Source organism: Scatophagus argus, chromosome 3 (assembly GCF_020382885.2).
Source record: "Scatophagus argus isolate fScaArg1 chromosome 3, fScaArg1.pri, whole genome shotgun sequence".
In the NCBI taxonomy this organism is placed as follows: domain Eukaryota; kingdom Metazoa; phylum Chordata; class Actinopteri; family Scatophagidae; genus Scatophagus; species Scatophagus argus.
This window is the reverse complement of record NC_058495.1, coordinates 8,130,214-8,191,161: the sequence shown is the minus strand read 5'-3', so window position 1 is coordinate 8,191,161 and position 60,948 is coordinate 8,130,214. Positions and strand designations below refer to the sequence as shown.

General features: G+C 39.6%; 3 protein-coding genes across 5 annotated transcripts; 2 read left to right on the top strand and 1 right to left on the bottom strand.

Moving 5' to 3' along the window:
* Positions 1 to 990: 990 nt before the first annotated feature.
* On the top strand, positions 991 to 14,297 carry LOC124056092 (CTTNBP2 N-terminal-like protein). Its single transcript, XM_046383194.1, has 7 exons — positions 991 to 1,139; positions 3,961 to 4,065; positions 10,328 to 10,561; positions 11,576 to 11,683; positions 11,861 to 12,049; positions 12,153 to 12,323; positions 12,498 to 14,297. The coding sequence occupies exons 1-7, from the start codon at positions 1,101 to 1,103 to the stop codon at positions 13,464 to 13,466; spliced, it is 1,815 nt and encodes a 604-aa protein (XP_046239150.1). The 5' UTR covers positions 991 to 1,100; the 3' UTR covers positions 13,467 to 14,297.
* Positions 14,298 to 18,811: 4,514 nt separating this feature from the next.
* Positions 18,812 to 29,066, top strand: wnt2ba (wingless-type MMTV integration site family, member 2Ba). Of its 3 annotated transcripts, none has more exons than XM_046383193.1 (6): positions 18,812 to 18,975; positions 19,798 to 20,030; positions 23,636 to 23,856; positions 24,685 to 24,962; positions 25,604 to 25,868; positions 28,177 to 29,066. In XM_046383193.1, the coding sequence occupies exons 2-6, from the start codon at positions 19,867 to 19,869 to the stop codon at positions 28,437 to 28,439; spliced, it is 1,191 nt and encodes a 396-aa protein (XP_046239149.1). In that variant the 5' UTR covers positions 18,812 to 18,975; positions 19,798 to 19,866; the 3' UTR covers positions 28,440 to 29,066. The 3 variants fall into 3 exon arrangements, with proteins under 3 accessions (XP_046239149.1, XP_046239148.1, XP_046239147.1); XM_046383192.1 differs by lacking the exon at positions 18,812 to 18,975 and adding an exon at positions 19,340 to 19,606 and having other exon boundaries at positions 28,177 to 29,065; XM_046383191.1 differs by lacking the exon at positions 18,812 to 18,975 and having other exon boundaries at positions 19,340 to 20,030; positions 28,177 to 29,065.
* A 6,547-nt stretch (positions 29,067 to 35,613) lies between these two features.
* Positions 35,614 to 51,963, bottom strand: st7l (suppression of tumorigenicity 7 like). The gene is made up of 15 exons (XM_046383190.1): positions 51,758 to 51,963; positions 51,213 to 51,295; positions 50,350 to 50,509; positions 50,197 to 50,251; positions 49,866 to 49,981; positions 49,522 to 49,600; positions 49,139 to 49,227; positions 48,623 to 48,723; positions 48,393 to 48,507; positions 48,209 to 48,281; positions 47,977 to 48,079; positions 41,533 to 41,683; positions 40,866 to 40,958; positions 40,602 to 40,741; positions 35,614 to 37,797 (listed from the first exon to the last, which is right to left on the bottom strand). Exons 1-15 carry the CDS (start codon positions 51,924 to 51,926, stop codon positions 37,702 to 37,704), a joined length of 1,623 nt encoding a protein of 540 aa, XP_046239146.1. The 5' UTR covers positions 51,927 to 51,963; the 3' UTR covers positions 35,614 to 37,701.
* Positions 51,964 to 60,948: the final 8,985 nt, after the last annotated feature.

The following is a 60,948-nucleotide window of genomic DNA, read 5'->3' as shown; positions in this document are numbered from 1 at the left end:
ATTTCTCTTGCCTCCACCAACAAACACACAGACGTCTGACAGTGACTGTGCCACCAGATGGCAGTCAATAATACTGTAATCCCACAAATCCAGAAATCAATGCACGGCATGGTTTTGCGGGAATCATTAATATTGCTCAGATAATTCAAATAGATGGTCAACAAATATATATATTGACATTGATAACATTTAATACAACTTTCATTGTGTCTATGAGACAATATGACACATGGACGTTTGGAGTTTGGCTTTTTATGCTATTCAAGCCCCACTTTTTGCATGACATTGTCATGTTCAGCCTTATACTGGTGGAAAGAAACCATCTTCACTCAAGCGTTATAGCCTACTGAAGTAAAGTACCTCAAAATTGTACTCGAGGACTTTCAGATACTCAGATGTAGTGTTCTCAGATACACAGATCTTGACCACTAAACAGCATTTATATGGATCTATATTAAAAATGCTATTAAATATTCTTATTATCAAAGTTCTAATATGTTAAATAAGACTACATTTACCACACATACCTCACCTTGCCTTACTTCTTACACCACCCTTCATTTTTGAGCATTACTCAACAAATATGAAAGTATAACCCTAAACCCTTGATATGTATCATATAAATCATACCAATTTTAAAGGATTATTATCTTAATTTTATAGAGGAATATTGTCATAATAGATGACAAGACCAGAACGATGTACAAAAGTGTAGTAATGTCGCTATAAAGTCATTATGTCGGACCACAAACAAACTGTGCGTGACATATTTTAATATTTCTCCGAGTGAAATACAAGTAAAGACTGAAAGAGCTTGCTGAAAGTCTTGACGTGCCCATGAGAAATTCTTTAAGAAGAGGCAGGCATTCAAGAAATACGAAACAAAGAAATCCAACCAAAATCCAAGAGGTGGGGCGTCACTGTTCTTACCCACTTTTTCCCGAAGCTCGTTTCTCATTGGTTAGCGTCAAGAGCCCAGCCTCATCTATTGGCTGGCTCTGCTGTCAGTCAGAACAGTGCTTGGCCGTTCAGTGTTCCGCTGTCTCGGGATCAGAGGACGCAAATCAAGTGAAACAAATCTCCTGACAGGAGAAAAGTTCATGCTGGAGTTTTCAAAGATCGTAGAGGGACATATGAAGGTAAGGAGACACACGGAAATGTGTTAGGTTGGCGATGTGAAGCTGTAGTTGATCATTTTACCGTGCTTTCCCCCCCGTGTTTACAGTTTTGGTCCATAAGAAAAGAAAAAAATGTAGCAAAAGTAGTGAAGTCTGCAGGCCGAACCGTTTGGATTTGATCCTCCAAAGATAAAGTGGCAAGAAGATCTGTTTTGTTCGTGCCTAAATGTCAGCTATCCTTATCAATCATCTGTCATTTTTATCGAAGAGGGAAAGGCACGGTGGCATCTTCTTCACTCAGACGCTGATAACTATTTGGTTTTCATGATAGTGCTGATTGGATTCAGTTACATCGGCTCCACTTGCTAAACAATGCGTCAACACTCCAGTTTATTTGTTTCTATAATATACATTTTAAGACGTTAAGGCGTTAGGCTGCACCAAAGCCAGTAGGCAGAAAGCTAAGTATAGTGGCCTACTCAAAAAAATAGGTTGGCTACCAAATCCAATTTAGTTTTCAGACATGCTGCATCTGGTCAAACATCCTGATTACCACAACAAGGAAACACGGCAGACCTCTGAGGCTGTACATCCCCTCAGCTGACCCCCATTTCAGGTTCAAGTTTGTGGACCAGAGAGGTTTCACTGTCCGTGACATGTACTCATGCACACATTGTAATTTCACTGAATAACTGCTGGGAGTCACTAAAATCTAAAAATAATCTTCAGTACTCTGCATATTGCTAGTAGAACTTTTGTTGTGATTCAACATGAGCTGAAACTGTCCTGGGACTAAGAAAAGTTAATATATACTGCTGTACACATAAAGAGACAAGCAGCTACTCAGGAACAAAGGCCCCTCTTGAGCAAAGAATATGTTTTTGCAGTAAAAGCTGGTGTGTGTTTTTAATAAGTTTACAGTGTTGCAGACGAGGCACATGGCTGACCAGGCTTAAAACAAACACGGATAAAAGGATTATGGATGCAAGGCTTCTGTGATCGGAAGTGGAGCTACCGAGAACGTGTGGGAATATTTGTGTTTCCCATGCTATCGCTTAGTGCTTGTATACCCTCATGATTATCAACTCTAACCTTGTGGGGAAGGGGTGGAGGATTAGGTGAAATAATGTGAACATCTAAACAAGCGTGATGACATATGTAGGCCCCCGCTGGGCCAGATATTTCTCATAATACTACACACTCTTCTCACAGTGATTACAGTGGCCTGTGAAATTAGCAAGCAAGCCTGTAAAACCAAAACCAAGGGAGGTGTGTAGGCTGTAGTTTAATTCACATTTTACCCCTGTGGTTAAGCCACAGACCATGAGTGCTGGTGCAGGCAGAGCTGTGTGCCTTCTTTGTGAGAGGATGCTGCTGCTGCTGTAGGGATTAGGCGGTAGGTGCAGTTCATCGGGTTTATTCCTCCTCTCATGTCTGCACATTTCTCTGCAAGTGTCACAGTATGTTTAAATGCTGTACATATGCTCAGGTTTTCACAGCTGCCCTCTCTATCACAGCACTGTCATATTCAGTTTTCCCTGTTGCTGATGTTAATGGAGATGTCTGGGAAATACTGTAGCTACGAGCTGAGATATGAAAGGCCGAAGACTCCAGTGTCTCATTATGCAACAGGGCTTCAAGAGATCAGCCCGCCTCCTCTGAATGACTTCATGATGTGGAAAGTTGCGGTGGCCGCAGAGCGCTCAGAGCGCGGGCCTATTCAGTTAATGCTTGTTCAGGTGTGCATAGCAGTCTAGTAAACAGCAGTAAGTGAGATTTTTCAGATGCTTCAGCCATATTTCAGAAAGAATATTTTGGTGATTTAGATGAGAGGTACACTTATGTTAATAAGTAGTCAGCCACTGTACTGTGTACTGTGTCCCTACATGTCCCACATGATGATTCTCATCTGACAAATGATGCCTGCTCGTGTAAGAAGAACACCAACAGCTTTGATCTTATTTCAGTGGAGAAGCCCACGTACGTTCACGTGGTCAGAGTGCGGTTGAATGTTTGAGGTGTGGATGCCGCAGCCCTTGTGAACAGAACCAACACAGCTGTGAGATTAGAGTGCAGAGACACTACAAAGAGACCACATCAACCCTCACTGTACCCATTATGAATGGGACATTGGGAAAACAAGTGATTATTACTTTCAACATAGAACTTGAAAAGCTATGTTTCATGCACATTATGAGTTCCTCAGCTTTACGTGTTTAAGATGATTTAACGGCTCGGATGCTGGTAGCTGACTGTCCGTTGTTATGTGATCAGTCGGTGTCTAATTAATACATTGGTTTGTGGTGCAGCCACATTTGTGTCACCTCACTGAGCTGAAATATTTAAAGGTTGGAAATTTAAAGGAGCAGCTTTTATGGAAGATGTAGCCCTCAGATCTTAGTTGTACTGTTACAGTTGTGAATTATGCTGTTTGAGGGGCCTTTATCAGAAGGTGCATTTTATAATGCGATATCTTCACATTTTACTTGAGCTATACCACATACCGTCGACTGAGCAACAGCTAAAATTATCTGGTTTCTTTTCATACAGGAGGAAAAATGTTACTAGATATTTTGTACATTGGCTTGGTGCTGCAAAATTACTCCCTCCTCCAAGATAATAACCACATAGCCACATAAAGCTCTTAAATCAGTGGGGTGGATCAGATAGATCAGATGTCTATCTGGGGCAATTGAGAATAGATGTTTTGAAAATGAAATTAAATAATTGAGAAATTATTGTGGGAAAGCATTTTTCAAGGTTTAGTATAGAGTTGCTCAATTTCAAGAAATAAAATCTAGATTCAATAGTCTAAGTTCTCTTTTCTCTTTTGTCCTCACAGTCCAAGCTCAATATGGAGAGTTTGACCAAGCCAGAGTTGCTGATGCTTTTCAGTATCCTGGAGGGCGAGCTGGAGGCCCGGGACCTGGTCATTGATGCCCTAAAGGTACCCATCAGTAGAGCTGTTAACATAATTTATAATGCTGAAGTGATTCTCTAAGCTTAAAAGTGGCAGTTTTTAGATAGAGAAGATATAATGGTGACAAGTTCACTGCAGAGAAAAATTTTCAGCATAAGCCTCTCATACCACTGCAGTAGCCTATTGGCCCAACACTGCATGTTTCTTTTTTTGTAGTTTGCATGGAGAGTTTCTTGCGTCTTGCGTCACTCATGTCAAACATATTACTGTAGTGACAAACAAAAACGGTGGACAGCAGAGAAACATTATCCCAGCAGTGGCTTTGTTTTTGGTTTTTGTGAACATTTTAATAGTTGTTTTTTTGATAGTTGCACAGTTGCAACTGTCATAAATTCAAATTAACCATGGCCACAATTCTCAATGAAGGAACCAACTACCAATTTTTATGGCTAGCAAGAGGTGGGAATGCACAGATCTACATGGGGTTGGTTGTGAATGCCTGTCAAGATAAACTGAAGCAAAGCCACATAAGGATAATACATTTAAGATTAAATCTTAGTAACACTGCTGATGACAGTCATTTCCTGTCAAAAATGTATTTGTGTGGAAACAACAAAAGTCATTTGTCTGTGAAGCTAATATCCCTCTTTATCTATTCTGTTTGCCCCCAGCAAAGTAGTGTCTGTGCTTCTGGAGATTGGAGTGAATCTCTTGGGGAATTCTCTCATAAGTCACCCTTTTCTTAGGTTTAAATGAGTAGACTGAATTTGAACATGAACTCAATTAGAATTAGCCAGGGTCACAGTCCCTAGTCCCTTACTGTGGCCTCAACCACTACAATTAAATGCCTAACCTAAAACCATGCAACTACAACCCTTAAAATCAAGTCTCAGCCTTCAAACAGCTTTGAACACCCTTCAAAGTTGTGAGCAGGACCGGACGGATGCACACAGAGCAGCTAGTTCCAACCTTAGTATGTCTTTCTTTGGCAGGGTTAATGCTGCATTTCAATTAAAGGATTGTCAGGTTATTTTCCCACACTGTCCTTTGCTCTAATGTGTCCTGCTGGACAACATACTCAAGCTTCCAGTAAATTTTTTCGATCACCTTAAGGATGACTTGTCATTTATTAAAAGCGCTGTAAATTTACTTCAGTAACGCTGTCCTCCTGATGCTGTTAATAAACCGCAAACTCAGGATAAGCAGTGAATAAGCAAATTATTGATCGAGCCTTTCTGCAAAGGATGCTCTTCCCTTTCTGAAACATTTATACAACACTGCAGACCTTATTTTCTCTATTAGTATTTCAGCTTTACAGCCGTTATGCTTGCAATGCAGTCCACTTTCCTGGTGTAAAATGCGCCATTGAAAGAACAAACTGGAGAGGCATCCAGTGAACTAGAGAGCAGCCGTTGAAGAGATTTTGCTGCTGAATGTTCGAGTGTTGTGTCTAGACCACATTCCTCCATCTCCCCTGGGATCTGGCCATCTAAGGCAAGAAGACTTACAGCACGCTGGGTACCCGATGACTCAATGTGAGCGAGAGTAGGAGTGAACAAATAAACATTGGCCTTAACTGGAGCTTGAGGGGGAATATGGCTGTGCTGCTTTCATGGCTCTGTCGGCACAAACTGTTAACCCATTCATGTTTGGGATTGGATCAATGCTGCAGTGTTAACTCTTACAGAGCTTTTAATTAAGGGTATAATCACCGACCTGCAGGAAATTAAATGAAGGGAGTAAGTGAAAACTGATCTCTTGAGGTAAACAGTTTTTTTTCTGCATGATGCATGCTTTTCCAAAGGTGAAACACAAATCCATACCTCTCTTCTGTTGTACCGAATCCTGGGTCTCGTCCTCACACAGAAAGAGATTGTTATCAATACAGCATCTCCTCTAATTTTTGTTCCCACCAGTACTTTTGAAGTAAAAATGGAAAGCTTAGTGTCGAAAATTTGAATAATGAGCAAAGTAATGTAGCATTTGCTCAAGTACTGTACTTAAACACGTATACTTTACTTCAGTATTTCCAGTTCCTCTACTTTATATTTTTACTCTGCAACATTCCCAGGGAAAACTTCTCATTCTACAATATTTATTTGACTACTTTATGTATTAGCTACTTTGCAGATATTATAAGATATTAACATTATCCGGTGTTGATAAGCTACTCGTGACTATATCTTGCCCTCCACACCAATTAGATAGTGTTAAGAGTATTGTCATAAAATTTGATTCCATCATTCATGTTCGCCTGAAAATGAATTGTAGTTATTTTGGTGATCCCTTCAGTTTTCATATATCATCATCACTGGCTAAAAATTCCAACTTATTCTTGGGTTTATGACAACGTACGTCCAAAACTAACTCCTATCACCCAAAGTTGTACTTTGGGTTTAGTGCTAATTAGCAAATGCTTGCATACAAGCACTCTAAACTAAGATGAAGAACACCTTGAATGTTAAACCAGCTAAACATGAGCATGTTAGTATTGTCATTGTGAGCAAGTTAGCATGCTGACGTTTGCATTTTGCTAAAAGCACTGCCGTGTCTAAGTACAGGTTCACTGAGCTGCTAGCGTGGCTGCAGACTCTGAGTCTTGTTCCAACAATAAGACGTGGCCCACAGTAATTAGAGAAGTAGGTCCAGTCATGTTGCTCATATGTGTCTCAACTGACGTGTCACAGCTACACTGTCAAATGGGAAATATTTAGCTCAACTACAAATCACCATGGTAATAACACCACTGTTTACCTATTTGTCTTTCATGCAAGTGTGGGAACTAGGAAGTTTTCATATGTAGTCTTCATTGTCAGTGTTTTAAAAACAAAACATTCTTATGAGTGATTTTCTGCAGGATATGGTGTAAGTACAGGATGTGAGGTTAATGATGTGGTTTTTCTGTGGTGCTCTATATTTAATTATGCAGAACTATCACTGGCATTCTAACTATCCGCTGCATTTTTCCCCTTGTGACTCACTTCTACAGCTGCTCACGCTGTGGCTTTCAAAAGGAAGTTAGTCTCTGGCAATGCTTGTATTTTCAGTAGTCCATTTGCTTTGGAAAGACATTTGAGTCTCTACTTTAAGATAAAGGAGGGCCCAGATATGGAAATGAGCCTTTAATTAAATGTTGTGGTTGACTAGAGCTTCCACATGGACATACTTCAAACAGGTTTACCTTGCGTGTTCTTTGGTAATGGGGAAAGCATAAAAATAGGAAAAAAAAGGTCTTTCTAGCTTTGAGGTGCATGAACCGATCATAGTTGGTGTGAGTTGCTGTAGCATTCATTGCATTTCATCCAAAATCATGTGGTTATGATGGATAGAAACTTACGTGCACGCATGGGCACTTTGAGGTATTTAGTAATGTCCCAAATCAGGTCTGAAATATACAGGACTCCAGGGTAAAAAGTTCACATACTTCCTTCGTTATTGTACAGATCTTGTCGGACAACTGAAAGAGTCCAGGCATGCGTCAGCAAAAAAAATGAGCTGGATTGGAAGCAGTGTAGCCCTGGCACAAAGATAGCTTCCCAAGCAAACGCACACAGGTTGCCAGGAACTGCAGCCAAAAGACAAAGGCATGTATAATGGAGGTAGACTGTGATGCATAGCACACATACACATGCTCTGAATGTTTATGGGTATTGTACACGTACCCTATGATATAATGAATAAGCTGTGGTAGATTTTTATGCCAAGTATTAAGCAATGTTGGAAATCCTTTTCCTGTAATCCTTCTTTTCTCTTCCTCCACCCTCTCTGCAGCAGTGGAGGGTTGTTGGAGAGGAAAACAGCCTTCCTTTGTGTTGTGGAAGTGCACGTTTGTATGTACATTGAAAAGCTGGACAGGGAGCTGAGAAAGAGTTGGTCTGTGTTTAATCGGGGTCTTGTGATTTAACCAAAAATAAATAAATAAATAAAAGGGAAGATTTAAAGACCAATCATTCAGTAAGGGAAATGTGTATAGACTATAGACTGAATAAAAACAAGAGAAGAAGAAGAAGAGGAAAAACAAAACAAAACCAAAAAACTCTGTTATGCATGCGTTTTCTTCTTGCATATCAAAATGTTTTCCTTCAGTATGAGCAATGGCTTACAACAGAAGTGTTTTTGTTCTGTCGGTATTGCATGTAGCTGCAGTGATGAAAGTCAGACTGAGTGTACATCCTTGAGCAAAGTGCTGTAGGTGTCAAGACTGGAAAACCTGATTCAAGCTTATTTAATCTTAGACTGTAAAAGTGACACATCAGAGCAGACAGTCATTGACTGGAACAAGGACGGGCTGTGGGCCAAGTCTGTAAACAGATTTCTCTTTGCAGATTTTCTCTTCAGAGCTAGATCTGTATCTTTTTGAAAAAAGAGAAACCAACCCTCAAAATACTGATGTTGCTCTTTAGCAGTGGTAACTAATATGAATCACAAGTATGCATTCAAAAAAGATCTTTGCCAGACAAATGTTGTGTTTTTTCAAAACCAATTAGATGTGAAATCTGTATTGTATGAACACAATGAGAACAAGGACCATATGTCACATTCATAACGTATATTGCACACAAAGCTTTTGTTGAGATGCTGTGTGGTCTTTAGGCTTTAGATATTGCCCACATTTGAGAGGCATTTTTGAATTCTCCTGGGCGTCCTGTGTTTTCCTGTTTCACCCCTCCATGCTGTTTGATCCGCCTTCACACCATCCTCAGCGGACTGGATCAAATAACAGCAGCAGCCTCACAGCCTTGCCCTCCTCTCTTTGTGCCAATACTGTTGAAGATGACGATCACAAAGCCTGTGATCTGTTGCTGAATATTGTTTGAACTTCGGTTCTGTCTGCAGCCATCCACCATGAATCTCTGTATTTTTCTAACTGGGTTTAATTAGAAAAATCACTTATTTGCTCAGATAAGGCTTAATAATGCCTTGATTACTAATGCAAATGTTGGACCTTTGAATCAGTTAAATGCAGCCCTAGGAAATTATTGGCAAATTATTTGTCTTGGCAATATTAGGGATGCATCAATCCAGCACACAGCTTATTAAGCGGACTTAGTATCAGTCTTAACTTTTTGACTGACCAACCAAGTTGACTGTTGACTGTTTGGGAGCAGTGAGGGTTCAGTATACCTGTGTATTGCTCTGCAAGCCCATCTATGCTCTTGAATACACTTTAAACCTCTTAAGTAATCTTGATATTAGTCATCAGGAGCTTTGTCCTCACCCTGCTAGAGAGGATACTGTTCTCTCTAATCTCTTGATCCTCTTTTGTTGAAACCTCTCTAAGACACACTGCCAGCTCTGCTATAGCCCTCCTTCTCACTCTGCTTCTCTCTCTCTCTCTCTCTCTCTGTCTCTCTCCCCCTCTCTCTCACACACACACACACACACACACACACACACACACACACACACACACACACACACACACACACACTTCAGCCCCTTTTCACGGCAGGCCCAAAGGCATCTGCTGAACCTGAAATGTCTTGCTGTTATTATCCCTCCTTTGTCATGAGTTAAACAGAGAACAGGTCTACCTTGGCCAAGGCCCAGTCCAGAGCAGCTGTCCTGCTAAAGATAGACAGACACACACCATCTGTTGCTCCTTCTTCCTCCTAGCACTCTTTCTCTTGTATTTTTATGCATTTCCTCTCCCTCTCTTCCCCTTCTTTTATCTACTGCTCATTTACCACTCTAGTATTAGAGATGTTGATCATGGGGTGTGGAACACAGTTTCAGTGGGAGAGAAATGAAAGAAGTATTAACTAAAATTATCAAATCGAGTTCAGTGGTGTGGATGTCAGTTTTTCGACTGGATGATGAGGTCTTTGATTAATTGCATGTACGGTTACATTTGACCATCATATACTATACAGTGCTGTCATTGCTAGTTTGCAGTTTCTAGGCAGAAGGTAGAGTAAGTGGAGAAAATCTCAATTTCTACTGCCATGTGTATACCAAATTTAATGCCAATCCACCAAATATTTGTTCAGATATTTCACTCAAAACCATAAAGTCATTAGGATGTCTGGAGAAATTATTGTTTGTACCAAATTTTATGGCATTGCATACAAAAGTTGGACCCACCAACTGACAACATCAGTATCCCTAAAGCCATGCTGCTAACATGGCTAAATTTAATTTTTAATAGTTGTTTGAACATGTATATACAAGGGTCAGCATTCCAGTCATTAAAATTTCCTAACACATAACCTTCGCACCACACACATAACTAATTCGGTCACTTCTCGTCTCAGTGCTCCCTCTTCCTCTTCTCTTCTTGTCTCTTCAGGCCCAGCGTAAAGAGCTGTTTATCCAGGAGCGCTATGGCAGGTACAACCTCAGCGACCCCTTCCTTGCCTTGCAGAGAGACAGTGAGGCTGTTGGGGGCCAGAACAAGGACCTAGGTTGTTCTTCCCCCACCTCTAACCCCCTGGTGGTTCTCAAACTGGTGGTGAGCCACTGTAGGAGGATGCAGGAGAAGATGTTGGCCCAGCTGGCTGCAGCAGAGAGCAGGCATAGAAGGGTGGGTGTGGATGTGTGGTTCTTAAATAGATGGGGCAGAAATGAGCTGCTTCCTTTTTAAATTTGGCAAACATAAAATATAAAAGTTGGCCTCCAAAGAGGGGGAAAAAAATCCATTCATTAAAACCTTTTGCTTCCAATTTTTTTTAGGAACAATATAACAGCTTAAAAAGACCTTTGTTTTCAGCACGATCTATTTCCAAACACATCTAAAAGTACTTTCACAGGTGCTTTTCACACTGATGTCACATTTCCACTTTTTCCTTTGTTTCATGTGAGTTTGATGTTAGAGTGTGAGCACACTACTATTTATAGAGTGTGACAATACACAGCACGTCAGCAACATGCCTCCTGATTTCACTACGAGTTCATTATATACCCACTAACAATATGCCCAATCTGAGATAATGAAATTCTGGAATTTCATTTTAATATCACATTAGTTTTGCATCATATCAGTAACTAGAAGTTTATTTTAAAACTTTGCAATGCTTGCTGGTGCAAAAAACATAACAGATTGACCCAAGTCCCACTTCACTATCAAATTAGAATTCATAGACCACAAAACAAGATTTGTTACACAGCAAAGAATGTGAGGCAACTTGTTTTAAATGTAGTAAAAAGTCAAATATTAGAAGTAATTAAGGCCTTTCATTGTTCAGTGTTCAGGCCACTCAAATGACACTATAATGTTTAAATTGCCATCGCAAGTAATGATTCCTTTTGCATCTTTTGAAACTGAACAAACACAAAGCACTCCATTATTTCAGGCTTTTTGTAAAACCTCAAAGTGAAAACTATACTTATCTCTTCGGGCAGGGCCAAACATGACGCTCATTTAGATGATTAGTTGTTGTTGGTGTGCAGCTGCGTAGCTTCCATCAGCATTTTTGCTCAAAGTGTAGTAATCATATTGCTTCAAAATGACTTTTCTTGGCCTTAGTATCAAGCAGGGCAATTTCATTTCAGATCATTTCATTCCTGACTCTCTGTCTCCCCACTGTGCTTGCTTTAGGTCATTGCAGATCTGGAAGAGGAAAGGAGGAGGCATGCAGAGGACACAGCAGAGGGAGATGATGTCACCTACATCCTGGAGAAGGAGAGGGAGCGCTTACAACAACAGGTGCCTTCTAGATTGTACTGCAAATATTTGTCCGATACGTACTGTCTAAATCAAATATCACTCAGTGAATGATTGTCGGAGATTACAAAGAAGCAAAGCTTTGAGGTATCATCCACACTGTTTGAAGCCAAACAAACTGACAAGTTTTTTTACTGTGTGCGCCTTTTTTCTTTGTAGCTGGACTTTGAGAGGAGCCAGGTTCGACGGCTAGAAAAAGAACAGCGGCGGATCACTGAGCAGCTAGAAGAAGAACGAGCTCAGCACAAACAGCTCTCCTGCGCTTTGGCCAAAGAGTGCAAGTGGGCAAGTGCCAGAGCTCTGGAGGAGGGTCACCGGCTGACTGAGCAGGGCCGCAAGCTCGACAAGGTATGAGCATTTTGACTCCGAGTTAGGCAGTTTATTACTCTTTGCTGTTACAAGTGGTGAGGCCTGGTTATATTTTGCACTGAGCAGCGTTTTTCTCATGCAGGAGAAGGAGGCTTGTCAGGCCCTGAGAAAGGAGCTGGAGGAAGAGAGGAGGAGAACTCTGAGAATGGAGGCGAGGGTGGAGGAGCAGCTGGCTGAGTTTGACACGGAGCGAGAGCAGCTCCGCTCACGTCTGAAGAAGGAGGAAGCTCACTGCTTTCAGCTACAACAACAGGTGTGAACACTGTGAACACATTCATTACACAGGTGACAATAGATTGTACATTTTGCATACTATAACTAACACAAGTTATTTGCTCTAATCTTAGTGCAGTAGAAGGAGATTAAATTGCATTGTACAATAACATTTTTGCTTGAAATCAGTCTTTTCTCCCCATTTTGTGATCAGGTAGAAGAGCTGGAGAGGAAGTTGGAAGAGGCAAATATGATGAGAGATGTTAGGGGTGTAGTTACAGCTCCAATGGAGGCATGTGAAAAGGAGTGGGCCACGAAAGTTTCTCCAGGAAAAACAGCAGTAGACACTATTAAGGTCGAGGACATTGAAGAAGACAGAAACCAGCAACCCGTGCAGCCAAAAGTCAACGGACACCACTGTCCGATGGAGACCAATGGGCACCATGCTGCAAACAGTCCCCTCTCAGAGAAGATCTGTCTACAGAATGGGAATGAAAATTCTCCAGTTCATCAGACCCAGACACCATCCTCTTCCTGCAGTGTCCCTCCCTCCACTCTCCCTCCTTCTTCCCCCTGTGCCTCGCCTGTCCTTGCCAAACGCCCACCAGGCAGCCCGAGCCCTGGTAGCTACCACTCTCCCTACCAGGCCGGAATCAACCAGCGCTTCCACGCTGCTCGTCATAAGTTCCAGGGTACCGCTGAACCAGACCCTCAGTCACAGGCTGCACCGACTCCCCTCTCGCCCAAGGACATCTCCCCTGTGACCAGCAGCTCCTCCCTAGAAAGCAGCCCAGTCAAGCAGATAGCGCGGAGCACAGTCACTCAAGTCCTGTCTCGCTTTACCACCGTCCAGCAGAGTGCCACAGCGAAGCTCACAGCACCTAACAATTCACCATTCGGTACAGACTACCGCAACTTGGCAGCACCCTTGTCGCCGGTCATTGGAAGGGCTGCAGGAGCACTGCCACAAGGGATCAGATCACCCACCATCCCCAGGGCAGACAGGGGCAACCCTCCACCCATCCCTCCAAAAAAGCCTGGTCTGGCCCAGGCCCCTCCTTCCCCGGCCACAGTACCCAGGTCTACCAGCCATTTCTCAGACAGCCCGCTCTCAGGCAGCTGTGGCCTCACCTCGAGCCAAGATGGAGTCAAAGAACTGGACGTGGTGGTTTCTTCTAATTAACTGACCATCAAACTAGTTATAATGAGCTGCTGCTCTGCTTGTGATATAGTGGTTTAGTCCACATTTTCTAATTATAATTGGAGTTTTGTACATTGTTTTGTACGTGACAGGATTTATGTCCTTTGCTTATTTGAACAGAGGTCCCATCAAACACTGTTATTTATTAGATTTAGGAAAAAATGTGTGCTCTGTCACTATTTTTGGTAGTGTTTCAGGGGATGGTGCTAATGAACAGTTACAACTGATAGTTTTAGTTTCGAATGTGCCAACACTGTATGTTCGGCCACCATACGGTTACATAATTTTAAAATCTTTATTATTGTTTATTTCCAAAGAACACAAATCAGTTTAGTAAATAATAAAATTTGGAAAAAATGCTACGAGTAGTTCTTAGACCAGTGTATGTTAAATTGTCTCATTTCAGTGTGCACTCGATATATACGTAGCTGTCATTTTGATAAAAATGCATAGTTCATTTTATAAATGTTCCTTAGTTAATAATGTATGATAGTTTTACACAAGCCTAATCCAGTCAGTGTCATACTGAGCTTTGTTCATGTACTACTTTAATGATGCATAGTTAATCTCAGAGGCTTGGATTATATGCAGACACCATTGTAAAATAAGTTTTTTAAGATTACTGGTTCTGATGAAAGTTATGCCTTTGTTGTGTATAAGAAACATTAGTAAACATACAAGTATTTCATAATCAACCACAGCTTTGATTAATATTGTAACACAAACGCTGTGTTGTTATCTCTGTTTTTATCAGATTTTTTACAGTAATGTATAGCTGGAAAGTGACAGATTTAATAAATTAATCCCAAAGATTGTCATGTATTCATCGTTCATATGAATTCTGTGTTGCCAGTCTGCAGTGGTGTAAGCTTTAATGCCAATGACGGTACTAACCCAGTAAGGGAAAGCTGACACATTTAGTGTAGGGCTGCATTGATTATTTTCATTATCAATTAATCTGCCAACCTGAATCTCATTTGATTTCTAGTTTTAATTAAACAAATGTCCAAAATCTTTAGACATTCAGTTAACTATCATATATGACAAAATATACATACGCTTGCAAAAAACATAAAGGATTTATATCAATTGTTGCCTATTAATTTTCTATTGACATACTAATTGATTAGTATGTCAATATTGATCAGTTAAATGTTGCAATTCTAATACAATAAATAAAGTATCCAAATGTTTTTGAGTAGTATAAAATTTTGCCTTGCATAATAAAATCTCTTGTATTTTCAAGAAATAATGATAAAGTAATGCAAATGATTAAATACCCACAAATAGAAACATGTTATAAGGTAATTTTTGCTTCAACCGATCATCTCCAGATGGTTTACATATTGACACCAGTTTTCTTTTTCCCCTCATTTTCAAAATGAATGTTTTTCATCCTGCACAGCCAAAGAGTGTCCTGTAGAGGTCAGCAGTTTATAAGTAGCTTACAACAGGTTGGGAAATTTCAAGCTCCTCCGACATTTGTCATTTGCAGGTTACATGTAATATATAATACAGAGACTGCATTTATTTACACAAGCGTCTAAGATATTATCTATCAATGGCTTTATTTTACAATTCTCTGGAAGCAAAGAGTCAGTGACGGTCATATGCACTGTGTATTTTATCAATGCATGTTTCATATTTTTGTATTTGTGTGTGTGGTGTGTTTGGCTATGCTGAAAAGAAGAATCTTACCTTTTGCTCCTGCTTGGTTGCAAAGTTAGGCAATGAAATCCCTAAGTGGACAGCACTGTTTGTTATTTTGCGCCCTGTGTTTCTTCAGCTGTAAACAGTGCTCTAGTGGTATGTTGTTGTGATGCAACTTACAAGAGAAACTGGGTGGTGGTGATGAGTACATTGTTGCGAAAGTACACAGAAAACACACAAAGACTCTTGACAAAGATATTCTGTGCATGCTATAATGTCTCTCTTTCTCTATCTCTCTCTCTCACACACACACTATCAATCAGTCAATATGGCATCTTCATATACGCAGCGCACACGCTGACTGGGCTTTCCGTCACACTAAACCCTGCTCTTGGTCACTGGGGAAGGGTTGGCTGGTTCATGGGACCAGCCACCTCTTTTCTGCTCAGCTCACCTAATTAACATTCCAGTGTAGGACAGCGGGGCTGCATCCCAAATCCAGCACAGGCACGCCTGGTCTTCCAACAAAGCCCCATCGTTCTCAGGCTCCATAAACACGGGCTCAGGTTGATGAGCTGTGAGGGGCCACGTCCTCGCTGCTGTCACTGCCAGCATGGTTGCTCACTCAGCTCTACTGTACTCTACTGTGGTCTTCCACTGAGGGACAATTTACGCCACTGAGCAGAAGGCATAATAGACTAAAATAGTGTGTTAAAAATTCTACAACCATTTGTATTTAGTAAAATAAATGTCAATGATAGCTGTATCCCGGTTTCCTTTTTGGCTTTGTTTGAGTAGTTTTTTTCGAGTGCCTAAATTTCAAGACTTGGGTGTCTTACATATCTGTGTTGACCTGAAATGTCTTTTATGCATATGCTTATGCAATATTCAAACTCTGACTTCAGGCTTTGGGCTACGTAACTTGGATTACAAATATGCCATTTTAAAAACATTTATTCAAGCTATGGGTCATGATCCAAAATGGACTGTAGCTCTCCTTCTGTTAGGATTCCACATGACAAAAGGACTAATAATTACATTTTTCTGTAGATAACATTTCTTTTTAAGTGCTTTATAAGTTAGCAAATCTATTTTCCTGGCATAGAAGTGAAAATTTTATGTTGATACAATTTATGCTTGTGTAGGTTTTTGGATCTGTTCTCTGTAGGTTTGTGTGAGACATGCTTGTGATAAAACAACTATAAAGATTATTCTGACTGATATATCAGTTGGATATTGACCTCTCAAAGATATATCAGTATCGGCATATATGTTGTCTGAGGACAGATTATAGTGCAGAAAAAGATGCTTGTGGGTAACTTGGAAATAATGAACATGGGAATGTTTTTGCTGATGTTAACTTTTAAGAACATCAATGCAAAGTGAGTAATGAACTACTTAATGAACTGCTGCTAACACATAATCCGGTCAGTGCTGCAGCTGACATACAATAAGGCACATGGTCTCGTGGCTGTAGTGCCATGCTATATGAATGAGATGACAAAACTGAGGTCAAGGAGGGAGCACATGACCTGTCACGAGTTAAATCACAAATTTACAACCTTTGCACAAAAGCAAAATACAGTCTTTCTAACCATCGCTTTTGATGACTGCTGCCACTTAATTGGTCCCACAACGATGTCATAATCATCATCGTATGAGCGCTCATCTGTGCTGTGGTTTGAAGAGCTCCAATCTCTTTTTATTTCCTCCCCTTTGTCCCTTCTTCTCTGTCCAAAATTAGCCCAGACCATGACATGAGCCTAGAATAGGAGCTCAGGCCCCCAAATTGAGCCTCTTAAAGACCACAGCTGGAGCTGGCTCAAAGCAAGACAGAGGGAGAGGGAGGGCCAGATGACGAGTGTTATCGCCACCATCACCTGCTCCCTGTAAAGCAATTTGTTATAGAGTTGTCACTGTAAAATCCATAGCTTGTCCTGGGGTAAAGAAAGACAGGGTCACATGTAATGAGGATCCCGGTGATGATCCAAATCCAGATATGACATAACTGAAGGACAAACAGCTGGGCTATGTGTGTGTTTCCATCTATGTGTGTGGACAGTCTGCAAACCAATTTAAACCAATGAAAATACACAATGCTCCATGTCTTTATTTGTTGTTCTGGAAAAAAAACAACAAAAGCTGTTTCCTGATAAGATATGTCTCATTTGGAGAATCCTACTGAGCACCAAGATGACCACTTACATTTAAAAAAAACACGATTACATTTGTTGTCTGTGTTGTGGTATTTTTAGGCAGCTGCATTGTTACTGACCTTTATGTGGATCTCTAACTAACACCCCTGGATTTGCACTGATTAAAGTGACCTCACACCCTCACACACACATGCTGTATGCTTCTCGTCAGTGTCTTTCTCTACCTGCTGGACACCCACTGCACTGAATGACTCACTGAAGTCGCAAGGATACAAGCCAGAAATATCCGAGGTGGGTCATATGTTTCCACATTGGCTTGGCGAGACAAACCTGTTTCTGGATCAGGACTGTTGTTATGAGCTGAACTATGAACATGCACTCTGCTGGCATTACAAGAGAAGTTCAAGTGCCTGGAGTGGTGCAGGGGGGAGTATTTAAACTCCCACCGAGTCATATGGAATGAAAGCAATGTTTTAGAAGTTATGAATCATTTTCTAACAGAAAAGGAGACTATATTGGGCCCCATACCAAACTTGGAGAAACCAGGCTTTACAGCATGTGATAGATGTCAAAAGGTCACACGCCGTAAAAATATAAGAAGCTGCTTCTACAGTATGTGGATTTGTCCCTTTAAACCAGCAATAAGTGAACCAAAGTCTGGTTTGAGACACAAATCAATTATGAGGCCTGAGTATTTTCTCCAATGGAGATGGATCTGGACTCATCTCTTCATTCTTCTCCCTCTGTTGGATTGAGTATCCTTGAGTTCTACCTGCTTGTGTGTGTGTGTGTGTGTGTGTGTGTGTCTGTGAGTGTGAGTAGTCCTTTCTTCACGTCTTTGTGGTTGATGTCCTACCAGTTTCATGGCACACTGAAGTTGCTTGACATATTTTTCCAATGTTAGCAAGCTACTGGCCTAATACTGTCAGTTTCTTCACAGAGTAATTTTGCTTTTATTATATCCGTCTTTTATGTACATACAAAATCTACTACATGGTTGTCCATCCTGAGAGAGGAATGTCTTCTTTGTCGTTTTGTTTTTCCTGGTAGGTTTGTTTCGGTGGATTTTCTCATCCAAACAGAGGGTATAAGCAGAAGTGGTATCATATGTTGTACACACTGTCAACTGTAAAACACTTTGAGGCAAATTAGTTATTGGTCCTTTTTGGCTGTATAAATAAAATGTACTTTTCAACAAATAAGTCTAATTTTTGGACTGAAATTCGTTGTGAATCTGCCTTTGAATGGTTTCTTGATCTGGGCTCAGGTCAGTTAAAAACTAGTTAGGAGGGTTTCATGTTTATTTCTGCATGGGCATTGCCCTGAGACCAATCACACTGGACCAGCAGGCACATGAAACAATGACTAAAATGCCCCCTGGGAAGGATTACCCATCTCTAAGGAGACACCAAGTTCCTGTTTAATGATGTGTCAAAGCATGAAAGCTTGACCCCTCATAGCTGAGGTTCCCTGGCAAAACTTTCTCCCCTGCACCGACGATGACACAAGCGGACAACAGGAATGAACAGTGGATAGGAACTTTTAATTGGATAGGAGATGCCTTTGTTTGGGTTAATAAAGTTGATGAATGAAGGAAAACACCATGCGAAGTGTTTTAATGCTTATCAATGCGACTAATAACGTTCGTGAACAACCCCGGTGCCACAGGAGGCTTTTTGGCTGAGGTGCATATCTTAAAACATTAAGTGAATTTCAACTTTAACTTTACGGGCTTTGAAAATTGGCTGATGTGAAAAAGAAAGAGATTTTAGAGCAGATATTAACCCCAAATCTTTTAGGAATTCTGATGAACTACCCGCTCATGTAATAAACTGAACTCTACATAATGTCAGGGTTTAACAAGCTCTAGGGACATCCTGTATAATGCTACCAGGTGTACAACGGCATGAGCCCCCACAAGTGCCACAAGTGGAGCCATTGAATTTTTCACAGCAGACATCACAGGCAGGAAGATTACTCTCTATCAAACTAAATATACACATCTCCATTCCTGCCGTCTGTTGGCCTACATAGTAATTTAGTGACAAAGGGGTGGAGGGAGGAGGAGGGTCAAAGACAGCTGACGCACCGCAGCGGAGCGCTGAGCGTTTCGTTGCGCATCTTCACTCCCGGCTACAAGAGGAGAGGTGTGCGCAATATCTGTCCCATCCTCGGAAATAGTTCTTCCACTCGACTTCTCTCTTATTCGACTTTTACTACTTTCGCTTCTGTGTTAGAGCAATGGGTTTTGAACTTCACAACTTCCCGCAGCTTTAGTGACATTAAAGTCGGTGCGCAAACATCTGAGGAGAAAAGGTGAATTTATTGTTGGGCTGATGTAAGACACTTCAGACAGACGGCTTCCTCTCCTCACTCAGTAATCACAATGTTTAACGCCACTGAAGACTGTGGATGTACTAACAGAAAATCTGCATGGCATTAATGAACTAGCAGCAGTTCAGTGATGGGGTTTAAAGACACTTTTCTTCCTTCTGAACTTCTTTTAGCTCGCCAATGATGGACGGCAGACAATCGTCACGGACTTTCACACCTGACCGTGCAGCTTTTGCCAACACATGAAAAGAAGAAACATGTTTTCTCGGAACTTATCAGACAGCAGCAGAGCTATGGGGACCAGAAATGGGACAAAAATCCACCATCACCCCAAACCCATCTCTAAAATCTACTTTTTTATTTTGCTCCTGCTCGTTTTCACACCGAGAGTGGATTCATCGTGGTGGTAAGTGAAATTTTTGCTGATATTTGGATAAATTTTAATTGCAAACTGAGCAGATGCAAGTATAGAATGAAATTCTGATCATTTTATTTTTAGTTCTTTATTTTTTTTGGTAACAATCGACTCAATTTTATCTGTATCTATCTCTATCTATAGAGATAGATATATAGTTCATCTCCATATGTCAATTTCATTAAAAAGGTAAAACTGAGCACTTTCATCTAAGTTCACGTCTGCATGGGACGTCTGCATGGGAATGTTTTTGCTGATGTTAACTTTTAAGAACATCAATGCAAAGTGAGATGCTCAGCACAGCAGTGTGTGTGTCATGTGCTTATGAAGATTAATGGTGCTGGGAGGTATCTCCCCTGTCCATCCATCTTACCCGGAGTAAATGGCAGGTGCAGGCGCTGGTGCGTGAATAAATGCCCCCTGATAATTTCTCCTGGGGTTTACATGCATTGGGGAGAAAGAAAAACCTGCCCTCGCTTTATCCCACCCATCTGAAATACTTACTTATTCTCATGTGTCAGATCACACTTACAGAAATTGTATTTGATGTGTACTCTGATGAACCACAGTACAGCAGTTCTGACTGTATGTTTTCTTCGCCCTGCACCCAACAACAACACAACCCTGTTTTACAGATGGATTTAGAAAAAAATGCATCCTTTGTTCATAATGTTATGAACTGTAATTTCCCAAGGGAACTAAATGCATATGTGTGAACCCTTTGCTGTATTCTGCTAGTACTTTATGAAAAAGCTTTGCTTAAATCAATGAGAAATTTTAGAGAACGTGAAACAGAAGCAGAGAGCAGGAAAGGCTTGGAAGCTCTGTGTCCAGATAATTAATACTTCTTCTGGTTTGCATTGTTAGGGCCTATTTTTAACCACCGCGATAATTTAGATGAACACCATGCGTCTTGCTGTGCAGGAGCCCCTTCCCTCTTTCTATGTGTGTGTCCTCTTGGAGGCAGTCAGGTGTCTTTTAGCACAGCCAGTATGTGCAACACACAATAAACACAAGTAGTGCTTCTGCTCTGCTTTACTGCTCAGGCAGATAGTCACAGTTAGAACGGGACTGGGAGAGCCATAACAGGAGTGGAAACTGCCTGCTACCTCCGTTTCTGTCTCAGTGGCCAGGCGACACAAATGTGTCTGTGATTAGCTGTGATTAGGAACTATAATGATATCCGGATGGAGAGTGGAGCGTGCAGGCTTAGGGAAGGAGGGAGGCGCGGGGCGGCGGGGGGTTGGGGGCTGCGCCTGCATATGGTTGATCTGTGAGCTTGGGAGGGAAAGGCCTGAGCGGTCACTTGCACTGTAGATGACTGTCCTCATGTTCTGTTGATAAGAGGCCCCCCAGTGTCACAATACCACCAGCATGTGATTCGCCCTTTTAAGAGTTGCTGCAAAGTAAGGGGATTATGTCTGAATAGAGCAGGAGGCAAAGGCCTGTCACAGTGCTTTTCACTGAACGTGAGGAATTTAATAATCTCTTCTACATCCTGAATATCTGAGTCTTAGGGGTGTGGATATGAAGAAAAACAGGAACACTAGTAGAAATCCAATCAATAATCTAGTCTTCAAAGGAAAAGTTACAGAATACAGATATCATGCACTTGTCTGTGCGCAAATTATGAAGCTATAACAGCTGTTGGTTATCTAGCGTAGGACTTGTGCAAAAATCTTATCAAAATGACCAGCACCTCTTAAGTTCACTAACACTGTGTACATTATTTGTTTCACGTGTGCTAAAACCAAAGTTTAAAAATGTCATATTGCTTTTATACACGGGGTCATGTGCTGGACTACTTTGTTCGCTTATTCAGTCTGTTTTAAACATCGTATTTCTGCAGAGTTACAGATAAGGATTAGACCACACAATGTTATTACTACTATTCAAATAACATCAAATTCCATCAGCGTCTGCTTAGCATTTTTTTTCCCCACTTGTGTGATTCAAACATTTCTAGTAAATCCAATGCATTGTAAAGATAAAAAGTGAAAATTTATCGGAAAAAAAGATAAATGTAATAATTTCCGAAATTCACATCACGTTTTTATCAAAGAAAATATTCTTCATTTCATAATTGTTGATGTTTAGCCTTTTAAAAACATTTCACTGTGGTCAAAACTATTTGCTCTTCTGCACACAAAAGGAGGCCCCCACCTGTGATGTTAACAGGGTGGTGTAGCAGCAATCTAACGGCACCAGAAATCAAAATTTCATAATCAAAAAAAAAAAGCAAAAAACTATTTCAGCTGTCAGGCTTTCCTGCTCAGTTTCCAGACCATTGTCAGGGAGGGGAGATGTTTGTTTTCCTCTTGATTGAAGTCAATTCTTGCTTCAGGCCTAACCCCACTGACTTTTCCAGCAGACTGGGACTTCACTTTAGTCTGTTACCTTTATTTACTGATGAACTGTAACCTGCACTGTACATTTACTGCTAAACTGTCAACATGCTGCTGACTCTTTTACTCCTGCTCAGCTCCATTTGCCAACACTCTCCTCACTGCATGAGAAAATGGACTTTCAGCCCGTAACCACCTACAAACCTTACTAATACCCAGCAGTTAATGGGTGTTTACAGCCTGTGAAGTCTGAGTTCGTTCATGCCATAAATTGCCAGAAACCATTTGACGTTTGCTCTCTTTTGTGCAACCCCACATTGCCCAAGCACACTCATTATTACACATTTCCTCATTCTGTATGTTAGCTACCGCCAGTGGAATAGCAATCTACGTGACATTCAGGGATGCGCTGTATACCCACTTGTTCCCCACAGCCTCCATAGCTCTTTTTATTTATTGTGTGTCACTTGAATTTAATTGTCTGACCTTTAAGTCTTTCTGGTTAATCCTAAAAAGGTTCTGTAGACCAAGTCTGTACAAACAAGTTGTTTAAATACATGGCATGAGAAATATTCTAGAAATAACTTGATAACCTCTGAACCCCCTTACAATTTCCAGATACATAACATGTGTCTGATTCAACAATTTCCTGTGGGATCAATAAAGTTCTTATCTTATCTTATCTTATGTGAATATAAATTAACATTATGAACTCTTCAATCTGTGATAGTAGAGAATCAGCTCAGAGTCCAAAGTGTTTAAATCTCCTCAGCTATGCATGTCATGCTCTTGTGTTTCTTACTATGAATAGTTTCAGGAGGTTTCACACCGATGATACATATCCAGTGTTTTGGATTACCCCCAGCTATGTGTGAATCCTTACTGTAATATGTTTAAGTGAATATGGCAGTGCTTGTGGGATGTCACTCTGGACCAGTGTATTTGAGCAGGCTTGGGGGTGTCATCACACTATACCCACTTGAGTAAACTAGATTACACCACTGGCTACCACTACTCTTCCATAAAGTTATCTGCAGCAACTGCTTTGCTAAAGCAGTCAAACACACTAGACCTGCTGGTGTTACCCCATTTACACACAATCATCATCTAGGGTTATTCTATAAAGCTCCCCCAGAGAAAAAGGAGACAATATACTGTGCACCTTTAGACAGACTAAGCCTTATGTGTAAAATTAGAGAAATGCCTCTTTAACATCACATTAACAATACTGTGTTGGATATGTTCCTGCAGGTACATTGGAGCTCTGGGTGCTCGGGTGATCTGTGACAACATTCCCGGTCTGGTGAACAAGCAACGTCAGCTGTGCCAGCGGCACCCAGACCTGATGCAGTCCATCGGTGAGGGGGCTAAAGAGTGGATCAGAGAGTGTCAGCACCAGTTCAGACACCACCGCTGGAACTGCAGCACACTGGACAGGGACCACACGGTGTTTGGTCGGGTGATGCTCCGAAGTGAGTCTGCACTTGTGTGACTGGGGGTTTCTATCTGTGTGGTTCTCTGTATATGCGTGACAGTGGTTGTTTATGTCAGTGACACTTGAGTTAATCATCCTCGTAAATGTCTCTGCTGTTAGTAGATAAGCAGTGAATTAATAGATGTCTTATTAAATCAACTTTGCCTTAGAATACAAACAGAAACAGAAAGCATTTTTTTTAAACCTTCTCTTAAATGAGGGAAGATTGGGAAAGTGGATGTTCTCTGAAAACAAGTAGCAGATCACCACACTGGTGATGTATAAACAGTAATAGTAGATGTAAATATTTGGGTAGATGGTTCTGGCAGCCAGACAAAGCTTTACTCCCTGACATATCGCCTGTGTTCTGCTTCATTGCGTGAGCAGGAATGAGGACAGGAGGTGGGTGGGAAAGCTAGACCAAATAACCTCCAAAATCTCCTCTTGCCTAAAATGAAAACAAAGCCCAGTTACTAAGAAAGCTGCCATCTGTGCAAATTGAAAAAGTGAAAGGAGAGTCGGCTAGACTGTGATGTTATAGCTGACATGCTGATACCGCTGTTTGTACCATCCACCATAAATGGACTGATTTCTGTGCTCTCGCTGTCTGGAATATACTGTGGAAAGGCTGCTTTACTGAGCAGTAACCCAATGAACTCAGACATTAAAGAACGGCTTGAATCTTACCATAAATAGAAACAAAATCGATGTGGTTTACAACAGTGTCATTTATCAAATAAAAGTAGACGTAAAACAAATTCTTGATTGACAAGAAGACAATATTTTCTGAAGGATTTCATCACATCATCTCTCTTTCCTGCCCCAGGCAGCCGAGAGGCAGCTTTCGTATATGCCATTTCTTCGGCAGGAGTGGTCTACGCCATTACCAGGGCCTGCAGCCAGGGGGAGCTAAAGATCTGCAGCTGTGATAGCCACAAGCATGGGCAAGCTAGCGATGACAGGGGCAACTTCGACTGGGGTGGATGCAGCGACAACATCAACTATGGCATTAAATTTGCAAAGGCCTTCGTAGATGCTCGAGAGAGGATGGTGAAAGATATTCGTGCACTGATGAACCTGCACAACAACCGGTGCGGTCGGATGGTGAGCGCTAGTTTTAATGCTAACACTTGAGTTTTTGCATCTGTCAAAATTTCCATTGAGAGACTTATCTCTAGACAAGACATAAAAACAATGAGACGAGAACATTTTACTAAAATTTTATACGAAGAATAATGAAAAGAAATATTTTACGACATAATTATTATTATTTTTTACAATTTCTAAATAATGTATTTAAATAATAATGTTGTTTTGTACAACTAACTGTTGAAAATCAAACAGCTGAAAATTGAACTGTTGTTATTCTGTTTAGAATTTAAAAAAAGCAAAAAAAAAAAAAAAAAAAAAAAAAAAAACAAGGAACGCTTGAACCACCAAAACCACCATAATGGTTTTGGTAATGGTAAACAATTAATAATTATCAAAACAGTTGCTGATTAGACTTTAACTGATTAATCACTTAATATTTGTTGTGGTTTCAAGTTGCCAGTAATTCCACTCCTGGCAAAAAAATAGGGCTGAGTTGCTTCTGAAAGTCTCTGGTGGAAAGTAAGTTCAGTAAAGTCCAGTCAGAGTTAAGAATATTTCACTGACAACTGTGCTACCAGAGCTGATCTCATATACATCATGCCATGAGCAACTTCATAGGCTTAACATCCTGTCACCTTTGACCTCTGCTCTAGGCGGTGAAGCGCTTTATGAAGTTGGAGTGCAAGTGTCACGGGGTCAGTGGCTCCTGTTCTTTGAGAACCTGCTGGCTGGCTATGTCTGACTTCAGGCGAACTGGAGACTATCTTCGGAAGAAGTATAACACAGCCGTCGAGGTGACTATGAACCAGGATGGGCCAGGCTTTATGGTGGCTGACAAGAATTTCAAGGGAAGCACCAAGAATGAGTTAGTGTACGTCGAGGACTCCCCAGATTACTGTCTCATGGACCGCACAGCAGGTGAGTGAATGAATTTTTACTGATGACAATTTCTCTCAACGTGATGTCCTGGGTTAGATCTTTCTCTGAGTAGTTTTCATTAAAAGCTATTTGTATTGTATTTTATATGGTACTCATGTCTCAAGCAATCCCGAGGATTGTACTGGGGCCAGTGAGGGCCTATTTTAATGCACTAGCTAAAATAAACCCAATGTTTTCTTTATGTATTCTACTGTATTTTTCATTTAAAAAATCTTTTCCATGACATCCCTAATGAGTAGCTATATGTACAACGAGCAAACCATCAGTCCATATTCTGAAAGTCAGTGACACATTTCTCAGTTTGTGTTAAATAATTACATTTTTTAAATAAAATATTGCAACATCAAATTTCCAGTCTTCATTTAAAAAACAAATTAGCGTATTGTTACGAGTAAATCAAACAGACAGCTGGCCCTGTCTATATCTGTGATGAACAGAGACTCATCCAGTGAAGGCTTGCATTCCTTTACAGCTTAAAGTTCAGCAGTTTGACCCTTAACATCTCCTCTAATTCCTAGTGTTTGTTTTGCCTTGTCAAGCTCTGTCTCTGTCCTCCAATCCAGCCCCTTTAATAGAGTGTGAAGGAGTTCACTCACTCTCTGTTAATAGGTTAGGTAAGATAGCACAGTGCAGGGGACATGATGGTAACTTAGCAGATTCTCTTGGTCGCAGTTTGACAACTGCGGGATAATAAGGGTGTGTTCACTCAAAGGAAAGGCTTCTTTTCCTTGTTAAAAGGTGATCTTAAAATAAGCTTATGACCCTCCTTGCAGCTAATCTCCGTTGTATAGGAATTCACAGCCTAAGGATACTTGCAGGATTATTTTTCAAATCCTTCCTTTGGTCAGTATTAAGCTTCACTCCCTAGAGCCCAAGGGGAATATCTCCCCTTATTCTTTTCTCTTCACTTCAGGGATGCGGTTTGATTCTGACACTATTCTGTCTGGAAGCCAATACCCGGCTGAAAAGTGTGGGAAAAGTGATATTTTGAATTGGAAAAACTGTGTCAGTTGTAAGCATTAAACTATCCACATTGGCAGCTCTGGACATCAACAGTATGTCATCAATCGAGGTTTTCTCAAAATGGAATTAAGCTGAGCTGATATGTGACTGAGGCAACTGGTAAGCAACCACTGAAGAACAAAGTGACGACAGAGTTACTTTATGTGCAGTAAGAAGGTCCCTAAGGTGCTGGCTGGAATAAATAAAGATCTAAAAACAGAGTGACTCTGGCACTGACTTTTCTTGTATGAGGAAAGACAACTTAAAGTGTATGCAAATGTTGCATCAGGTGTGCTTCTGTGTAAATAAACAAATGTTTGCTACGTCAACTTCATAATGTGTCAATATTGCATTTACAGCGTGCTCTACTGCCCAAAGTTGGCCAACAAAATAATGAAACTTCAAGTACAGCGCTTGGGTAAAACTTTGAGATGACGTCAGAAACATTTTGTTTCTGTTGGATGAGAAGTCTGCAAAATGTGCCTTTGTGTAAACAGGGCTTTCAGCAATGAGTGGGTATTAAAATCCATCAAGCCCCAAATTGTATTTCTATTTGAATTTGATGGAGACGTCTATAATGTCACTCTGATCTAGCCACTATAGTATAGAGGCTATAATCTCTCGTTGGTCCTAAATTCCTGACTGTTCTGTCTTTAAAATTATGCTTCAGAATGTTCTCTTTCAGTTTGAATTTTGTCAGTAGATGATTATTCTATTCACCAAATCAAAAACGAGTAAGGCAACATGTTTTTGTGAATAATCACTGTTGTACTACTCAGTGAAAGCAATGGGTATGCTGTCTCTGAGAATTTTAAATTTTATAACATAACAATTTGTTTTATTAGTTAAAGAAAACTACTAATCACTGTCATATGCATACATATAGTGTTTCTGTGGGATTTTTTTGCCCATTCATTCATGTGGTCAGGCGTTGATGTTGGGTCTGGCTCGCAGTCTCTGTTCCAGTTCATCCCAAAGGCATTCAGTGAGGTTGAAGTCAGGGCTCTGTGTGGGTCAGTCAAGTTCTTCCACACCAAACTCATCCAATCATGTCTTTATGGACTTTGCTTTGTGCACTGGGGCACAGTCAGGCTGGAATAGAAAAGGGCCTTCATCAAACTGCTGCCACAATGTTGGAAGCATAGTATTGGCCAAAATGTCTTGGTATGCTGAAGCATTAAGATTTCCCTTCAGTAGAAGTAAGGGGCCAAGCCCAACCCCTGACAATTTATCTGGGAAAATATTGTGATTTTCTCTGAAACAAAGGTATGTACATTTCTTTCAGGTTCCTTGGGCACAGCAGGAAGAGTGTGCAACAAGTCTTCAAGAGGCACAGACAGCTGTGAGGTCATGTGCTGTGGGCGGGGCTACGACACTATGCGTGTCAAACGTGTCACCAAGTGTGAGTGCAAGTTTAAGTGGTGCTGCGCTGTGGAGTGCAGTGACTGCGAGGACATGGTGGACGTTCACACCTGCAAGCCCCACAAACGACCTGATTGGTTGGACATAACTCATCGAGGAGACCTGACCAATCACAGTCGCCACTGACTCATTAACCTGAGTGCTAATGACTGCATTTTGTTATCCAAACTATAATTGGGATCTCTTACCTGTAATACCTCTGTCTTTTGATCCATTGACTCTTACTGAAGACTTCACAGACCTTGATGATACTGGAAATTACAGCCAGTTACTGACTGTGTGCTGCTTTAATAAGAACAATTTGTTGAGTTTTTTTAAAGACAAACTTGGGATCCTTGATACAAAATGGCTGAAAATTATTATTGCTATTATTCATTTGTAAATGCACCCTTGATTGAGGTATAAGAGATATAAAGTAATGTCTGTTTATTTAACAGTATATAAAGACCATGTTAGCACATGACATAGGTCAAATTGATGATGATAATAATAGTAACATTTAACATTTAGCAACATAATAAAGAAGAAAGACTGAGAGATCTTTTGACATACTGTAAAAATACTGACATTGTATCATTTAAAATGATATCTAGTCATTATATGGTACAGCAACAAATCATATAAAACGCAAAAGACAGTTGCTGCTAATTAATGCAACTCTAACTAATAAAAAGTCAGAGGGAGCTTATGAATAAGGCCAGACAATCACACTGTGAACGAACTACAAACAGGAGAACAAGCAAAAACTTTCTGTACAAGTGGCAGCATACTTGCTGTAGGGCAGAGTTTTGGCAGGTTCTTGGGAGAAAAACGATACCAACAGAAAGACAAAGCTTCATATGATCTTTGGACAGTTATCTCAAAGGTTTACATTTTCACATTGCATCCCACATGACTGTCTGTATTTAGTCCAACATTCTAGCTGTGTTGCCTTATGGAAAACTTTATAATTTCTACCTCTGGTTGTTTGTCTTTATTTTGCTTTTTTGTTTCAGCGCTACACTGACAGCTTCAAGCAGTTGTCCTTATACCGTGTTCAAGCAGACAACAGCACTGAACAAATAAACACACAGTCTAATCATTCTTTAATAATAAGAGAAAATTAACACAAAATGTAGCGTAGTCCAGTAAAAATGACAGTGTGGTTTTTCAGTAGATACTATGTAGTCCAGTCAGATACATGCAAGTGCACATTAGATGACTTAATGCAAATGCTGTAATTCCACTGTTCACCTGATGATATCATGAAGAAGAAAAATTATTTTGATGCAGTGATTTTCTTTTGGTGAAGTTGTCATCTCCATGTAATATATCCTTGCAACGCAGCTGTTTTTGATCTGAACACCCAGTTAGCCTGCAGCCTTTGCTGTTTGCCAAGATTGAGCTACTTCCAGTAGTTTCTTAATTTTCATCCATCCTTCATGCCTCCAGTTTGATGGCAGTAATTGCCTATGCAAATGTTTTTTATTTGTTTTAATACTTTTTGAAAAGTTGCTTTTTTATTTTTTTGTAGAAAAAATCCCTTCCCTACACCTAGCATTGATGCTATTCTAAGATCAAGCTTTTAAAGACCTATGGATCACTGCTGGTGAGACACACGTAATGAAACGGTGGTACTGGACCCAGTGTTTACCCTGGGATCACTGCTCAGGAGCTTGATGCTCAGGTTTTGTCTGCCCAGGATGCTGCAGCGTCTCAGTTAGTGAACTGGCAGATTCATGATGTCTGTAACTTATGGTGGTACATGGAGCTTATTGTTAGCCTCACCATCATTACTGTTAGCTTAAACAGACACCACAGCTGCGTGTCACCAACAGCTTACGCTGATGATAATGCAGTATTACTATTATCCTAAAACTAGAAGGCCATACATACATTAATAAAAGTGAAGGCTTAAATGCTGCTATATTTTCTTAGATCATAACTAAAACTGAACAGCAACATAGGTATTATAAGCTTATTATTAAAACAAAGTTTCTTGAGCTTAAATCTGTATGAGGTCACCATTTTCAAACCATTTGCTATTACTACACAGGTTGTATCTTAAAGGTGTACTTTTTTCTCTTTGCTTGGTCTTTATTATTTAAGACCAGCAAAGGACAATTCTTTTGTCATCATATTGTGACAGAACACTTTTAACATGCAATCTTAAGCAACTATGCTTTTAGTCCTTTGTGCTCATATTTACTGCTCTGACTAGGTTCAAAGACATGAAGTATTTTGTGAAGCAGGGCCAAGACATTAGCAGTGAAGTAGCTGCAGACTCTGAATTTGACTTTTCAACATCTGGTAATGCTGCCAGGCAACATGTTAGGCTATTGGAGACACAACCTTCAGAGGGGTTTATAGATCTAAATGAAACTGACAACAAGCTGTGGATGCTGAGAGTCAACACATTTTTTCAAGTTCACGTAATGAGGAGGGGAGCCAAAGTAAAGTGCTTTGAACAAGGCCAAATGACACACCATGTCAAACGTTCACAAGTCAAAAGTTAATTGCAAACAAAAGAGCTCGTTTTGAATGTAAATGAAGAGTGTGTTGGCTGTGTTTTTCTTAAAGATTAGAGAGGTGAGAGCTGTTCACACACAGTGGGGGTTGACATGGGCCTGTGCGGCTCTGGCCCTCAAAAATTCATATTTCAATTCCCCAGTTCAACTGAGTGTAATAAAACACAACACTGCCAATTTCAGTCGGTTATGAAATGTAACATTTTATGCCTAAATCCACACTGGAAACCACAGGCCCTACACTGATCTGTACTATGGATTTATATCAGCTGAGAGTGAATGTTGTGGTTGCATGAATTCATTTGGGTCTATTCACAACTTAGACAAAGCATTGAAAAACTAATTTTCTCATGTCCTGCAGTTATATTTCAGCAAGCAAAAACAATTTTTATCCATTACTGACACTCTGAATTTTTCAAGGCTAATGCCACATTTTTACATTCAACTCAATTTTTTCCACTGTCAGTGTTTGCACCCGTGCCCTAGTTTGTATTACTGTTCTAGGGAGGTATTTGCACCTTTGAAATGGATGTCCCAAAATACCTTACTGGCTCTATATTAAATCTTGTTGATCCACCCTCTGTCATTCCTTTTAGAGGTCTTTCTTTCTTTTCCAGCTTATATGGTCTCCTGTGTTTTGTCCCTGATTCAGTTATGGCAGGCAGAGGATAAAGATAATGCACCCAGCCGTTTTGGTGTTATAAAGTTCACTCAGTTCAATGTCAGGTGAGTACTCTTGAGTATATTTGCAGAGACATAACTGAACTGGCAGACTGGCTCAGATAGCAACAGAATTTATATCACAACATAACTTTAAATGTTACATTATCTTTAAGGAATCTTACAGCAGGGGGTTTTCTTTACAAAGTCTCCAGCCATCAGCAAAGTTCAAAAGGAGAATAGGAGATTAATAAAATAATGTTTAAATTTGCCATAGTATCTGTGTCAAATTGCCCCTTACTGTAATCCAGTTGAACTCTGCAAAAATAACAGGAGTTGCATCACAGGCATTCTCTGCCATCTTAGCGATATCAGATGGGCATCTCAAATTGTCAACATTTCAGAACTAAAATTGGCCAGGGGAGAGACTAACAGTGTGGTCCTCATTTCACATTCAGAGACAGACATGCTGTAATCCAAGGTAACACATTGTAATGAGTCAAAAGCAATTCACTGTTGTGTCAGTTTCATAAGTAAACATAATTAATATTCTCCTTGAACTTGTCTGACTAGTCCCTCAGTCCATAACTCTGTACTCCAACTAATTACATGATTAATATCTATAGACAGAAATATGGGCAATACACTGATATGTATACATTGGGAAATTGTTGCTCTCTAGACTATTTGGAAAAAGTGTTGGGAATGTTTAGCAAAAAGTCCCTGTAGTTGCGCTGTTTTTCTTGGAAGACAAGATGGCCCTCATGACCTTATCAGCAGTAATTAAGAGCTTTATATGGACATGAAATTTGACTTGACTATAGTTGCTATAGTGTAGTGTATTTAGTGTCTTTGCCAAATGAGATCATACCTATTTGTTATTGGGAGAAAGAGTAAAATCCAGATCTAAATCTCCCACCCAGCATGTTACTACAGTGTTGACAGAGGAAAAGTCTCCCACAAACTAAAGATTAGACAGTGTAACTTATGTTGAAACACCCAGTTACGACATTAGAATTAGTTTCACATGTAGAGTAATCCCATACTATAATATAACAACAGGAAATTGACTCTATTCTATATTAAAAGCTTACATTTTCTTGATGGGACACAGCAATGTAACAGCTATCCATTAATTAGCTACACAGATCGGCCTGGTAAAGGTGATAGATCTGTGCTAGTTAATGTCCACCGTTTGATGTTACAGGCTGAATGGTGACCAGCAGGTATAAGAGAGATGTTTGGAAATAATTCAACAAAATAAATAAATGTGCAGTGCAAGCTATCTAATGTTAACCCTGCATGTCACAGAAGAACTAGTTTGTTGATTAACTATTTGTGTATTAAGTACAAGCAGAAAACAGATACTACAAATTACAGCCACCTCTTATCATCTCATTAACTGGCAGTGTTAGCATGTACCTTTGTGATGCCACTCGGGTAGAGAAGATTAGCCTCATCACAAATGTGGTGAGTGGAGATGGATGTGGAAGGAGGAGGATTCTGCAAGCTGATGGCATTTGTACAAACTGGAGTACGAGCTACCACCACTGTGAACAACAACCATAAGAGTGGAAGAGATGTAATGCTATGAGGAGAGCATGGGAAAATTGAAGGCTAATCTGCAAGTTAGTCATGATAATGGCACTGATGGCAACCAAAGGACAAGAACTGGTTGTCACTTTATCAACATAATAATGGCCAATGGTAATCTGGCAACCATCATTGTTGAGTCCTGCCTAAAATATTTGATACAGAGCCTGGCACTGGCCATCATGTAAAATCTATTTTATAAAGGCCAAAAGCACCGGCTGCCATGTAACTACTGGCCACCACAAACCATGAAGGGAATGCACTAGCTTGTGAAGCAAGATGAGAAAATCCACCAACAACCCACCTGGTGTGCAGCAACAGATTGGGACAGGCTAGACATTTGTGCCATATTCTGCTCTGCTCAGTAAGTTATTTTATTTATTTATTTTGTTCCACTCATTCTTTGTTTCCTGTTAGATACCCCTCTCTCCTCATTTCAGTCACTTTACTGTTTCCCATGCCTCATTGGCCTTCCCAAGCCTGTAATGTAATGTGTTTACCCTGAAACCTATACAGAAACAATGTGAATGTGCTGCACGCATGTAAACTCTACTACACACCTCGAAGGAACAACCTGCACATTGGTGGGGACTGCAGCTAAAGGACTACAGATTAGAATTAGATTTTATCTCTATCTGGCATAAGTATTGTGCGTTGCCTCTCCTAAATAAATGATAAACAAATAAAAATAAAAAACAAACAGAAAAACATGCTAAAACAACTGAACTCAGAGGAGGAAAATAGAACAAAACCAATCAGCCTACAAGTATACACTGGAGCATTAATATTCATGTTTCACCACTACAGAATGAAAACATCACAACTGATTATGCCAAATAACAATCACAGAGCAGGCCCAAAAGCAAATGAAAGCAGCATGAAAGCATGAATTAGCAGAAAGACACTGTTTGTTTGTAAGCAAATCTGCAGGGAAGCAACAGAACAGTAAGCAGCATGACAAGTGAAATAGTTTGCCAAACACAGAAAAAGCCCAAAAGATCCAAGACATCACTAATCATCAGCATGTTAGCAAAAGCAGCACTGAACTTATCTCGGTAAAGTGAAGCTGTCTCAGCAAAAAACTGTTGGGAAGAGTTGCCATGATTCCATACCTGACAATGTGACAGGAACACAGCATCTGTCTTCAAATGGTGATTGATAAACTGAATTGTTGAATTCAGCAGGAACAGCAGAAAGGCAGGGATCATTTTCCTGGTGTAAGTTTCTGAATGAAATGTCACATTAGCAGCAGTAAGAGCTGCTGTGGTAGTAGCAAGTGGTTTCTGAAGTGTTGTTAGCAACTGAGCAGTGTAGCAGCAGGCCAGTGAGCTAAATAGTGGCTGTTTAAAAAGTCCGCCCTTTCTCAAAGGGTGCGTTAGATTTGAGTTCCAACCAGTGAAATATGTCACATGACAGCATAGTCTGTGCCTGGTGAGCTTCATTTCACTCTGTTTGGGAGGACGCAAAAATGTTGGATAGATGGCTGGTTAGTTTTGTCAGTTATGCTTTCAGAATTAGACTGTGGCAATTGTTGTATAAATGCAGCCACATGACATTCAGGGATTCCAAATGGAAATGAAAAGGCCACAGGACTGTCAGGACCGAACTTTTCCACTTATGATTTAAAGTGTTGGTATGGCCTTGTGGGATATCATTTATTTACCACCTGTGTGCTTTCCCCTCTCAAAGGCATATCCCAAATCATCATTTTAATATGCCATTTGTCTTACTAACTCTACTGACTATGGATATGAATGTTGTAAAGGTCTCAAATATTTCCTATCACAAAAGGCACAAGGAACTAAAAGGAACTTGTATGTACCATATATACCATATATATCTGAACAGAAACGGTTTTCTGTATTCTTCATTTTTCACTCTGCTGTTACCCTCACTGTCATGCATTTTCCTGCAGAGGTCAATGAGCAATTCATGTTTCAATATGCAGCATGAATCCACATTCTGGCACTCAGAGCAAACACTTGAGCACTTGTCAACAGTACTTGACAGTGATTTTCAATACTGCTGCTCACCACATTAAGCATGAGTGTATGGAGTATGATTATGGCATCAGTGTTTCATTGGGAACATGCCACATAAAAGCATCTACTGATGGTGATCAAGTGGTGTAATCATAAAGATGGGAATGAAGGCTCTTGGCTTTATATAGTCCAGGAACTGCAGCGGGGTGGTAGAGTGAATCGTTTGTCCTTGAACAAGATACCAACTCCCATCAATACAGAAGCAATTTTAAAAGATGAAGAGAAAATGACATCCGCCATACAAAAGGTAAGTATCATATGAATATCTCTCCCACTTTGTGTTGAAGAGTTAACTTTGGAGACCTGTCTATGCCTGAAAAAACTGTAATGGAGTTTTTGATTAGTCTCAGTTAGTCTTGTCTGAATGAAGGTACTTCCAACTGAAATTAAGTCGTCAGTAACTTTGCTTTCATTTCAAATACCATTTCAGCATTTTTAAAACACTAAAACTGAGCAGCTCCAGAAGAAAACGAAAACACATACCAAAGAAGGAAAATACACTTAAAAGAGTATTTTTTTTATTGTGAGTTTTGCAAACAAACTCTTCCTAGGGAGTTACATCTGTTCAAATATTCTCCTGTCTTCAGCATTCACACATCAACTGCACAGCATAACTGTCAAGTGTCCAAAAATAAACAGACAAGTATTACAAGTCCAGAGAGAAATGTGAAACAAAAAATGAAAAAATAATCCATATTTGCAACATATTATTTTAGCACACATTTAAGTGCCATTACATCACAACCAGTCTGCCATCTGCTACTTTTTCAGGACTGCTATTGTTACTGCTAATAGGGTGCTATATTTCTGCTAATCATTCAGGCAATAACCAATTCTGCTGTAAATTATACAGTTTTAAGGCATTCATTTATCACATTTATCAAATGTAATCCATCAAAACCGAACAGAGGTGCCACTAAACCTGGCATCAGTATTGTAAATGCAGTAAATACCATATTCTTGTTTTTAAGTTCTGTCATGCTCTAAAAGGCACTTTTAATGTCATAGTACATAGTACCTGGGGCATGAACTCAGCAATGTAGTAATGTAATAACTATCAAGTAGCAAAACTTGACAACGTCTAGTAAACACATCTGCCTTAAGTGGTTTAAAATGTAATAAACCTGTTAATGTAACAAAAAGTGAGAATGATTTGACATTGTTGTTTAACTTCTTTTGATCTGTTAATAAATGTTAATGATTACATTATTGGTTAATATCAGGAATATTTTTTACAATTCCAAGCTTTATTACAATTACAAACCAGGCACATTTGTTTCTGACGGGTTATTTCATTACTAATCTGTTTTTACATTACTCTGCAACAAGGTAGTACTGACATATCAGTTTATCTAGCTGGATAAAATGGAGATCAGTAAATCTTTCACAGGAGAAGAAAAAAAAAATGTTAAAAGCAAACCAGTAACAGTGGAGTCCACACATGTTCCATTTCTGGCAAAATGAACAGACAGTCAAAGGTAGAGCAGTTTGTACACAGAAAGAAAAATGCTTCTTAGTTTATACGATACATCTGTACATGTCTGTTAATTTTGCCCCTTTTTCTCCAAATCCTGAGGGCTTGTCCAAGTTTATGTCACTCAACTCTCATACAGTGCATTTATAACCATAAACTAGTGTATTACAGCTGCAGTTACAGCTGTGCCAGATGACTCTCTATATGAGGGGATGACTAACCCCTGACTTAAAACATTCTGTAGTGTAATCAACACATAAGAGTTATGCCATGAGAGGCCTAACTGTGACCAGTGATGAGCCCATTTACATCTCGATGTTGTGGGGGTGGCGGTTGCCCCAGTGATATAGTGCTGAGGTGTCATGCCATGGTAACAACAGTTGAACTGCAGAGGCATTGTATACACTGCAGGCACTTCAAGGCTGTAAATCACAGCTCTGTTTTTAGGCTTTATAGACTTTTAAATTTGCCCCACTGGTTGTCCGCGAGGCAGTGAGGGTTTGAGACAGGGCATACAGGTTCCCATCCCAAATACCTGATGAGATCTTTTTGATCCACACAAATAACTGGGAAGGGAAAAGAGAGGAATACGAACATATTCGTCAACATATTCTACTAGAGACATCCACCATGTACATTTTGTTTCTGTTTCCTGTCATAAACACTGGCCGAAACAAACTCATCTGACCAGACATTAGAGGGACATCTGACACATGCAGCATTAGTTTTTTTGTGATTTAACTTATGACTGTGATAAGTACTTCTGACAAAATCCTAATTGGATCTGTGTTATAGAAAATGCAGCCAAACTTTATGGGATATTTAAAAACTACAAACTGCCTAGTGCTAACACATTGACAAATGAATGACTGTGAAATCGTTGCATACTGCAATCGCTAAACGTGGTCTTGGAAAAACTAGCTGCTGAAACACTGCAGGAGAGCATCTTAAGAGTGGTATTGCTGTGTTGATACAACCTTGGCTAACATAATCAGTAACAATGCAGCAAGTGGACAGTCATGCTGAAGACAGGAGAGCAAACACATTTTGTCTGAGGGTTTGGAGTGATACTGGTGTGTGTGTGTGTGTGTGTGTGAGAAACAGAGATGGGGTCAGATTCGAGTCAGCTGGTGCCAAAAACTGGACGGCATGAAGCTTTCCATCTTGTCTGCAAAGAAACCCAGGGGTGCAAAGAGTGTGCTGAAGAACTGAAAGGGAGAAAAAAAGCAGAATGAGACTTCAGTTAAATGTCAGTAAAACTTCTTACCACCCATTCTCACTGGTAAGTACGAAAGACCGGTTTGCCAGTGCTGAAGGGGGACAGGCTATATCAAATAGTAGTATGGCAGAGTCTATGGCATCATAACCATGTTGACAGTGTTTATGTAATCACTCTCACTGAAAGAGAGTGCACACAAAAGTTGCGGACTGCCAGTTTAAATAAATCCACTACTGTTACCTAGCTCAATAGTATCCAAGAAGAGATTTCAAAAGAAACATACCATTATTTTTGACATTGTTTTTGATTAAGAAAAAACAAGAGAAAGAACATAACTACAACCAGACACTTCCCTCCAGCTCTTCCCTGTCTAATTTGCAGGCTAATGTGTTTGAGAAAGGAGGTTAAACAGAAAGAAACACTTCTATTCATCATAAACCTAACCTAAAGTTTGATGTACATACTTTTCATCGTTAAGGCTGTTGTGTTTTCTGGAAACCTGACCAATGTGGAATTTGGAGTTTGATCTTATTCAGTTTTTTAAAAACAGATAAAACACAGGGAGGAAGGAGCAAGTATTTTTTCAGGTAACAGAATGCAAAGGAGAATTTGCATCTGAGCTGCAGAAAGGCGATCCACAGCTGAACATATTTATACATGTTATCCAGAAGCTTTCTTGAGTACGGGGAATAGAAGCCAAAGTACCAAGTATTATCATTTTTAAAGTTTGTTTGTGGAGTGCTGACAGTTCAATATACTTATCCCATTTGGGGATAAAGTTTACAGTATCCATGATTAGGATGTCATCACACTTTTATACATCAAATCAGTCACGTTCATTCTTTCCATTCAGTTTCTATGTGACAAATAAATGAAGAGAAAGGAAGTAAACCTTTCTCTTTTACACTTCAATGCCAGAATAATTAAATATTATCCTTTAAAACTGATTTATGATGCACGTATGTGTAAATGATCTATGATCTATGACAACAGCAGGTGTGCATAAACCAACAGAATAATTCAACATCCAAAAATATAGAGGGCAGCTTGTCACCAGTATTACCGCTAACTGCTGCTCACTGTATAGTTTGTTGGAGTTAACTCTGGCTACAGCTATAGCTCCTGTTAGTTCACTTAGCTGTAAAGCTAACACAGCTAAGCAGCTAACACAACCTCCAAGACCAGGGAAGAACAGAAGATCTATACATCTCGCTCACATACATCTCCCAGGGGACTAATGGACTACTGCCTCAAATGCAGTAGGTAAAGTGGTATTGAGACAGAGGACTTGTCTGGGGTAGCTGTTAGCAAGCTTATTTCATTACATATCTTTACAACACAATACATAGACACCAACACTGTCGTTTTTGTTAGAAAAATGTACCAGTTATCAGTTATACAGTGTGATTTTAGCATAATAATCACAAAGCTGATCAGTGTCAATTGTCATTGACTACATCCTATTAACTGGTCTAAACAGGGTTATATTTGGGCAAAAACACCGTTGGACTGAAGTAATGCTATATTGAAAGACAAGTAATCTAATAAATTAAAATAATAAAATAGGAGCAATATCAAATTTGTAAATCTCAAACAAATCTGATGAATTCTCCTCACACTTACAACCTAGAAGGACCAACTCAACCACTTGTTTTTATGATTACCAACAGGGTGTATATCCACTTTGATCTACGATTATGATCTAGGATATACAGCATTAGATATGTGCACAATAGAGCATTTTAAAATGCACATTACTGATTTAAGTGATCTGGTAACAGTGAAATATTGTTCAAAATATTAAAATATGTTTTTCTTCTGAAACTACTTAAGGTGTACTTGATATACTTAACACTTTAATAGTCTCATAAGTTGACGTATCAGCCTGGCCAGACAAGTGCAAATCAAGTACTCCTCTAATCCCATTTACTATATGAAACATGTTCAACCACTATGCTATGTAAGTCTGGTATTCATAAATAAAAGGAAAGGCAGACTACTACCACCACCATCACCACTGTTCAAGAGCAACAGATTCAGAGAAATCTGTTTTTCTTCTGAGGGCAGTGTGGACCTCTGTGTTCCTCCCTCAATGGTTTTCATGCTATCCATCTGAACATTACACAAACCAGGCTCACTGGGGCTGCTGTAAAAATCCTATCTGTGCTCAATCTTTCCCATAACAAAAGGAAGAGCACTAGATGTTCTCTCTGGCCTTGTCTTTGCTACAAGTCTATGAGTCTATGGAAAGGAGGGGGACTAATAAACAGGGTGACAATAAACAAAGAATTAGCCCAAGTAAGGAGTTTGCCAAACTGGCTAAAACAGATAACACAACACTTCTATAATAAACAGTAAAAGAATCCATGCATACATTAAAAGTTTATAAATCTTTCAAACTGTAAGCCACACTGTTGTGTTTGCTATGGTGATAAGCTCGCATTATTCAGCTGTGGTCACTGATAGCTTAAGTTGAACTACAGCTTGTTTTGGCGGCAAACACAGATTTTACAGTCCTATGTCTCCCATGAGTCTCCAGTGTTACTGACAGTGATGGAAGGCAGCAATTACCACAGGGTTAAAAGGTTCAGGTTACAAACAGTATGTATTTAAAACGCAGATAGAACAAAAAAAAAAAACAATCAGAGATTAAGTGAAGATGTAACCAGTCAGCCAAAATACACACATTAGTCTAAGTTAAACTTGTGTGAACATTAAGAGTGTACTATCTGAATCAACATCTACATTTTAAAACAGTAACATCTGAGATGAAATTGCATTTAAAATACTTACTGCTTTGGCAAAGACACCCATGAGCTCAGGGAACTGATGTGTGAGCATGGCCAGCATGGCAGTGAAAGAGCAAAGGCCTGCTGTGAAGAGGATGAAGAAGGGAAGCTCTTTCTTTGGGTACACAGACACCTCATGGAATGCTAAAGCAACAGTAAGGAAAAGAGAGCAAGCTGTGACCAGTGCAGAAAAACAAAACAAAAAAAAAAAACATGGAGGTTTTGTGTTGCTCTGCTAGGCAACTGGGTGCATTTATTTTGTACTTACAGGGCAGTAGTTCCCTATCTGCCGTTTCTGTGCATCCTGGGTACGGGTAAAATAGGTGACCCTTCTCTAGTGGGTAGGGGATTATCCGGAAGGCTGAAAAGACAGAAAAAGGGCAAAATGGAAATTGAATTAAGATGAATAACACACAGAGTATGACTTAGCAAAACAATGTGAAAAACTATTTTAAACAACTTCGCTGCTATTTTTTACTATGGCTAGAGGAGACTTTCTAAAACAACTGACACAATTTTCAGTAAATAGTTTAAACAGAATATTATACAGAGTGACAAGATACTAACATCCTAATAAAATATAACAATAACTCCCTTTATTACTTTGTTTGAGCGATGATCAAGTGGTGTATATGTGGGTGTACTGTGCATACAAGACCTTTGACGCACACTTTAAAAATGAAGAGCACCATAAAAAGACAGGCTTTAACACAGGCCTTTATTAGTCCCACCCCAGGGAAATTCACAGGAAAATTACTTTATGTCTGTGATGGTTTGTTTATGTTTAAGTCTTGTGTAATTGTGACTTCTGAACGTAGGTGGGGGGGTTAATTCCCTTTCAGAAACAAAGAAGCAAAGCAAGATTTTCAAATCTGGAAAGATAACAAATAATTTCCATTAAATAAAACAAAAGAAGAAACATCAGTGATACATACTGCCCTCCCAGGTGCAATGTAGTAGGTTTAAGGCTCCCTCTGCCCTCTTCCAGTGTTGCAGGTGGAAGAAAGCATAAGCCACTGCCTCGCTGTCACCCCTCTTCAAGATGTGCTCTGGAGGCAGGATCAGGCTCTTCATCTCCAATAAGTACTACACATCGTAAGACAGAGAGAAATACATGACATGTACGCAAGTATACACTACAGTACCTTGATGCTTTTTGGCTCCTGGTTCCTTTGGCAAAGAACAGCACAAGTGTATAGTCTAGATTAAGCTCTTTTAACAAGAGTGGCCAAAGTCTGTGTATCTGGGCACAAACTGCATTGCACTGGAATGCACTGCATTCCATTGCACCGTCAGTACATTTTAAGGGGGGTGGTGAAGCTGTGGAACAGTTCAATGACTAGTAGTAACCCCCCCAACAACAAAAATAAATAAATAAAAAAATAATCTGCCCCCTTTTGGCCAGAAATCAATTCATGCAGTTCTAATAGTTTCATTCATATCCTCTTGGTTCTCAGTCAGCCTTTCATTTATGCTATTCAGTTGTGCAATTCCCTCTGGCTCTCTGCAAACTAAAAACACATTTTCTTCATGTTTTTGTTGACAGCCTTATTTTGCAATTGTTCAAGGTGGGTGGGAAAAGCTTTCAAAACCTCTTCAAGCGTGCGTTATTGTTATAGTACAGTATATTCATTCCACAAATGTGTAACATTCCTGCTCCACCATCCTTTCTTTCCCTTTTGCGTAAGTTTGTCTCCCAGTGAGTCAGTCAGTTTACTCTGCTGCTAAAGCCCCACAACGTAGAATTACTACCTATAGAACAGGTATGCTTTCTAAAATAACATGACACCCCCCCCTCCATTAGCAATGGCTGAAGTGCTCTTGAGCAAGGCACTTAAACCCCCAACTGCTCCCCTGGCACCTGGTATGGCAGTCCACTGTTCCTGTGTGTTTCACTGCATGTTGCAAGTGCGTGTTCAATCAGTGACGGGTTAAGTGCAGAGAAGAATTTCTGTGTATGTAAAAATATACTGACAAATAAAGTTTGAAGTTTAGGTTCTTTTTTAGTTCAGAAAAAGGTCATTAATCATGTGAATGTTGAATCTGATGAACCTGCCACTTTGTGTACTCCATACTCTCTACGTTTGTAGTGTCCAGTGTGGCAGGGGTCTATATTAAACAAAACCCATGTGCTGGACTGGGGCCCCCTGGGCTCGATTCCCAGGCGGCTGGCTTCACAGAGCTCTGGATCTCAGACTGACACTTTGGGAAGGTTACCCCACAGCTAATCCTGTCTAATCCCTTCCATGGTCACAGGCTCAGCCAGCGAGCCAGACCATGCTGCTTCACCCATCTCCCCCGGCCTTATTCTGTTCCTCTGCTCTTGCCCCATCACAATCACAGACAGCCCAGGCTCTTCAACATGGATCATCCCCCGCCCTTCCTGGGTTCCAGGACTCAGACTGCCTACCTGCTTCACTTATTTGGCAATGTCAGTCTGTCATGACATTTGATACAGACATTCATGTTCCACGCAGGATAAATTATAATACTTTGAAGATCCCTTTCGTGTTATGCCACTAGGTTACATTTTCATTTGGTCCAATATTTTGATTTTTGTTCAAATTCCTGCAAAATTAATGACATTCCCACCAGCCTCAGCTGTACTTAAGTTTAATGTTAGTTCACTACCCATAGCATGCTAACATGCTAAACTGAGTTGTTAAACATGGGAAACATGCTGTTGTCAGCATCTTGACCTTTTAGTGTGACAATTTTGCCATGCTTAACATTAACATCTACCTGCAAAACTATCAAACCATCAGCTTCAGTTGTACATTGTGTTTAGTGCAAAAACCAAATGTTAGCATGCAAAATAAGCTAAACTGAGATGGTGTACATGCTCAACATTGTATCTGCTTAGGAACTGTACTATAAGACATATTCATGAAATGTTTCTGTATATTATCTCAGACGCCACCTCCTGAACCTCTTAGCCTCATGGGTAAAGCCTCAAATGAAGCAAGGAATCACCCTACAGGTGTGAACACTCCACTTCACTAAACCATCCTAGTGGATTGTCTTGTCTTCTAACCTCCTCTCTTTCCATCCTAACATCCTGTGTAGTTATTACAAGGATCGGCAGCTAGAGACACCCAGAAGCTGCTTGTTTGCCCTTCTCACTTATCCTGTCTGACTTACTTAAATCAGTTCATACTCTCTTTCTCTCTCTCTCTCTGCTCCTGCCAAGACATCTCACTGTCCACCTTCGTCCTTCTCACCATGTCGGTCTCCTTTCTACTGAACACAAATGTTTCACCATCCTCTACTCCCCCGGCACCAGTGTTGAGGCAGTCAGCCAGCTCTAGAGGAAACCTAACACTTCTCGGTCATGGAGCACAACACAACTGCCGTAACTCATTAAATAACATACTTTCCTTTTATGTAACGTGTAAGGACATGGATGGGACCCAATCATTAACTTCAAATTTAATCATTTTGATGATCTGTAAGAGTTATTTCAGTTAAATCTGCATATTTTACAGATGACAGTAAAGATTTTACGGTTTAATTCATATTCCCACTGTAACAGTAGTCTGCTGCTGATAATGAATGACTAGTATATGGCACCCATGTCCTCAGTGTTTTAAGATTAACCATTTAGAGAGGCTGGCTGCTCAGCTGTCCTTGCTTGCATGCCACAGCATTAGACCTGGTGACACCTCAGTACCCCCCCCACCCCCTTCAGTCTGCTTCTCCACTCCCTGTCGCCTCTTTGATGAAGGGATTGAGTTTCATGTGTTCTCCTTTTATCCCTGGGCAGTCATAAGCCCAGAGCATAACTCATAAGCTGCCTTCTGATTCTAATCTGCAGCATTTTGCCTTGCACAATGGGACACACAGGCAACAATGACATCAGCCTTGTAGTTGCTCTGTAATTGTCAGACAAACACACACATACAGTGAAAGAACGTAAAGACAAACAGGTGTTGGGGTTATAAACACAGAAAAAGATTAAGAATTTCATACAGTTTTTAAACACAGCTACTAGTTACTCCAACCTCAATAGCCTCTGTTGAGGGAGTGGGTAGTGGCAGAAAATTCGCAGAATTTATTCCAAAGTGGGCTAGGATGAGGCAAATCCTAACTATCCCCTTTCTCTTGTCTGAATCAAACCTCATCAATCTTTATTCAGAACAATCTCAGGACTGCTGTTCTGTCTCAATTTACATACCGAAAACCCAATTTCAGAGGTAAATTAAGCAAAGGTCTGCGTTTCTGAGCCTTGACAGGCAGTCTAAATGAGAACATGTCAACTGGAATGAGGTGAGATGAGAAACTGCCTTGCAAAGTGGAGCAAACTAGCAAAGTAGATGGGATCGGGTCACCCAGTCTGCTTCAAAATGAATGTGTATGGACCAAAGTGGTGGTATATAATACAAAGTATAAAATACATGGCAGATTCAGAAAGCAGTAACACTTGAACAGCTATCCAAGCATCAGGAAAACTGTCAGCTTGTTAACCACTGGCTTGGTAGAGAAGCTGATTGGAAAGGACAGATGGAGAAAATAGTGTGTGTGAGTGAGAGAGAGAGAGAGAGAGAGAAAGAGAGAGATAGTATGTCTGTGTGTGTGTGTGGGGGGGGGGGTAAATAGAGAAAGACAAGAAAATGAGGAGGAGAGGAAAATAGAAGTGATCAAAGGTGACAAAGAGGTAAACAGAGGCAAGATAGAGGGATGGAGAAAGAAAGGGTTCACATGGGAGAAGGGCAGCACTGAAACCAACTGAAGCATGTGTCTGCTGATGTGGGTTTGCTGTGTGTGTGTATAGATTTTTTAAGCAGTTTGAATAAGCTCATGTGATGTAGTCTGGCAAGATATTCATATATAATCTCCTTGGCATGATTGATAACACACCCACAAACCCATTATTGTTCCCTCATTATTTCACTTGTCCAATTTGGTCATATTCTTTTCAGCCTTTACTAGACATCCTGGTCACACTCGCATAGAAACACACATTCACACTTGGAAGCCACCCTGCATAACCAGTGTTGTCCCTTGAACAGTTCAACTGGAGAAAATGGGGTTTAAAGGTCTTGTTCAAGGCCACCTCAGTGATGTTATTAAGGGAAGAGAAAACTCTGCTATACCCACACTTTTCCCATACCAAGATCTATCCTGCTGGTCCAGGGACCAAACTTGCTACATTCCTGTAACAAGCCAATTTCTCTAAAATTGCTCTAAAAACCCATGGCCAACTGCTACATTGATGATGACATGCACACAGACTTAGATTTGCCAAAGCGGCTCTTCTCCCTGTGTTTCAGTTCAGTGCAACAATGGTATCTGGTTCAGCTCTCTATAGCAACACACACATTTTCTGTCACTGAGTCACCTTTGATGCATCTCCTGCCACCTTACGCAGATATGCAGTTTAGTCATTAATATCTGGCCTAGTTATTATTTATTTTAACTCTCTGTTCTGTATATGTGGATATAATTTGAAGTTACATCCAGTGTTTCCCCTTGAAATATGCTTGTTTTCTTGTCAAGAGTGAAATAGGAAGCCTGGTACCACCGTCAAGTCTGTACAGTAAATATGAAGCAACAGCCAGCAGTGAATTCTTATTCCCGATAAAAAACAAAATATGAACACATGGTGTGGTTTTAGAGAGACTTGTGTGGTAGTTTTATATTTAATACATAAACACGTGGGTGCAATCAATCTCCTCAGTTCACTCTCAGCTGAAGCAAATAAGTGTAATTCCCAAAATATCAAACTATTCCTTTATCTGATTCTAACATTATGTTTAGCTGTAACAAAGGTTCACAATATTAGCAACTTTTGTGTGTCAATCAGCAGGGGTGTTTCACTGTAGATCCTACGTAAGGAGGCAACAGGCCAGCCTGTGTCTGCAAAGGCTGCAGTCACAGGTGCACTCATCATTCAGACATGCGAGACAACACAAAGCAACAACCCCCCTACATCCCCACAGACAAATGTTGAAAGATGAGACTGCCAATAATCCTCTGTGATAGGTGTGTTACAAATTTCATGTTAGCTATTCACCTAAACTCACAGGAGTCATTTTGATAAAGTTGACAGTGATTGCCAACATCAAACTCTGTTTGGCCCAAACAGGGGATGAGAGGGGATGAGGGACCATGAGAGGATAAGAAGCAAGATGAGGGTACGTGATGAGAGGAGAGAGGACGGCTGCCTCCGGGCACAGCGGGGAAAGCAGTTGAAAAGACATTGAAGATGAGGGCCAACACTTTAAAATCAAAGGCTGGATCAAAGTGCTGGATGACACCCCCTCTTCCACACACACAAACACACACTGATTCTCTTTCTTTCTCTCAGAAAAGGAGTCTTTGAGATGAGACGAAACCACACTACAAAGGCTGAACTGAGACAAAACTCCACTGCACCTAGTCGTGTATGACTCTGTGTGCATGTGTGACATCTAATCCTGTGGGAACTCATGTGAAAGGCTAGATAGATATCTAGTTGTAGTCCCATGTTTTCCCCAGTTCAAATGTATACAATATACAGCTACCCTCTTTAACGCAAAATTGTCACCAATCTGTAACACGTTTACAGTTTTTCTAGGGACCCAAATGTGAAAGTCAAAACTTTTAAAAATGCATAATGCATGTATAATTCTGAAAATACTTTAACAGTGGTTGACAATTCAGACAAACATATCCATCAAACATACAATATTGTCCCATTCAGCTGTTCCGAACTGATTTACAAGAAGTACAATGATCAAAATCAATTTTTAAGAGAGAAAGAGTATCAAAATATTCATATAAAAACAATTAATACCAACACTACATGCGTTATAAATTGAATAAAGATGAACTGAATTAAGACGCCTACTGACACCTGCTGGTGACACAGTGTATAGCATTTCTGAAAATGAGGACTGCTCCAATGCAAAGGCGTACCACGTGTTATTGCTGATGTATCTTTGATTGTGTGACTGTTTACCTGTCCACAAGTTTTTCCTGTTTGTTCTGTGTGTCATAAGAGTCTGATGTGATCAGACGAAATTTATAAAAAAATCAGAATTTCTTTTTACAAAATCTACCCGAACCACTTGCAATGTAACGGCTACATGGATAAAAATATACTTCAATGCATTGACCTATCATAGACTTGACAATTGTGGAACCAGAACAAGATGTAGGTTGTTAATTGTGAATTTTATGAAATATTCATGAGAGGGGGTGTTATGTGTTCATTATTCAGCTAATAATTTAGTTATTACTGTGATTTAACACAGATAAATATCTTAATGACACGTGTAAAAGATGGTTTTCAAGATGACTGTCAACTCATGACATCACATTCTCAAATGATCAAAGGCTATCTGTGGCCCACAGCAACTATGAGAGTCTATATGACACTTGTTAGTCTAACGACTGACCTTTGGCACGTGTGGATTGAACTCAACGGCTCTGTGTATGGCCTCTACAGCATTCATCTCTGCTGTGCTTAGCCCTCGCCTTGACGCGGCCTCTGGAGAAAACCTGAGATAAAACACCTCATATGACACACTGCTGTTTCTGTTGCTCACAAAAGTATTGAATGCTGTTTTTAATGAAGCCATATAAAACAGGTTAAGGTTTAAGAGACTGTGATCCTGAATGGCAACATACTTATCTGATACAGCTCGTGCTTTCAACAGTGCAGATGTGTAGCATATAGTGGCTGATTTTGGCAAGCTGATGTCTATAAAGAAAGAAGAAGTTGTGGTCTTGTGAGATAAGTCATGCATTTTCAAGACTGATTAAACGGCAATGAGCTAATCTCAAGCCCTAATTTTTCTGGGTTCAGTCTTACCATCATATTTGGCAAGGACTGCTTGGACATCAGCATATGCCTGAAGTTCTAGAAGTGCCTCCAAGAGGTTTTCATGTATATTTAACATTCCCAGCAGTGGGAACTCCTTCATTAACTGTAACGACATAAAATATCAGAAATTAACATACAATGTGTTAGTACTACTGTTGTCACGTTGCATTTGAAACTGCACATTAAAGCAATAAGCTTTATGAGTTTTTGAAACTCACATCTCTCATCATTTTTACTGCTTCTTTAATCCGTCCCAGTTTGCGTGCACACATTGCCAGTCTGCGTTTAATGTACACCAGTAAGTTGATATCTTTTCCAGCTGTGGATAGCAAACAAAAAATTTAATGGACAAAACACGTCGGTCTGTAGAAATTCAAAACATGAATAATACAGACAGAATTGCAAATAGCAATCAGATCTAGAAAATAAAGCGCAACTTCACGCTATATCCTGCTGTCTTGTGTAGAGGAAAGTACTGATGCATTGATGGAATATTTTGCATGTGATAACATCCTTCATCACAGGTATGTGTGAACAGATGTGGTTCGTTGTACAACACTTGGACATCAGTGAATGCTGAAGTGCTGCACTGCACGGGATGCAGTAAAGTATGCTGCACAAGCAGGATTAAATATGTGTAACATCACTCATTAACTAGCCAGCTATCTTCCTGCTACTGTGCCTCAAGGTTTACAATGGATTAATACTTAAGGTAGATTACAATCCATTCTTACCGATACTTAGGGCTTTTTTGAACAGACGTTCAGCTTCTGTGATAGTTGTGGCTTCTTCCTCTGCTAGGAGCACATAGGCTGCAGCACATCTGCACACACAGGCACACAAATGTATAATATATTGTTTTCAACAAACCACCTTCATTACGTTTTTGCTAGCACATCAAAACCTAACAGAGTTCAAAGCAATAATTTCAGTACGAAAGCCCCCATAAAAAGGCCATAATATGACTGTATTAAAATATGTGAGCTCTTAAGTGAAACAAGCACAATCACAGACATTTACTTTGAATACTCCCATTATAACTGCATTACAACAGTATCATGTTTATAGATACAGTATTTAAGAAGATAATATTTAACTGTGAAAGAGCAGAACTCACTCGTGGTTCATTTCTATGGCCTGGTAAGCTGCTCTGATCCTGGCTTGAGGATTTCTCTCTCTCCAGGCTTTCTGCATCACTGTAGAGAGATGATGAACTGCAGTTTATCACAGATGTGACCTTAAAGTCCATACATATTTAATTGCATATGTTCAAGTCAAAACTTCCAGAACAAGAAAACAAAAAAACAATTCTGTCTGAACATTCGTGAAGAACTAGAGACGTTTCTTCCACGGAAATGTTCAAGCAGTTGTTTTCTTATACGGGTTGTAAAAACTTTGCATCGCTGTTTTCTGCTCTTTTAACTAAACTGGTGATATAGATTGTAAACAGTTCAAACTCACCAGCGTCTTCTGGCTTTAACTGTGGAGTGTCCCCTGTAAAGAAGGTCTGGTGGTCTTGCGCAGACAGGTTCATATCGTAGTATGTCAGGGGTTCCTTCCCTGTTACCCAGGTGTACCTTTATGGCACAGAGTAAAGTACAAAGTAGTCTGTTATGTTTCACAGTCCAAAGTGAATCAAATGAAACTTAACTGACGAAAGACTCACGGAAGACACAGTATTTTTAAGAAGGTATGCATCTTTAAAAATACTTCCACATTATGAAGCACCCATTTCAAGTCCTATTAGAGGCATTCTATGCAGACAAATCACACCACTAAAACCGACACATACCTGTTGTATTCTGCTCCTCTGAACAGATTCAAAGGGTTCCTCCAGACCTTACACTCTACCAAAAAGAAGGGGCTGATGTTAGTGCTAGTAGTAATATGAGGAGTACTGCTAAAATAGTTTGTATTATATTTGTATTATATACAGAGTATTTACCTGAAACACTAGGCCTAGGCTCTGCCTCTCCATTAACTGATGCAAACAGACCAGTTGTGGAGCTGCTCTCCACTCCACCCAGAAGAGGACGCAGGTGGCTCACTGACACTTGCTCAATGAACGAGGTCCCATATTTACGAAAATACCACCACTCAAATATCTGTGGTGAGAACACATACAGTGACAACACGCTTTCCAAAAAGCATATTATAAGACAACAAACATTCAGTTATTCTTTAGCTGCAGTTGCTATCATGTCACTAAACCTGTTGTCTCTAAATCTTCTCTGTCATGCCCACCCCTGCATGCTGTAGAAATCACCATTAAACACATGACACAAGGCTCAATGTCTGTAATGACAAAAACTCAAGAGCAAGATGGGTGACATTTCTGTTTATTGAGTTTCTTTTCTTCTGCCAAAAATCTGCCTATTTTGTACATTACATGTAATTGCTCTGTCAGGGTAAGTCTTGCTAACCTGATTCTAGATAGCCTTGACAGCATGAGAGCAGATTCATTCAACTTCAGTCCTGCTCATGAAGTTAGTTATGTTATGAAGTTCTGCTCATCTCATAGTGACTTTGTGTCGACAGTTTACGAACCACTGCACTAGACCAAGGTCTTGCAAGCACTGTTCCTGGGTGTACTAGAATTATTTTTCATTACAACCTTGCAGTTTATAGTGATCATCTTCTAAAACTAGGCTTTCACCCATTTGTCTATTCTTGGTTTCCTGAACAAGAATTCAGAATTTAGATAGTTATTAGAAAAGGTATCAACTAAGTGGCCTGGAAGTAAGTATAATTTTGCAAAAGGTGACATAAGTGTATTTTACAGTGCAAGAAACTAAGGTGATAACTCACAAGAATGAGCCCAGAGATGAGAGAGGAAGTTCCAGTGAGAGCCACATAGAATTTGGGGGTCAGTGTATTCAAAAACACTGAGGCTGAAAGAAGAAAAACAGGAAGCCGTCAGTATGTTCGAGTGCAAACCAAAAATTGTCAAACATTAGTGTCATCTGTCATGACCATGCAATTAAAAAACAAGTAATAAACAATGGCTGGCTGACATGCCAACAGAAAAACATTGCCAGTGGGTTTAATACAGCAGGTGAAATGTAGCCACATACAGTAAGCATCTCGATTACGTGGTGACCACAATAACACACTTGGTAACACAACAATAAACTGAATTTTGACAACATGCAATAAACACACGCTACTGTTAGAAAATAATATAACCAGGAGCTGGCAATAAGTATTTATGCACTCCATGAAATGTAATTGAACAGTCGCCTCCATTTGTGCTTGGACCAGTCAGACAACGAACTGTCAATACAACAGCTCCCGTTTGTTGTCAGCTAAACCCGAAGGCTAACAATAGCTAGCTAGCTGCTGCGTTAATTCACCTGAGGTAAGAGTTTCCTGCAGTTTCAGCGGGCTCCACAGGACGTATATCATGATGAGCACCATGCCGAACCAAATGAAGCACACGTAAGTCCATGACCAAGAGAGCCAAGACTTTAGTTTCTCTGTAAATCCGAGAGATTGAGGATTACTGCCAGCGGTGTCCTCCATGTTTCTCCGGATGCCTGTAAACAGAGGAGTCACGTGATCACGAAGTAAGATGAGCTTTATTTTGAAATCTCTGCAAAAATCTATTTCCGGAGACGAGCGACAAAACATTGTCATATTTTGATACACGAATACTGCTATTTACTCTCCGTCTAAACTAAATGAAATATTAACCACAGTAGAAATAGTAAATTCTGCTGTTGAAATTTAAACACAAATCAAAGCACAAACATTTGAGTCCACTCCCTTTGTGATTGAGACGGAGAATGACAAAATAAGAAATATATAAAATTAACATACGAATATACATAGTTACATGGAAATCCATTAAAAAATGCCAAACTAAATCAAATAATAATCTAGGTCATGTAGCAATATGTAGGCTAAAACGTTTTACTGTAGTGAGAGTGAGTGGAACATAGCCTACATGCTTATACTACATGATACTTTCCAACGCACATTTGAAAGAAAAATACAGTACTTATCCGCATTGTAGTTGATAGTCACCGTGACTATTTTATTTTTTTAAAAAAACAAAGAAACAAAAAACATGATCAGCATTCAAATTATGACACATTTTTACAAATTAAACAAGCCATGTTCAGTATAAGGTAGACGATATGAGCTTCAACTCCACCTGCTATGACATTAAAATGTTTTTTTATATATATATCTGAATGAGTCTGTTGTGCATTATATTTTGTAATGCTGCAGTGACTTTTACTGAGGAAATTGTGATTCCGAGAAGTAAATAACCCTTATCTCGAAAATATTTATTTCATACACACAAATACTATTTGAAAGTTGTATTTGTCAACCTTCAAGTAAATCACCAGTTTAAGGGATGTTGGGCTTGAGCTATTTATCATATATCATATTTATCATATCAGCTGCAGGGAGAACCTTTCTCAAGCTCACTTCTCTGACCATTTCAGCGTGCACTACTATTTATGACCAGTAGATGGGGTCATTATAACATGAATACATTCACTTGCGTTGCCATCTACCGACTGGAGGTGGAGACAATGTTCAGTCTTGTTTACTTCCTTGTAGTCTGAATTTATTAATTAGATAGATAGATATTTTAGAAATGCATGTTGCATGCACTTCTAATCTTTCATCTTGAGCAAATATGTTCATTAATTTTTTGCAGTAATTAATTAATGTTGAAAGTTTTATCCAAATCATATGGAACCATGTGCCAATCAATTGTACATTCAGAGTACTCTCTATTTCTGTGCTTTACATGGATGTACTGTATGTACTTTGTAAGAAAACAAATCTTGAAAATTGTTGCTAAATGGTAGAAATAAATTTTTGGACATATACGACCCACAGCACTTCTCACCTTGTGTGACTGACTCACATCCTAACGGTGCAGGAATAAATGTGATTTGTTGGGGTGCATTCTAGTTGGAGGTTACAGCCACTGAATGACAGAGAGCCAGATTTGGTCCTGCTCACACATGCCCTTGGGTGTTTTCTGCCTGATGCTGATGGACAAGCACACGCAGGGTTAAAGGCCTGTCATATAAATCAGGTACAATCACTTCAGAGGTGAAAACATGTACGGTGCCACTGACAGGGAGGGAGAATGAAGGAAAAGAGAAAGAATGGAAGAAGAGGGGAAGAGAAACAAGATGGGTGGACAGAAGTTATCTGGAGTATTTAGAATAACCTGCAGGTCTGAATGTATTTCCAGCTGAAATGATATTTGTAAATGACCTCTGCTTAATGACTCATTCTTTGATAAAACGTACATGTGGCTTCAAAGACTATGTTTCGTAAGCAATGTTATCTTCCCTTGCCTTTACACTGCACCACTTATACAGTTAAACATCAACATAAGTCAAATGACACAAGGGCATTTGCAATATACATATGTATGTGTGCGTGTGTTAAAATGTAAAAATATTAATGTTAAAATTGCCAAAAATTGATTTTCATATAAATTACAAATACAAAACACAGTGTTGTTATTAAAACTATGAACAATGAATGGTACTTTAGTACAAAGTGTGTCACGACCTGTACATAAACGGTCAGCCAGTGTCCAGCCATGCAGAAGCAATATCTCTCATCATTCTGCAGTCACCTGTATACTTAAGGTTCATTTACAATTTCACGTCTGGTATTCATCCAGCCATTCTGGACTTCATGTTCTGTTTATGCAGTTTCTTTCTTTTCTCTCCCTAAAGCTTTTAAGAGTCCTCTAATCATACATAATTAATCTGAATTTTCACTTAAATGCACTGCATTTCTCATTCTCATTATTACTTAAGAGGCTGCTCTTTAAGGCTCAAAAATACCTGGTGTTCTGTTGATCATCCCATTTACAAAGCCAGCTGTTTAAACAAATGAAAATTTTAATACACAAAAACATGTATTCAGGCTTATGACATTATTTCATCACATCACGTAAAGATTTTAATTATGTCTGTTTGATGTCAGTGTACAGTCTGAGCTGAGCACTGCACATGTCTGACTGGTCTTATTTCAGCTCTATTTGGTGGTCTCTGCTGATGGAAAACTTTATGAAACTGGTTCTTGTCTCCCACACTGCTTTCTCTCTGTGAGTTTATATTACTTGTCTCCACGAAGGGACTCTCCCCTCTCCCTCCACAACTCATTTCTCTTGAAACACTTCATTTTCAAAAAATGTCAGTTCTTTTTTTATCTTTTTTTTTACATCAAGAGACCATGCCGTTTGACCACATCTGAAAGCAATGGTGCCGCAGAAAAATGACTTCCTCCGTGACAAGTTCAGCTAGACCATAGGAAACGATTCAACGTTTTTCCTCTGTAAACCTGTGAAGACTAGTGGACATGCTCTGTTGTTGTGTTGCAACTACAATAATGATTAATTTACACCATGCGATGCTCAGGCAGCGAGGATACCCACCATTCAAACAGCAGCAAGGATGATATATTAAACACAGCACTTTACATTGGGCTGTTGATTGATGCGTTTTCCTCTTGCAGCAGAAAGCATCTTTTTAATCAACCTTTATTAGGACTGCAAAGTCCTGATTTTAATAGAAATGAATATAATTTATCTGTGCAGTGTAATCCCTGTGAAAGTCAAATAAAACCCACAAAGCCACAGTGTAATCATCTTCACTATCAACACAAGCACTATTAACATGGAGACGAACACACAAAACATACAATAACAACATAAGTGCAGCAAGCAGCATTGCATCCAATGTGTACACTGACTTTTTCATTGTATACAGCTCCAGCCAACTGTAAGTCTAAATGGAAGAGGCAGAGATGAATAATACATATGAATTACATTCGTGCAGTCAGTCTTTTTTCTCCTCTGCTGCAAGTAGTTTATCTTTAGAACAATAAAATAAAAGGCAGGGTGCACAGATAAGAACCACAGGTACTGTGGATGAACACTGGTGCGTCTATAGTTTAGGAGTTTGAAAGGTGTTATACTACTTTCAGAAAGGTGTTAAATAGTGTTTAACTACAAATGACAAGGGTAAAGTATCATCTTGTGCAATACAATTAGAGCTGCAGATAGAACAAATCCTCCCTTTTAATCATAATAAAGCTGCTTGTGTTTGCACTATGAGAGTACATGCGTGACATCATCGGCAAGTTGAATTACTGCGTTCACATTCTTTTTCAGTGTTTTCTTTTTAAAGACAGTTCAACAGACAGGACAACTGTTTTGCTTTTCAGTGTTGAGGAAGCAGATATGGCACATAGTGAATGTTCAAATCCAAAAGTCCTACACTGACAAAAGGCCACATACATACACAGATCAAAAGTAAAACATGGTACAGACATTGAATTACTGTACACTAAATTAAATTTATAAAGATTGCAAACATTAAAAATTAAGGACAAAAAATACCAGATTGGACTTTTATGAGTGATTTAAACACAGCCTTTTAAAATCAAATTCTTTCCAGATCTTTTGTATGTGAATCTTGCCTTCTTTCCCTGGCAATTCCTACCGAAATTATTAATGTTTTCTCTGACCTGCTTCTTATTATGAAAAGCTATGGGCTTATTCCTACTGTAGCTGTTGTGCTCAAGTTACTCTAAACAAAAGTCTCAGATAGCCTATGCCTAAAAAAGACTAAGTCTAAAGCTAATGCTAGCTACATGTTAATGCTAGCATGCACTAAACACAAATTATATGGGAATGTAATTAGATACTTTTTGGTCATAAGTATTGGACACATTTAAATTCTGATATGTTCTAGCTGAAAAGTTACACGTTCAGAACAGGACTTTCATCTATAAATGAATCTCTGTTATCTTCCGGCCCTTGCCAAACAGGTTCACCCAGTTCTGACGAAACCTATCACCAGCAGATAAATCTCTCTTTATTTAGCAGTATAATTTTTAAATCTGGAGTCTGTGGTGACTTTCTTGCTCTGGCTAATTGATCATGATGCGTTTTCCTTCAACTGGAAAAAATGGCTTGCCAGAGCTGGAAGTGGGAGCCAGTGCCGCGATAGATTAGGCAAATAGAAGTATGGAGCTATACAGTAAATAGCATCATATAGTTGTATTTTCTATGTGATCTTATATACACCTCAATAGTATAGATTCTCACTACTCAAAGCCTTCATTTTAAACCATCAGCACTTTCTTGAAGGTAACCAAGTCGTACCAGTCCATTCACAGATGTTTGACTGACAGCAAGTGAAAGAGCACAACAGCACTCAGGTCTCAGTGGTTTAAGCCACCCATCACAGTCAACAGACCTTGATTGCAGTTACTGCTGTTGAGAATCATGTAACCTTTATGGGATGGTTTCATAGATGACTCACAGGCAAGTTTATTTTAGAGGGCTTTGTGCTTTAGACTGGCCTTGAAGTACAAAATTATAAAACATGAAACAGAGTGACACAGACGAACACAGAGACCCACTCAGCTACTGTGCACCATAATAGTCACATGCTTGCTCTCGATGGAAAAAGGATGGGAAAATAGCCTTGAATTTGGAAGTAATTTTGAATATTTAGATGTGCTTGACATGATTTACACTACTGCATGATGGTTGCTGAGAGCTTAGTGGTTTCACTACATTTTTACTAGACCTAACACCCATATGTAGAATTTGAAATTTGATAATTTTAGTATGTCTATGTGGCCTTTACTGAAAGTAATTTAAGGCAGATGTAAAAAAAGATCAACCTCGACACCACTGCACATGGCCAAGCAGAACTGGCATGAAACAAGATGCCCATTGTGCAATCTGATTAAATGAAGTGAAATTAAGAGTTTCTCATCACGCAACAAAATATGTTAATCATATGTCACCACAAGCCACTCTAAGGTGCTTCTGCAAAGGCTCACGATGCTGGGTTGACTATAGGCAAGCCAGAGGGCCTCTGACCTCTAATGTACCATTTAAAGTGTCATTGTTCGTTAAAATGTGATGATTAACTTATATATGTGATGTCTTTCTGTGTATATATGGGAAGAGAAGAGAACTGTTGGATACTGACGGGAAACAAAACACCAAATTGAACCACAGCTAGTTCCACGACTGTGTGTCTGACCTTTAAAAGAGTAATGAGACACGCTAGTGTCACCAGGAGGAAACACTGCTGATTAACATGGCTAATCCCCTGCCCCTGATGTTGCTACAGATCAGCATTACCTGGCCACTGGTATTTGTGGCTGGAAACTGAGTCATAAGTCAGGAACAATCAAACTGACAGCAAGAGGGAGAGAGGTTGCCTTTGTATTTGCGGTAGTTTTTATTTTTTGTTGTTGTTGTTTTTCTTTTGTTTTTTGCTTTATATGAAACTAAAATCTGGGTCAAAGTAAAGATCATCCTCCCTCAAACCCAGTGATAAAATCTGAAGTGACTGGGAGTTAATTGAGCTTGTTTTTTTCCTCCTACTGCTTGGTATGATAAAAATATTCCACAACAAAGTTGTAATTTGAAAGCACAAACCATGATGACCCGCCAACAAACTAGAAAGCTTTTTAATACTGTAAGAAGACAATCAATACTTGCGTCAAATTAGGTGACTGACAATGCAGAAGCAAAGCACATTATGCAACTGAGCACAAAACAGCAGAATGGCAACCAATGCATAGCAGCAGGAATACAAAGAAGTTAAATTACTTTAGAATGTTTTAACACAAAGAATGGAAGAATCATAACAGCTAAAAGGCTTCATAGCACTTTACTCCACAGGACACAGATTAAAGAAACAGTGCATATTCGTGTGAGATGCCACGCCAGAATACAGTTTGATGGTCTTACACTGTCACCTAGACTGACCTCTAGAATGATTTAACCATAATAGACATGATTATCCTGGCAGGGTCTCTATAACCTCCCTTGAAACGCATTGTGAGTGTGTGGCCCTGCGGGTTAAAGACAACTCACAACATTGATCAGCCCCATCCGAACTGCAGAAAGCTGCTGCACCCCATTAAAAAATACACAATGCTAAAAAAAACACATTTTCTTTTGGAAGAAAAAGCAGTGTAGACTCTGTCTTTGAAGTGTTTTTTTCTCCAGTGCACATTTTGTGTTTCACGGAAGCTGTGCATTTCCAAGTTCCTTGCCATCTGTGTAAATGTGATACCTCTCCTTAGTACAATGAACTGGAAATGGAAGCTGTGTTTCATATAATCCCCAAATCCATCCAACTCTCACATCCTATCATGCAAATTCGGTGCAGTTTGAAGAGAATCCGGGCTCCCAACCATATGCCTGAGCCGTGTAAAAGATACAACAATTTATTATGCATGCATTGCACCGGGCTTATGGTAATAAGGTATTAAATTAGTGCTGGACATTATTGCTCTTCTATATGACTTCTTCTCAAAAGATTTTCATATAAGTCATATAAAACAGAAAAATGAATGAGATTTTAAAAACTGATTTGCTGGCGAGTTACCTGAATTTAGAGCAACATTTGACCATTCAGATTCGTTCTGCTGAAAACTGATCTGGACCTGTATTAATTCATGTCCCTATATTCACACTGATTCAAAACCAAACAGCATTTCACCAAGATAACTTGGTCTTTGTTTCAAAATGCAACAGGGTTTCTTGAACTGTCTGTTTGGAGAAGAAACTCATCATAATTCCAGATGTGTTCATTAAATTCCACATTGTGCATATGACTAAACTCGTAAATGGCAAATGCGGTATGCAACTTCTGGATGGCAAAGGAAATATGTGTAATACAGAGAAGGATCAGGACACCGCAAAACACTGTGAACTAGTTCAACTTAAAAATACAAATTCCTGAAAAATGTCTCCAAAGTTAAGTTGTTAAGATGCAAAATAAAATAAATCAAGTTCAGTTCAGTCGACAAGTATTTGCTCGCGAACGTTTAGTCAGATCTTAATTTGTGACAAAGGTCTTAAAGCTGGGGCTGCTCCTGTGACCTTGGTAAATTGTGTTGAAATGCGAGGACCGAAACAAATACCAGCTTTCATTAAGGTTACGGAAAGAGACATGATTTGAAAATCCCCTCCAGACATGTTTTAAGACATACAGAAATACTTATAATAATAATTGACGTCACATATGAGTTTTACACTTAAATAAATAAATTAATAAATAAACGCTCACTGAATAAAATATTTCAAGCTTCCACATCACACTTCCGTAAGTTGCATGATGAACTGGCTGGCTAACCCAATTGATTGTTCACAGGTACAGCTTTTTAACTAATGCAAGGTGATCAAGACTCCAAGTGAAGAAACAATAAGAAAAACACATTTTTAAAGGGGAAAAGTTAACACGTGCAAAAGTACAAATAGTTTTCATCATGTCTGTTTTCTTTAAAGAGAGATGGGTGTCAAGAAAGCTTCAACCCTAAAACCATGCATAGTGGGAAAATATACTAATGAGCTCATCATGCTTCTTCAGAAACTTAGTTTTACAGAGCAATACATTGTTTCATTAAAACTCACAGTATTTAGTTGACATTAATAAACTGCATATTTACAGCAAATTGCTGACGAATCTCCATATTAATATCTTTTAACCCTCCCTCTTATTGAACCGAGTCAACAAAGTCAGCAATGTCCACATAGAAACTTTGCATTCAAAATCAAGAGCTGTAAGGTCTTTTACTGTTTTACTGTCATTAGAAGTTAACTATATTGTTCTACAGTACCAAATTAGCCCAAACATGCAATGCATTAAGTCATATTTTATAATACCAACCAATGTCTTTGTCACATATACAATGCTGCACTAACGGCAAATCAACTGACATCAAAACACAGTAACATTACCACTGTGGAAAATTCTGTATCTGTGATACAGTATACAAGTGACAAAACCACACTAAACTTCTGTGGATAAACGTATTATGGTTATAAGCAAGCAAACATTCTCAGTTTGAAGCATTTGCCTTGTTAGATTGTGTTTATGATGTGGAAAGATAATGAAGTGTGATTTTTTTTTTTAAAGTTTCATTCTTCACCTCTAACTCTCAGTTTTTCAATGCTTGTTTGGGTGTTTCCCCCGAAACTAAGCAATAAGTCTCTAACTCCTAAATGAGAGAGAGAGGGGGAGGGAGAGTTAGGGAGGCAGGGAGAGAGGATTACAACGGTTTGTGCGCAGACTTGGAAAAGAGAAAAAAATGTCTGCAGTCAATTTCTAATATACTTAATCTGCAAGAATGTTACACCCATTTGCATGTACAGCACGCGTGCGTGGGAATCGCAGTTATCTTTTATAGGCCAAGGTTTTGTTCAGTGTGAAGCCACTCCCAGTGTTATTTTATTGCATGAATGTGCAAAATGTGAGAAAACACCCACACACTCCTCATAAGCATCTACCTGCTTGTCTTGTCACCATCATAAACAACTGCCCTGCGGCTTATCACTTCCCATGGTGCAGACACACTGCGTAAACTAGTGTAAGGCACCGTTGTTGTTATCAATACCTTACTACACCATTATAAATGCTGCCACGGCTAAATCACCATTAGCCACTCGTGCTGCCTATTCTGCGATTGGTGGTGATTTTGTTATTGCAACTATGAAATGCATCATCTTCAGGCCATAAAT

Bases quoted from the DNA above. Each gene is read 5' to 3' on its own strand.
- LOC124056092 (XM_046383194.1), top strand. From the start codon at position 1,101: ATGCTGGAGTTTTCAAAGATCGTAGAGGGACATATGAAG. The intron at 12,050-12,152 runs GTATGAGCATTT...TTTCTCATGCAG, and splicing joins AGGGCCGCAAGCTCGACAAG to GAGAAGGAGGCTTGTCAGGC. The intron at 12,324-12,497 runs GTGTGAACACTG...TTTTGTGATCAG, and splicing joins GCTTTCAGCTACAACAACAG to GTAGAAGAGCTGGAGAGGAA.
- wnt2ba (XM_046383193.1), top strand. From the start codon at position 19,867: ATGAAAAGAAGAAACATGTTTTCTCGGAACTTATCAGACAGCAGCAGA. The intron at 20,031-23,635 runs GTAAGTGAAATT...ATGTTCCTGCAG, and splicing joins AGAGTGGATTCATCGTGGTG to GTACATTGGAGCTCTGGGTG. The intron at 24,963-25,603 runs GTGAGCGCTAGT...CCTCTGCTCTAG, and splicing joins ACAACCGGTGCGGTCGGATG to GCGGTGAAGCGCTTTATGAA.
- st7l (XM_046383190.1), bottom strand. From the start codon at position 51,926: ATGGAGGACACCGCTGGCAGTAATCCTCAATCTCTCGGATTTACAGAG. The intron at 50,252-50,349 runs GTAAATACTCTG...TCTTTTTGGTAG, and splicing joins GCCTAGGCCTAGTGTTTCAG to AGTGTAAGGTCTGGAGGAAC. The intron at 48,282-48,392 runs GTAAGACTGAAC...CTTTCTTTATAG, and splicing joins AGTCCTTGCCAAATATGATG to ACATCAGCTTGCCAAAATCA.